Raw genomic sequence first — 72,089 nt, 5'->3', positions numbered from 1 at the left:
TTTTTTACTCAATAATTTAGCCTTCATCATGTTCAAAGAAGTACTTGGTATTTTTAGATCTCCCTCCACATCTAAGTAGTTGGATCCAACCTTAGGCATAGCATCAATTGTTGATAGTAGATGAATATAGTTATCACAAAAGCTAGGTTCTGGCACATTTTTCTTTAGAAGGTTTACATGAAATACATTATGAACTTTGAGATGATGAGTAGAAAAGAACTTTGTATCTTGCTCTTGTAAGTTGTTATTTACCTAATCTTTGAGATCCATCAAAAGAATTGGATTCCTCTGGAGCAAGGACCCAAATAGGTGAAGGATTAGGAGGAAGACTAAGGAGGTACCATATAACCGATCTACAATATTAAAGAGATACCATGTTTGCAATTGTCTTGCATGCATGATATTTCTCTCTCTAGAGTTTGATGATGCCTCATGCTAGTTTTGGTGTGCGGTCTCTCTCTCTCTCTCTCTCTCTCTCTCTCTCTCTCTCTCAGATTTGATGATGCCTTTGCTTATGAAAAAGCTTAGAGGGGTGGGAGAGATATCGATCTCCCTCACTTTGCATTTGGCTCCATTGTTTACTATTGATCTTTTTTCTTTCATAATACAAGATATATTACCAAAAAGTACTTTACAAATGGCCAAAGGCCGCCACGTGATGTACTATCTTTCGCTACTCCGAACCACAAGTGTAGCTCGGAGTACCCTCATCCAATATATAGCTGTGTCATTCTCCACACCAAATGAGCTGACCGCAAAAGGAAGAGATTTGCCCCACAATAGTAGCCCTTTTATACGACCTATGTGAGCTATAATACCAACTTTTGCATCAAATATGAAGGCATTCCTAGTTAATCAGATATGCCACAAACTTTCCCACCTAAAAAAATGAAAGAAAACTGAATGTTTTGGGTTATCCAGCCCATTCAGAATCTTGCCAAAGATCCAGTCTCTTTAACCTTTATGGGGGCCTATCTGTCACAACGGAATCCATATGCGAGAAAGGAAATCCCACACCTTCTTTGCCACTAGACATGAAATGAAAAGGTGTGGGCATGTTTCCAAGCATGTAGTACAAAACACACAATTACCAGAAGCAATCAACCGCTTTTTCATATGGTCCCCCAATGGTAGGCCTCAAACTAGCATGCACCATAGGAACACTTTCCCTATCTTAGACCACTAGCCTTGTAAGATTACTTCCTTCCACCAAGCCCTACTTTTCCTGATGTTCCATACCCCATTAGCCTTTTCAATGAATCTTCCACCATCATATGGTAAAATTAATTTGTCGTAATCTAGACAATGTCCTGAGGCTTTTGAAATGCCCAATATAACCAAGGTTGCTAATCCTCCAATTAAGGAATATCACCAAACAGTGTAAGTCTTGCCCACACCTTCTCCCATAACTATACATATCCACGTGAAAACTAAAAATATTGATAGATTTTTCGAAAAGACAATAAGAGGCCTCTACGTGGCAACAAAGTATCCATAATTATCACTGCCATTCTATTGAATTTTGGCCGCTCAACAAGTTTTTTAGGCCACTCTACATGTCGTGAAGCAGCCCAACACCTCACCTGCCATAGAATTCAACTACAACCCGCTGATCTGAAGCCTTCCATTTAGTGTGTGCCAACACCTCCTTCCATGAGATCATCAAAGCAAAAAGGAGAGGTGGAGCCACCACTCGAACTTTTTGGGAACCATTCACTACATCCCACCATGTACCATCAATCCTGGTATAACCATGCACAAGTGAGACTGCCTCTAAGAGGGCCTTAACCATTACCACCTATGGCTCTTCAGATACACATATATCTTGCAATAAAGGCCATCTCCTAATGACCATATGTAATCTGACATCTAATAGGGCTTCCCCTCTCTGCGCAACGGATTCAGGGGTGCTAGCAACGGAAGTAGCACTTCTTGTGTAGGGCAGAGTCTCCCACTCGGGGCCTAGCCCCCATGAGTATATGGACAAGAGACTAATCTCGCTCTCATAGTATCTGAAAATATAATCACATAAAAAAATCTAGATGGACTCTCTGTTGAAGATCAGTAAGATCAATCAACAAGATCCATGTAAAAGAGCCATGGACTCATCCGCCCCACAAGCAAGGCCAATAAACCAGATCCATGCCCGTGTTCAAAAAATAACTCCAACTCATTGTTCCATTTTCTTCCTCGATGCACGCGTGGGTATCCTGCGCGACCCAGAGCCCGAGCATCGTATGGTCAATACCCTCTAGGTTCTTTCGCAGGTGACCTAGCGCTTCACTCATAGGCCGCTTCCTTGGTCCCTCATCCACTGTACCGGAAGCTCACCATTTTAATCGAATCGAGGCTGGTCAAGACCTCGGCCAACCTTGCCACGTGAGATGTTCTTCATTGACTCTTCGTCAGCTGTTGCAACCTTTTCACTTAGTTAAAATGCTTCCCCAGCATTCTTGACATAAAATAGTATAAAAACAGGTTTCATATACAAACACAGTTTCCAACAACTCGCATCTTTCCACATCATTCCACATCATTTCTCATTATTCCACATTAATTCACATCACACATTCCACATTCATTCATATCCATTCCCATCGTCCTACATCCATTCTCATCCATTTACATCCATTCACATCATATCACATCCATTCAGATCCATTCACATCATATCACATCCATTCAGATCCATTTACATCCATTCACATCATATCACATCCATTCAGATCCATTCACATCACATCATATCTATTCACATCCATTCACATCTCATCACATCTATTTTTATCCATTCATATCCATTCAAATCACATCACATCCATCCACATCACATCACATCCATTCACATCCATCCACATCATATCACATCCATCCACATCATATCACATCCACATCATATCACATCCATTCAGATCCATTCATATCTACTCACATCCATTCACATCCATTCACATTCATCTAGATCCACATCACATCCATTTACATCCATCCAGATCCACATCATATCACATGCATTTACATCCATTCAGTCAAGTTGAAAGTACGGTTACTCTTCTTTTGATACCGACAAAACTTTCTAAGTCTCCGCCAATTACTTGGCTTAGTTAAAGGTAACTTTTTCTCAATTCCATTAAATCTAAGTATCAGAGTGTTGTTGAAGGTTTAAAAAGGAAAAATAAAATTTATAGTAAAAACTTAGGAAGAGCATTTAAGTATTGTCTTTTTTTCATTCCTTAAGCTTCATTAAGGAAGACTAATTCTAAATTTCCATTCACTTATTGGATCTTTGATCCTCTTAGGGACTCCATATTCCTTTTCCAAGGAATCTAAGAATAAATCAGTCATACGTTCATTTAGCTAAGCGTATTTCTGGTCTTTTTCAGGGAAGTCCTTTTCCCGTTCAGAAAGTACTTCAAGATTCTATTTTCCAAGAATCTAGACTGTACGTATCACATTTCCAAAAGTTAAATGTATTCAAAATTCCTTTTTTTGATTAAGAATTATCCAAGTTTTCTTGATGAATATTTTCACATTCTTTCTCAAATTTCTCAAATAAGATATATTCAATATTCTTCGTTTTGAAAAAAAAAGATTCATGGGATTTACCAAATCAATTATACCCATATTTTTAAGAAAATGATAATACTCAGAATTCCACTTTTGATAAGTAAATAAAAATACTCATTTTCTGAAATATACCAAAAATTTCTCTTTTAACATTTAAATGTTTCAATCTAGATTATCATGGGAATTCCTCTTTTGACATCTAAATTCTATGCATGAAAAATAAATTTATAAAAAATTTATCTTTTCTCTTAATTAAATAAATATGCATAAATACTAAAAGGTATTTTTCATAAATATGATGAAAATCATTCTTAGTATAAAAATATCTAAACCTAGAATATGATAGGAATTCCTCTTTTGCATTATTTACAATTATGCATAGAAATAAGATATATATATATATATATATATATATATATATATATATATATAGTTTTTGAAAAATTTACCATAGCTTCACTGCATTGAATGAGAATATTCACTTTTCTATTCAAAATGAAAACTTGTAATGAAAATATGATAGAAACTTTTCTTTCAAGTTAAAATTAAATTTATGCATACATAGCATAATTATAAGCATAATTATGAATAATTTTGTAGATTAGATTAAAATAATCATTCCTTATTTCTGAAAATGTTAGCATAACCCCCTTTCAATTTAGGATGAATTAATATGATTTTTCCATATCATAATTAAGTTCAAAAGAATTAATCACCTTTTTTCCTAGATTAAAAATCATGAAATTAACTAATCTCTTTCTCGAGCTTGTCAAGCTTAGAGTTTGGGTTAAGATAAAGAGATTATTATTAAGAATCATCCTCCTACCAAGGATCTAGCCATAAGAATGACTAATCTTTCCAAAAGAGAGACTTTCTTAAAGAAATCATTATAATTAAGCATAAAACTTTCTTAAAGAAATCATTATAATTAAGCATAAAACTTAAAGAAATCATTATAATTAAGCATAAAACTTAAAATTAATATAAATAGACATTATGAATCTATGGAGAGCTTGATTTGAAGAAAAAGCCATTGATTGGAAATATTCTCAAGCTTTAGAGGGGTTGAGAAGAAGAAAATCAATGAGAAAATTGAAAGAAAACCATTAAAACAGGTTTACCTTTGATTTGGGCTTGTTTCTTTGGCTAGAAGTGAAGCCCCCAAGCAAGTCCTTGGCCACCAAGAGAGGGAGAGTAATCTCCAAGAGAGGATGGAGGAGAGAGAAGCTCCAAAGCTCTCAAGAGAAGAGGCAAATTAGAGGGATAATAGAAATATGCTAATTTAGAGATAATATTGGCATGGTATTGCTCCCATATGAAAATACAAATGAATGAGGGTCTATTTATAGGTGAGGGAGGCCACTAACCAAGTCCAACTAGGTTCTAGAGCCTTCCAGCTTCAGTTTGATCCAATTCAGACAAGATTTGGATCAGTTTGGCTCCCTTTTTTGATCCAGTTCGCACTAGGAGAGAGGAGAGATGAAATATCTCAATTTTTTTGAATTAAAAAAGCCAAACAATGATGATGATGAAGGCACCTAGCTCAAGTGGATTTTCCACCTTAATGAGGTGTCAAAATGCATCATTTCACCTAAATATCTCATTTTTTTATTATAATAATATACCTTAGTTTTTAACTAATAAACCCTTTACTCAGTCAACTCTTCATCTTATGTGAGCATTTACTCATTTTTAGGGTATTTTCTTTTATTCTTTGTATTTATCTCATCCTAACACTTGGATTAATTCTATTGGTCCATAGGAACCTTATTTGGACCTTAATCTAAAAATTTCTGAAAATGTGGACCCTTAGGCTAAGGTCCCTTATACACATATTCAATTAATTCCTAATGCACTTTGGAAAGTTCATTTTGAACTTTTGTTTCAAGGGAATTTATCTTAAACACTAGGAGAATTTTTGTATCCAAAAATATCTCAATTTTGAATTACCTCTCTCTAGGCCAAAAGAGGGCAAAACAAGATCTTTTTCCATTTATGAGGGGGGAATGATTACAAGAGACAAAAGGGGAGGTGCTTACACCTTTATATCTCAAAAGCTAGAGGGAGGAATCTTACATCTTACTCCACTTAAAAAACGCGAGATGTCCTCATCTCGCAAACTGAAGGATAATCTCTTTCATCACCTTCTTCTCCAATCACTTCTAGCATTACTGCCTTGGAAGTGGACGACTGGTTTGGGAACTTCTCTCTTTGATTCCCCCAATTCTTAAACTGAGGTCTTGCATTACTTTGCATTGAAGCTGAGGGTTGGTTAGAGGGTCTACCTCTGGGGTTTCCCTGATTTTGACAGAAAGGAACCTGATTACTCTGAAGGAACCTGATTACTCTGAAGAAACCTGATTACTCTGAAGGAAGGAAGGAGCTGGAGTCTGGAATCTTGGTCCCTGACTTCCCTGCCCCGAAAACCTTGATCCAAAAGGAGTTGGACGATCCATACTGCGATGTCCGTATCCTTGATAGTTATAGCGTTTGACGATCCATACTGCGATGTCCGTATCCTTGGCAGTTATAGCGTTTAACTTCTTTGTTCAAGGGTGGAACTTCTGAAGTTGAATTCCAGGGGATTGTGTTTCGGGAAAAAAACCTTTCTTCCATTCTGGAACTTCTCACATCCTGAGTTTGACCTTGTTGTCTCTTAGGAGGTGAAAAGTTGGAATCACCTCCTGGAGCTAGAAATCTTTTGAAAGATGATGGTACTGCTTCGGCGGAATCTTGACAACAAAGTCCTTGCTGAAATCCTTCGCCATCCGCACTACTTCAGCCATGGAAATTGGCTTGGCATTCTTTACCAGGGTATCCAAAGGTTTGTTTATTCCTCGCATTAACCTGGCCATCAGCAGTTCTTCATCCATGCAGTGGCGAATATTTGAGGAGGAGAGCGAATGCATGGTGATATTCTTCAATAGTTCTGCACCCCTGGGTTAACTCTAAGAATTCATTCATCTTGGTTTCCAAAAAGCCGGGAGGACAGAATCTCTTCCTTAGGTAAATCTTGAGATCATTCCATGTCTGGGTGTTTGATCCAAATGGTTTGTCTCGCAGTGGTTTCTTCATGCCACTCTGGCTTTTTCAATTATCTTCAGCCTTGCAAGAGCCATTTTACTCTTCTTGTTGTATCCGGTGACATTGAAGTATTCTTCCATTGCTTCGATCCACTTCTCCACAGCCTCACCCAAGTTTTCCCCTTCACTCTTGAAAGGTCTAGGCTGATTTCTATGAAGAGCTTTACAAACATCTGGGTCGAGCTCTTCCTCATCGAGTTGGGGGTTAACATTCCTACCACGACGACCTTGATCCATGATCCTATCAATACGAAAATTCTTGTTAAGTCTCTTTTTCCAATTTAACCAAGACACTTAGGTGAAAAGACCACTTTATTTATAATTTGAATCCAACTTTAGATCCAACTGATTCTAGGGTTCCTTAAGGTCTGGTCAACTCTCATAGAATCTTGGGATAAAGATCCCTTCTACGAGAAGACCATGCAAAACTCATTATGAGAATATAGTTCATTCATATCCTTAACACAATAATGGTCCATTAGACCAGAAATTCCATTTGAACATTCCCTACGAGAATTTTAGTTATACAGGTTCTCAATTTGTCATTCCTTAATTAGGTCCACTGGGTCAAAAGTCAAACAGCAAACAATCTATCAGTACGATCCACTAATCTCATAGTGATCTGCTGAAAGTCTTAATGGTCATCCAAGTTACTAACATCATCATTGGGATTCTCTCCATTCATCGTCACCATAACTTTTTTCAACTGATCTACTTTCAACCAAAATTTAGAAATTATCATCTTTCAATCAGAATCCAAATAAATTTATTAATTCTCAACCAGAATTCTAAAATCATATTAACCAGCATCCGAAATCATCATCTAGGATAGCATTTTTGCTTATAACTTCAAGGTCTTAGATTTACTCATATATATTGTTAGTAAAGAGCTACAGTTATACTCACGGTATATACGGGTAATCATGGTCCTTGGAACTATAAGGTAAATACCATCATATATAGGCCGTCTCAAGCAAGTCAGGGATTCCACATAGTTGCAGTACTTCCATTTGAAGACCCAATTTCCAATTTATGAATCTTCATTCGGAATATCAATTTGTATGAATTTCATCACATAATTACAATCTTTTACTGTGGTAACTCATAAAATTTTGACATTTCTTGCTTCTTGGTTGATCAACTTTAGCTTCTTGGTTGATTTCTTGCTTCTTGGTTGATCAACTTTAGCCAGTTCGCTCTAATACCACCTGAAAGATCCCTGCCCCCTCTGTGCAATGGATTCAGGGGTGCTAGCAGCAGAAGTAGCACTTCTTGCACAGGAGGGTAGAGTCTCCCACTCTCGCCCCACGAATATCTGGACAAGAGACTAATCTCGGTTCTTTCAAAACTGATAACCTGAAAAAACTTCCCTCGCCCAGAAGGCATAGGTGATTCTTTCAGGAAAAATTATTCTAACGTAGTCAAGAGCCTTAAATTACCCTTTTTCATTCCGGCCAAACCCATAGGTCACATGGCCGGGGTCAAGGGAGGAACTTGCACTTGGATCATAGAGACCAAAACTTAGATCATAGAGACCAAAACTTGGATCACAGAGACCAACACTTTTTTCCCCGTTACAAGGCACAACCGTTGATTCTTTTCCATAGAACAAGGATTATCCGTGATTTACTTCAACTATCATAATTTAACAGAATTGAATTTTATTTTAGAAATCCATTAGTCCAGCCTAACCCCATCCAATCCCATGGGTTAGCCAATCGCCCAACCACTGTATTGATAGGAACCATTTAGAAATTTAGTTATATTTTATCCTGGGTACCAGGGAAAAGAGTTCCCAGGCCCCCTAGCCGGATTCATGCAAAATACATTTCAGACATACCACTTACACACCCAATATGAAATTGCCTTTCACAGATTCAGCTATCTTTAAAGCAAACTTTTAATGAAACCATAGTATCACTGATTATAATCCTCCAAAATATCTAGCTTGAAGTCCAACTTTCAATCATTCCTTCATCGGTGTACCTATGGCATCATTGGCAACCAGAATGCTCACACCACTTGCTCACTCAGGGGCCTTTTCAATAGTTCCTAGCTCATAGTACTCAGAAATATAATCACATTAAAAAAATCCAGATGGACTCTCCGTTTGAAGATTAGCAAGATCAATCAACAAGATCCATGTAAAAGAGCCATGGACTCATGTGCTGAAGACCAGCAAGTTAATCAACTAGATCCATGCTCGTGTTCAGAAAACAACTCCAACTCATTATTCCATTTTCTTCCTCGATGCACGCATGGGTATCCTGGGTGACCTAGAGCCCGAGCACCATATGGTCAGCACCCTCTAGGTTTCTTCGTAGGTGTACTAGTATTTCACTCATAGGCCTTTTCCTTGGTCCCTCATCCACCATACCGGAAGCTCACCATTTTAATCGAACCAAGGCTGGTCAAGACCTCGGCCGACCTTGCCATGCGAGACGTCCTTCATTGACTCTCCGTCAGCTGGAAACCTTTTCACTTAGGTCCTCACACGACCTTAATCAATAAGATAATGCTTCCCCAACATTCTTGACATAAAACAGTATAAAAACAGGTTTCATATACAAACATAGTTTCCAACAACTCCCATCTTTCCACATCATTCCTCATTATTCCACATTAATTCACATCACACATTTCACATTCATTCATATCCATTCCCATCGTCCTACATCCATTCTCATCCATTGACATCATATCACATCCATTCACATCATATCACATCCATTTACATCCATTCACATCATATCACATGCATTCAAATCCATTCATATCATATCACATCCATTCAAATCCATTCATATCACATCACATCTATTCACATCTATTCACATCCATTCACATCTATTCACATCCATTCACATCTATTCAGATCCATTCACATCTTATCACATCTATTTTCTTTCATTTAGATACATTCACATCACATCACGTCCATCCACATCACATCACATCCATTCAAATCCATGCACATCATATCACATCCATTCAGATCCATTCATATCCACTCACATCCACTCACATCCATTCACATCCATCCAGATCCACATCACATCACATCCATTCACATCCATCCAGATCCACATCACATCACATCACATCACATCCATTTACATCCATCCAGATCCACATCATATCACATCGATTTACATCCATCCAGATCCACATCATATCACATGCATTTACATCCATTCAGTCAGGTTGAAAGTATGGTTACTCTTCTTTTGATACCGACAAAACTTTCTAAGTCTCCGCCAATTACTTGGCTTAGTTAAAGGCAACTTTTTCTTGATTCCATTAAATCTAAGTATCAGAGTGTTGTTGAAGGTTTAAAAAGGAAAAATGAAATTTATCAGAAATTTATAGTAAAAACTTAGGAAGAGCATTTAAGTATTGTTTTTTTTAATTCCTTAAGCTTAATTAAGGAAGACTAATTCTAAATTTCCATTCACTTATTGGATCTTTGATCCTCTCAGGGATTCCATATTCCTTTTCCAGGGAGTCTAGGAATAAATCAATCATACGTTCATTCAGCTAAGCGTATTTTTGGTCTTTTTCATGGAAGTCCTTTTCCCGTTCAGAAAGTACTTCAAGATTTTATTTTCTAAGAATCTAGACATGTATCTTAAACACTAGGAGAATTTTTGTATCCAAAAATATCTCAATTTTGAATTACCTCTCTCTAGGCCAAAAGAGGACAAAACAAGATCTTTTTCCATTTATGAGGGGGGAATGATTACAAGAGACAGAAGGGGAGGTGCTTACACCTTTACATCTCAAAAGCTAGAGGGAGGAATCTTCCATCCTACTCTACTTAAAAAACGCGAGATGTCCTCATCTCGCAAACTGAAGGATAATCTCTTTCATCACCTTCTTCTCCAATCACTTCTAGCATTACTGCCTTGGAAGTGGACGACTGGTTTGGGAACTTCTCTCTTTGATTCCCCCAATTCTTAGACTGAGGTCTTTCATTACTTTGCATTGAAGCTGAGGGTTGGTTAAAGGGTCTACCTCTGGGGTTTCCCTAATTTTGACGGAAAGGAACCTGATTACTCTGAAGGAAGGAAGGAGCTGGAGTCTGGAATCTTGGTCCCTGACTTCCCTGCCCCGAAAACCTTGATCCAAAAGGAGTTGGGCGATCCATACTGCGATGTCCGTATCCTTGACAGTTATAGCGTTTAACGATCCATACTGCGATGTCTGTATCCTTGACAGGTATAGCGTTTAACTTCTTTGTTCAAGGGTGGAACTTCTGAAGTTGAATTCCAGGGGATTGTGTTTCGGAAAAAAGACCTTTCTTCCATTCTGGAACTTCTCACATCTTGAGTTTGACCTTGTTGTCTCTTAGGAGGTGGAAAGTTGGAATCACCTCTCGGAGCTAGAAATATTTTGAAAGATGATGGTACTGCTTCGGTGGAATCTTGACAACAAAGGCCTTGGCGAAATCCTTCGCCATCCGCACTGCTTCAGCCATGGAAACTGGCTTGGCGTTCTTTACTAGGGTATCCAAAGGTTCGTTCATTCCTCGCATTAACCTGGCCATCAGCTGTTCTTCATCCAAGCAGTGGCGAGTATTTGAGGAGGAGAGCGAACACATGGTGATATTCTTCAATAGTTCTGCACCCCTGGGTTAACTCTAAGAATTCATTCATCTTGGTTTCCAAAAAGCCAGGAGGACAGAATCTCTTCCTTAGGTAAATCTTGAGATCATTCCATGTCTGGGTGTTTGATCCAAATGGTTTGTCTCGTAGTGGTTTCTTCATGCCACTCTGGCTTTTTCAACTATCTTCAGCCTTACAAGAGCCATTTTACTCTTCTCGTTGTATCCAGTGACATTGAAGTATTCTTCCATTGCTTCGATCCACTTCTCCACAGCCTCTCCAAGTTTTCCCCTTCACCCTTGAAAGGTCTAGGCTGATTTCTATGAAGAGCTTTACAAACATCTGGGTCGAGCTCTTCCTCATCGAGTTGGGGGCTAACATTCCTACCACGACGACCTTGATCCATGATCCTATCAATACAAAAATTCTTGTTAAGTCCCTTTTTCCAATGTAACCAAGACAGGTGAAAAGACCACTTTATTTATAATTCGAATCCAAATTTAGATCCAACTGATTCTAGGGTTCCTTAAGGTCTGGTCAACCCTCACAGAATCTTGGGATAAAGATCCCTTCTACAAGAAGAACATACAAAACTCATTATCAGAAAATAGTTCATTCATATCCTTAACACAATAATGGTCCATTAGACCAGAAATTCCATTTGAACATAACCTTAAAATTTAAAAAAAAACAAAACAAAAAAATCACCTAAAAAAATTAATTTAAATTAGAACAACATTACGTAGAGGTGGTAAGAATGACAAGAGATTGGTGATGATGGAAGATTTGAGCAAGTGTGGATGAAAAGCAATGAAGACACAAGGATATAGCTATTTAACTATTGATCAGGTGTATTGGAACCAAACTTGTTTATGTTTGTGTGATTGTGTTCTAAAGAAAAACTATGAGTTTAAGTGAAAGAGTGAGTGAGTGAAAGCAAAATGAGTGTAAAAGTGGGTGCCAGATGGAATAAGAATTGGAATGGTGTGTGTAATGAAGCTATAACTAGTTCATATTTCATACTAGCTTGTTATTTAGATAGGTTCTAAAGCTTGATCTTCTTAGGAGCTAGTGTTAGCTCTTTTTATACTTAGCTTCTATTCAAGGTATGGCGAGGGAGTATGCTAAGATACTTTGGCTACATTTTGATTGGAACTATTTTTGAGCTTTATATTCTAACTTTATAGTTGAGTTGTGAAGTGAGTGGAATACCCTAGGTTTTTTTTTTAAAAGAAAAGAGCGGTGAAGTTACGAGTTAGAGAGTATAAATAAAAACAAAAAAAACAAAATACAAAATAAAGACCAAGAAGATACTCACCTTTTTAGATTCTTGGTAGGTTTTTGGGGCTATCCTTGGCAGTAATGTTGAGGCTTGGAGCCGATGCCTTGGTCTAATTTGGGGTGGGACCTTGTGTGCGTAAATAAAATATGCTAATAACATGAGGTGTTTATCATTGTCATATTTTAGAAGATACTTGGCAGTTTTTAGATTCTCTACATAGGTCTTTGAGCCATTGCTTTGGTCTCTGCGGGGTGATACTTTGAATCGTTTAATAAATGTGTTGGCAGCAACAAAGGGAAGTTTCACAAATTTGAATAAGAGTGGGAGAAATAAATATTTTCTAGGGAAGTCTAATTGCTTAAAATTCTTGGTTATGGGGTTAGAATATTTGGTTTTGGGATTAGTTTTATGAAAATATATTGTGCTAGAAACTTAGGTCAAAACTTTAGACAGTAATACTTCAATTTAAGAGTGGGCTAGTATTACTTTCTGAGTATGATTAATTTTAGTGCTATTCTTTTTAACATGCTAGTATGGATATATGGCTTAGTTATGATTATCATGAGTGAAGTGTTAATGAATGAGGGGATGAAAAAATATTTTTGTGTGTGTTAAAAATCATGTTAAATGTTGTAAGTTAGTTAGTTATTAGTGGATTTTATGTTGATAGAATTGATGAAGAAATGAAGATGGAGTGAACAAGGAGACGATAAAGTGAATAAGTTGCTGTTGAAGCGATGCAGAGAAGCAGGAAGTTGCAGAGTAGTAGTTTCGAGATGAAATGCTCGTGAGGACGCTTTGCAAATAAGTGGGGGATGAATGATAAACCTAACTTTGGGCCTAGTTTTAGCACTTTTAAGAGTAAAAAATGTAATTTTTAGCTATTTTTAGGGTTAGAAATTAGAAAAATTAGCTATTTTTAGCCAAAAATAGGATTTTTAGGTTCATTTGGTTTTTTAATGATTTTGGGTATTAAACCTTATTTTTCAAGATTTTTCAATAATTTTTTAACCTGTCTTTGAAGGAACTTTATTAAAGAATGATGAATGATGTGATCTTAATACAAAAAGAGGAAGTGTTTGATGAGGAAAGACTATACTAAATTATTAAATTTTTTTCGGGGTTAATTTACCAACTAATTAAAGATTAGTTATTAAAATTACCCTATTTTTCTTTAACTAGCATAATTAATTAGAAAATAATGAAATTATGTCTTGTGAATTTTTTGAAGGTTGTGTGATAGTATGTATTTAAATATTAAATTCTTGAGACGGTTTCAATGACAAATGCTATTTAAAGAAAATGAATTACTTAGTTTTTAGGACATGGTTTAAGATAGAAATAATTAGAATTGATTAAAAAATGAATGATAAAAATTTAGAAAATTAGGGTTATGTTTTTTCGGTGTGTGTGGGTCTAGTTTGTGTTGAAAGTTTGCAGAAAAATGAAATTAGGAAAATGAAAGGAAATTTTTATCGATTTGAACAGAAAACTTGAAAATTTAATACCTCACCATGGTCAATGATTTTGGGGTTGATTCTAAAAATAAGTGGGATTAATTTTCTATGAAGTTTGTATATGTAAAAGTATTTTGACAAAAAATGAGTCTAGCCTAGGGTTGTAGTGCAAAGCGAGCCATTTCATAGTTTTATTGGAGGGTTAATAACTAATGAAGAGCAGAGCTTTTGGGGATGAAGTGTAAAGAAGAGTTGCTTGTTTTGATGAATTCTGAATTTCTACAAAGTTTTATCTTGTTTGGAATTGGTTTGGTTAGGGTTGGTTTGTGAATCTTCATTGTTTTGGGTGTAGTGAAATAGCTAATGAGTGTCCCCTTGAGTGCTTAAGTGTAATTTAATGAAGGAACTTGTTGGATTTTCTTCCAAGAGGGCATGTGTAGAGTTTAGAGGCTGAGAACATTTAAATAGTGGTATTAGGTCCCTTTAGAATATAGCATGAGTTAGACCAGGAGTGGTTTATTTAGAAGACTACAAGGACTAGTTGGACTACAAGACATTGTGAAACAATGAGGTGTAGGAAGGTGAGAAAGAGAAGTGAAATTGTGAGTGAACACAAAGAGCAATTAGCACTTTGTTACCCTTATGTAGCATACTAGCCTAATACTTAGCTAGTTAGAAACCCGATTTAGAGGTATGTTGAGGATAGGGCAATCATAGGGTCATTACAACACACAAGCGCTCACACCGCATGTGCAAACGTCTTTCTGATGATTTCTCCAAAACTCTAAGCAAATTGCTATTGTTTGAGGCCTCTTGCAGCGTTGATTCGACCCCCAAAATGATGGAAACAGAGGTGCCCACCATGAGCCCCTATGTGGCTGAGCGCTATGCTGCCTACTTCTAGCCTCCGAAAAGCCTACTATACCCACCCTGTGAGGGCAAAAGGATGAAAGGACCAGATGCACAAGAGATCAAAGCAAAACAACATAGCATGAAATAGTTGAGTGAGTCTATGTATAATGGTGAATGAACATATATACAAGAGCCCCTCTGATGTGAGGTGACTTTGAGTAGAAAGACCAGTGTAGAAGTAGAGATGATGTCGGAGCTGAAGCACGATCAATGACGAAGGCTCGCGTCAAGGTGAGGCAAAGCACTCCGAGAGGTGGTCGGTGTGTCAAGGGCTCGCGTTGATGGATGTAGAGGCACTCCAAGTTGGTAATGGCAGCGGAAGATGAGGTGATGCAGGCTCTGGTGACAAGGGTGCTGTGGTACTTGAGGTGGTAGATGAAGAGTAGAGAGGGCTACCGTCCTAAGTGGTGTAGTGGTGCAAGCTCTAGTGACTGAAAAGATGAAGGAGGGAAGAGAGCTTGAGCTCTTGCAAGCACACACACACACTCACAAAACCCTAATAGAGAACACACAAGGTGAGAGGCTGAAAATCTTCTTCTTCTTCACTCAACACTCAACACACCATATACAAGAATAAGAGTACACACAATATGAAAGGTACTCAACCAAATACATACACGGGTTCTCTATAGTGTGAACCCAACTAAATCAGCTGGCGCTATAACTATGCCAGTCTCTAGAATGGCTGTCACACACAATATGAAAGGTACTCAACCAAATACATACACGGGTTCTCTATAGTGTGAACCCAAAACTATGCCAGTCTCTAGAATGGCTGTCACACAGCCTGTCATCCCACTGGCCGCATATCACGCAAGATCTCACCAACCATGCCAGTGGTGTAAGTGTGGGGCCTATCCCCCAGGCGGGTCATCAGTGTCCACCGCCTCACTAGACGAGCTCGATATCTCAACACTCCACCTCGAGCTCAACTCCATCTCATGTACACCAAGCGAAGCCCTGAATCTGCGGAGCTTCTCTGTACCCAATGCTTTGGTGAAGATGTCAGCTACCTGATCCTCTGTGCTGACATAAACAAGGTCAAGATCTCCTGCCAAGACCTTCTCTCTGACGAAGTGGTAGTGGACCTCTATGTGCTTCATACGAGCATGAAAGACTGGGTTTCTGGCCAACTGTATACTGCTAATGTTGTCACAGAAAATGACAACTTGTCTATCCACCACTGATAGACCCAAATCTGCAAGTAGCTTTCTCAACCAAGCTACCTCACATGCTGCCATAGTAGCTCCTCTGTACTCGGCCTCTGTATTGGATAGAGCAACCGTAGGCTGCTTCTTGCTGCTCCAAGTCACAGCAGCACTCCCCAAAGAAAACATGAATCCACTGGTAGATCTTCTATCTGAGATACTACCAGCCCAATCAGCATCTGTGTACCCATGTACACATATCTCTGTCCCAGTCTCATAGAATAGTCCACAATGCAAAGTAGACTTCACATACCTCAGTATGCGTCTCACTGCATCCAAATGCGGTTTTCGTGGAACCTGCATAAACTGACTCACCAACCCAACAGCATAGCTCAAATATGGTCTGGTGATCGTCATGTAGATCAAACTTCCTACTATGCGCCTGTACATAGTAGGATCCTCCAAGATCTCTCCTGAATCTGCACTCAACTTGCCATTCTGAGATCCAATGGCACAGAAATAGGCTTACAGCCTGTCATACCATACTTGGACAACATGTCCAAGCCATACTGTCTCTGCAGTAATCCAATACCATGTGGTGACCTAATCACCTCAATGCCCAAGAAATATCTGAGCTCCCCCAGATCCTTCATCTCGAACTTCTGTCTAAGCAAGATCTTTACATCAAAGATCTCTGCATCATGGTCCCCCGTAATGATCAAGTCATCTACATAGATGACAACAAGCACAACTCCTCTATCACCACATCTCACATACAACGAGAAATCTGCATTGGCTGCATGAAAGCCAATAGTGACAAGATATTCATGAAAAGATGCAGGGGGGAAGAGAGCTTGAGCTCTTGCAAGCACACACACACACTCATAAAACCCTGATAGAGAACACACAAGGTGAGAGGCTGAAAATCTTCTTCTTCTTCACTCAACACTCAACACACCATATACAAGAATAAGAGTACACCCAATATGAAAGGTACTCAACCAAATACATACACGGGTTCTCTATAGTGTGAACCCGACTAAATGAGCTGGCGCTATAACTATGCCAGTCTCTAGAATGGCTGTCACACAGCCTATCATCCCACTGGCCGCATATCACCCAAGATCTCACCAACCATGCCAGTGGTGTAAGTGTGGGGCCTATCCCCCAGGCGGGTCATCAGTGTCCACCGCAGTGTCCACCGCCTCACTAGACGAGCTCGATATCTCAACACTCCCCCTCGAGCTCAACTCCATCTCATGTACACCAAGCAAAGCCCTGAATCTGCGGAGCTTCTCTGTACCCAATGCTTTGGTGAAGATGTCAGCTACCTGATCCTCTGTGCTGACATAAACAAGGTAAGGGTCTCCTACCAAGACCTTCTCTCTGACGAAGTGGTAGTGGACCTCTATATGCTTCGTACGAGCATGAAAGACTGGGTTCCTGGCCAACTGTATACTGCTAATGTTGTCACAGAAAATGACAACTTGTCTATCTACTGATAGACCCAAATCTGCAAGTAGCTTTCTCAACCAAGCTACCTCACATGCTGCCATAGCAGCTCCTCTGTACTCGGCCTCTGTACTGGATAGAGCAACCGTAGGCTGCTTCTTGCTACTCCAAGTCACAGCAGCACTCCCCAAAGAAAACATGAATCCACTGGTAGATCTTCTATCTGCGATACTACCAGCCCAATCAGCATCTGTGTACCCATGTACACATATCTCTGTCCCAGTCTCATAGAATAGTCCACAATGCAAAGTAGACCTCACATACCTCAGTATGCGTCTCACTGCATCCAAATGCGGTTTCCGTGGAACCTGCATAAACTGACTCACCAACCCAACAGCATAGCTCAAATCTGGTCTGGTGATCGTCATGTAGATCAAACTTCCTACTATGCGCCTGTACATAGTAGGATCCTCCAAGATCTCTCCTGAATGTGCACTCAACTTGCCATTCTGATCCAATGGCACAGAAATAGGCTTACAGCCTGTCATACCATACTTGGACAACATGTCCAAGCCATACTGTCTCTGCAGTAATCCAATACCATGTGGTGACCTAATCACCTCAATGCCCAAGAAATATCTGAGCTTCCCCAGATCCTTCGTCTCGAACTTCTGTCTAAGCAAGATCTTTACATCAAAGATCTCTGCATCATGGTCTCCCGTAATGATCAAGTCATCTACATAGATGAAAACAAGCACAACTCCTCTATCACCATGTCTCACATACAACGATAAATATGCATTGGCTACATGCAAGCCAATAGTGACAAGATATTCAGAAATCTTGTCAGACCATGCTCTTGGTGCTTGCTTTAAGCCATACAAGGCTTTCTTCAACCTGCAAACATGCTCGGGGTGACCCACATCCTCATAACCAGGTGGCTACAACATATACACCTCTTCTTGCAAATCCCCATGCAAGAATGCATTCTTTACATCCATCTGATGTAAAGACCATTGCTTTGACGCAGCCGCTGCTATCACAACTCTCACCGTTGCCATCTTGGCAACTGGGCTGAAAGTTTCCTCATAATCAATCCCATATGTCTGCGCATATCCTTTGGCTACCAATCTAGCCTTGTACCTGTTTATGCTTCCATCACTGTTATGTTTAACTTTTTACACCCACTTGCATCCAATGGCTTTCTTGCCTTCAGACGATTGCACTAAATCCCAAGTTTCATATGGAAAGCCAATACATAACCTTCCTGGCTCCTTGGTTCCAGTCTTTAAACTCTTTCACATCTGCAGCAGTCGGATTTATATCCGGTATCTCCGGTGCCTCTTCATGCTCACCTTCTATGTAGTCCCAATAGCCCTTTCCCATCAGGAAATTCGTCAACATGAACCTCCAAGCATGGAAGTTATTCTTATCTAGCTTCTCAGCCACAATCTGGGTTATCCCATCATTTGACATCTTGCCAAACACACAATTTTACCAGAAACAGCACTCTGGTTTGTCCTGCACAAACTGCTGTATTTTTTGCAACGGTACTGTAGTACTCTCAAATGTCACAACCAGTGACCTCACTGTGCATACATACACCCCAATGGCAATTGTAGACCTCTTTGCAGCACCCACTGTGTCTGCACAGTCAATCTGTCTTCCTGCAGTTCTTAAAACAGAGTTCTGCAGAGAATCGATGACTTACCCGCAGTGCTCGAAATTGCCTGCTTTCTGAAAAACGGAGGTCCAGACGCGCCCGAAACACGTTTTCGGCCCAGAAATTTGTCTGATAGGACAGTATAGTTGCCCTATAGCTTTACTCCCGCGAAGAAAGCTCCTCAATCAGAGATCGTTGCCGGTGCCTCCCGTAGAGCTCCCGACAAGGGTGTAGTCACCAACACAAATAGGGAAGAGTAGTTGCAGCTCTTACCCTCGTACCGCTTCCTGTGGTTCTCCTGCTTGTAGCTCAGCCCTTAGCACGAACCAGGCTCTGATACCATGAAAAGATGCAGGGGGGAAGAGAGCTTGAGCTCTTGCAAGCGCACACACACACTCACAAAACCCTAATAGAGAACACACAAGGTGAGAGGCTGAAAATCTTCTTCTTCTTCACTCAACACTCAACACACCATATACAAGAATAAGAGTACACACAATATGAAAGGTACTCAACCAAATACATACACGGGTTCTCTATAGTGTGAACCCAACTAAATGAGCTGACGCTATAACTATGCCAGTCTCTAGAATGGCTGTCACATAGCCTGTCATCCCACTGGCCGCATATCACCCAAGATCTCACCAACCATGCCAGTGGTGTAAGTGTGGGGCCTATCCCCAGTGTCCACCGCCTCACTAGACGAGCTCGATATCTCAACAGTGACAAGGGTGCTGCAAGACCTGAAGGGTGCAGGCTCTAGTGTGACAAGGGTGCTGCGTACCTGAAGGGTGTCGATGGTGAAGATAAGCAGAGAGTGGGCTATCGTCCTCCCGATGGTGTGATGTAGTAGAGAGTGGTAGCAGAGAGTGGGCTGTTGTCCCAATGGTGAGAGCTAAGGCAAAATGCTAAAGTGCTCTATGTAGCAGAGAGGGCTGATGTCCCATAAGCTGTGGTAAAACGTTGATGATATGCTGATGTAATGCTGATGATGTGCTGATGTACTGAATGTAGCAGAGAGGGCTGATGTCCCATGGTGTGGCCTGTATAGCGGAGATTGGGTTGCTGTCCCGAGATATGGTCAGATGATAAAACGCTGAGGTATTTTCCTGTCAATTGATGATGATGAAGCAATGCAGTGGAGAGCCTGCAGAAGCACTGGCACAGCAGATGGTATCGGATATGTGCAATGATGTGGTACACCTGATGAATGGTGAGGCAAAGCTATATATACTGTGTGGGACTGCTGGTTGGCCAGGCTGTCGGCCAACAGAAAAGACACAAAAATACTAAATAAATCCAATAAATGTCCAAAATTTTTCCTTTTTAGGGTTGAACAAAAAGTTGTTTTTACACACCCCCTCTCAGGCCAAAAAGGGAACCATGAGAGAAGATGATGGATGCCAGGGTCTCACACTGACACATTGGCAAAAGGAATGTATCCCCCTTTAGAAACAAAATATGATAAAGTCAGAGAGGGTGATCGTGATGGCAAAGGTGGTGAAGGTGAGGTGATGTAGATGGGTTGATCGTCTCCCAAAGTAAGATCTTGAATGGGACTCTCCACTGAGTAAGACGTCCCATTCCCTGTGTGGTCCATATTAGAGTTTAGAGAATCAACTTTTGGTGAGAAGAGTTGGTCCTTCGGGAGTGCGGATAGACGATCCATGCTATGTGCTCTCGAGGTCTTCAATCCCTTTTCTCACGATAGCTTTGATACCATGTGAGGGAAAAAGGAAGAAAGGACCATATGCACGAGAGATCAGAGCAAACCAACACAGCATGAAATAGGTGAGTGAGTCTATATATAATGGTGAATGAACATATGTAAAAGATCCCTCTGATGTGAGGTGACTCTGAGTAGAAAGACCAATGCAGAAGTAGAGATGATGTCGAAGCTGAAGCATGGTCGATGACGAAGGCTCGCGCTGATATGAGGCAAAGGACTCCGAGAGGTGGTCAGTGTCGAAGGCTCACGTCGGTGGATGCAGAGGCACTTCGAGGTGGTAGTGGCAGCGGAAGATGAGGTGATGCAGGCTCTGGTGACAAGGGTGCTGTAGTACCTGAGGTGGTAGATGAAGAGCAGAGAGGGCTGCCATCCTGAGTGGTGTAGTGGTGCAAGCTCTGGTGACCAGGGTGCTGCAAGACTTGAAGGGTGCAGGCTCTGGTGACAAGGGTGATGCGTACCTGAGGGGTGCAGGTTTTGGTGACAAGGGTGCTGTGTACCTGGAGGCTGGTGAAGGAGCAGAGAGGGTTGCCATCCCGAGTGGTGTAAGCTTTGGTGACAAGGGTTCTGTGTACGAGAAAGGTGTCGATGGTGATGATAAGTATAGAGTGGGCTACCGTCCCGATGGTGTGATGTTGCAGAGAGTGGGCTGCTATCCCGATGGTGAGAGCTAAGGAAAAACACTGAAGTGCTCTATGTAGCAGAGAAGGCTGTTGTCCCATAAGTTGTGGTAAAACATTGATGATATGCTGATGTAAGCGCTAATGTTAGCACTAATGTACTGAATGTAGCAGAGAGGGTTGCTGTCCCACAGTGTGGCCTGTAGCAAAGAGCGGGGTGCTGTCTTGAGATGTGGCCATATGATAAAATGTTGAGGTGTTGTCCTGTCAGGCAATGATGCCACACTTAAACCTGTGATGGGGAGGTTACTTTGAATGACATACTGCATAAATAATTCGGCTAACATCAATACTATTGCCAGGACACATCCAAGAGAACTTTAACTATAAGCATGCTCTCTTGGGGGACATTAGAAAGCTTAAACCGATGCTTGTGGATGCGTGACAATGTGGATCAGAGCTAGTGCTATTGGCTCCAGATGGGAAGCCGAGAATAATATTGCAGAATAGTATTGTTGCCTTTGCTAAAGAGTTCAGCAGAGTATTTTAGGAAAAAAAATTTAAGAGCCTTGGAAGCAATATTTTCCCAAAAAAACAAATTGAGAACGTCTTCTTCTCGCCTGCTTGCTGCTCTTGAAGGCTGTCGACATGACCACTTCGGCGTGACGGTATGTAGATGGGCACGCCCCGGACATTGGTTGGAAATGGATTGGCCGGGCGCTCGCCAAGGGAGATTCTGAATCAACTCGACCGAGATGGCAGTGCCCAGGCTGACACCTCAACCTACGCTTCGCTCGTGCAGTGGTGTGGGAGTGCCAAGGCCCTGCTCGATGGCACACGCTTGCACCACCACATTTTCCAGAGCGGGCTTGGCCATAACACGCTCTTGCTCAACCTCCTTGTTCGAATGTACGGCAACTGTGGAGCTCTCGGCCCTGCTCGTACACTGTTTGCCCAGCTGCATGAACCCAACCAGCACTCTTGGAACTTCATCATCTCAGCACATGCCCGGCATGGTGACCGCAAGTGGGCCTTCGGGCTTTTCGCCCAAATGGAAAGAGATGGCCTGTTGCCAAATAAATTCGTCTATGCTAGCGTCCTCATTGCTTGTGCCCATAAAACAGCCCTAGCTGATGGTAAACGCATCCACGTCCGTGCCCTCAGCAATGGGTTTGAGTCTGATGTTGCTGTTGGCTCTGGCCTCATCAACATGTATTCAAAATGTGGTAGCTTGAAGAATGCTCATGGCACATTCACTAACATGCCCGAACATAACACGCATTCTTGGACAGCAATGGTCACAGCCTATGCAAACCATGGTTATGGCAAGGATGCTGTTCACCTGTTTAACCAAATGCAACAGGAAGGATCAATGCCAAGCAAGATTACCTTAGTTAGTACTCTACCTGCTTGTAGCAGTGAGGCATTCTTAGCTGAAGGCAAACACGTACATGCCTGCATTATAAGCAATGGGTATGAATCAGATTCCATTGTAGCAACTGCACTTGTTAACATGTATGCAAAGTGTGGGAGCCTGGAGGAGGCAAGGATCTTGTTTGATGACATGTGCAAATGCGATGAGCAATCATGGAATGCCATAATTTCAGGATATGCTCAACATGGCCATTGTCAAGATGCTCTCCATCTTTACAATCAGATGCTTTCGGAAGGTATGGCGCCCAACAAATTCATCTTTGCAAGCATCATCTCTGCATGTGCTAGCCCAACTGCCCTTGCTGAAGGGAAGCGGATTCATGCTTTCATCATTAGCAGTGACTTTGAGTGTGATTCTGTGGTTGGGAATGCCCTCGTCAACATGTATGGCAAGTGTGGCAGCCTGGAACACGCTCAGTGGTTGTTTGACAAAATCCAGGACCGAGACAGATTCTTGTGGACCTCCATGATTGTTGCACTTTGTGAGCATGGAAAGGGCAAGGATGCCCTTCAACTTTTTCTGAGAATGCAGCAAGAAGAGGTGAAACCAGATAAGGTTACATTTGCCAGCGTTTTGTCTGCATGTGCTAGCGAATCGACACTAAATGAAGGCAAGCTGATACATGCTTACATTGTCGAAATTGGATTCAAGGTAGACTTAGCTGTGGGGAATGCTCTTGTGAATATGTATAGCAAGTGCGGTAGCCTCACAGATGCAGAGACTGTGTTTGACAAAATGGCTGTGCGGGACACGGTGTCATGGAATGTCATGATTGCAGCATATGCCCAGCATGGACATAGTAAGACTGTCCTCACACTTTTTGATCACATGAAAGGCGAAGGGGTATCACCAAATGATGTTACCTTTGTTAGTGTTCTCTCTGCTTGTAGCCATACAGGTATGGTTGATGAGGGCTGCCATTACTTTGGGTGCATGACTAGAGATCATGGGATAAAGCCTTTTGAGGATCACTATAATTGCATGCTTGACCTCTTTGGGAGGGCCGGACGGTTGGATGAGGCAGAAAACTTCATTTTGAAGATGCCTATAGAGCCTAGCCCTATTTCGTGGATGACTTTGCTGTGTGCTTGTAAGACAAAAGCTGATTTGAATAGAGGATTCCGCTATGCGCAGAAATTGTTTCAACTGGAGCCATTCAGCTCTGCACCATACTTCATGCTAGCAAATATGTATTTTGGAGTTGGTATGGAGGACGAGGCAGTAAAGGTGTTACGCACATTAAATAAGAAGGGATTGAAGCAATCAACATTCGAATCTTCACATATGGTGGAGTGGTCTACAGATCTTCGAAGAGAGTGTGCAGGACATGCTTCTTTGTTTTCACCAGATCTAGCTCTTCAGGCGCAGATCAAAGTGAGGGCATGAAACAACCATAGGCTTTGAGGGCATTTCATTTGACAGCAATGGGCTCGAAGCGCATTCAAAGAAACATCCTATCATGCATTGTGACGTGGCGTTTTCAAGCATTTCTCAACACGATATGCCTCTGGGAAAGCATGGTGAGTTATTGGAGTCACCTTTCTCAAGCAACAGTTTTGGTGACCTTTTCACCTCATTCTTATCTGATAAGGAGCTAGCTAGCATATTGGTGTTATTGACTATTTTCTTGCTTGTAAAGGCTGACTGTCATGTTTGTTCCTCCTAAAGTAGGTATTCGAGTTATTGTTAATGTGTCAAGTCATTGTTGATGTTCATTCTTACCCATATGGGTTGTGTCGCTTGTGCTCATCTTTGATTTCAGGTTAAAAAAAGGCAATTTGAGTGAATTGGATACTTCGTGACTTCTGAGTACCATGGCTAGATTGACTGCTTCTATCAAAGGCTGCTTTTACTGGCTGCACTTCATGTGGATATTAAAGAAGATAGGCCCGTTGAGTGTAACTATTGCCGTGGTATGTGTCTTAGGCACTTGTTCTCTTTATGTAGAACACTCATGCCTATGTGCTAGGTGTAACATGTGGAAGCTTACAGATAGGATTATCCTTTGATAATGAATATTCAGCACTTTGGTTCTTGACGATTGCACAATGTAATGATGAGAGAGAGAGAGAGAGAGAGAGAGAGAGAGAGAGTTCTATTAACGTCCACTAGACGCCTCAAAGTTGTATGGGAGAGAGAGAAGAGATAAGTACACGTGATAGGTGTCACGTGCACCCATGCACTGTGGTACACGGTGACAAACTGGTTCATCTCAAGAGTGCAAGAATCATGTACTGAACTAATACCTTTCTAGGATATTTTGTCGTATGCCGTGACCCCTTCATGAGCCCCAATCTGGGACATGTTAGGCACAAGCTATGTAGGTCAGTCTCCCAGCCATAGAGGTCAGTGTCAGGTCAGTCCTCTTCACTCACTGTGGAGAATTCAGCAAGTGTTCATCATATAGGTGCATGTAGAGGTCAGCCATAGTAATGGGCAAGCCTTGTAAGGGGCACTCAACACCCCTAGCCTCCATATAAGACCTGTCTCAGTAGCCCTTGTGTGCCTGGGCAGCAGTCGGCCAGGTTCTGCAGCAACCCGACCAGCAAACCGACCTGACCAGGCCAAAACAACTCAACCAGCCCAAGACAGCCATACTAACTTAAATGCTATTTAATGCAAGTCGTGGGCTTTTTCTGCAGGCTGACAACATTCTAAGGCAGCTGACCAGCACCTTGTAGCCATATAAAAAGGCAAGACCTGTTCAGCCCCAAAAATCAGAGATTATCAATCAAAGTCAGTCAAGCATGTGTGCATAGGCTCCAGCCTTTGCATACCTATAGCCACTCTTGTGCTTTCAGCCCAAGGCAAAGAAGCTTAGTCTCTTCAGGAGTATTTAGGACACCAACCCTTAGTCTCAGGCCGGTGTATTCTCTCAAAGATAGCTTCACAGTCGCCTACAGCTTATGCATAGTTCTACCCAGCGTTTGGTCTCTTTGTCCTTGTGTTTGGTGGTCAGTCAGTCAGCTTGTTTGCTCAGTCTTGTGGACACACTTTAGCTTGTATACAGTTCTCCAGAAGAAGAAATAAAGCAAATACTCCTGCTTGTAGGGAGAGGCCTCTCAGTGGGTAATTTGGGACCCCATCTGGTGTCGTCTCTACTACATCTCTTTCAAATTCATGTATGTTGTTTTTAAAGGATTGCTAAAGACTCACTAAACTTGGGTTTAAAGAAGGCTTTGTTATTTCACACGGTCCTAGCTCGGTGCATGCTACATTGGTATCAGAGCTTGGGCCGTGATTCAACTAGGCAACCTAGGCTGAGGACATCTTGTGGATGGTAAAGTTAATATGCTTGTTGCCATGAATTTATTAAAAACAATTGGCTTAATTTGAGTATGGGAAGGTCCATTAAGTGCTGAGGAGCTTTCTCAGTACAAGGAGGAGGGTAGATGTTTCTTTTGTCATACAAAAGGACACACTTCTAGGGATTGTCCGAAGAAGCCTCCAAAGCCCGCCGCCGCCGCCTCCACAGCTTCCGTGGTGAGCTCAGCTCCCACACAGACCCCAATGGCTACCCCTAGTTCTTCAAACCCCGGTGCTTCAGTTAGAGCAATTATTAGCTGGGAGCTCGAAGATAAGCAGAAGGGCGCCCATGACCAGGAGTATGAGCACAACGAATTACTCAAGTCCTTTGGCTACATAGATGGCCAGAGAGTCGTTGTCTTGTTTGAGAGCGGCAGCACGGAGGATGTGGTCACGGAACAGGCCGCTAGGCGTGCCCGTTTCGAGATGACTTCGGTGGACAAACAGGTTGAGGGTTTAGCACAGGTATGACAATGAGCGTCAAGTATGAAGCTCTAGTTGCTAAGTTTGTGATTCAGGGCATAGAGTTTGTGCGTGACTTTATGGTTGCTCCTCTTGTAGGAGCAGACATAATTTTGGGTATTCAGTGGTTTCACAAGTTTCTTCCTGATGTCAAGTGGGATAAGCACACGTTCCAGATCAATCCAAATGTGTCAAACGCCCCGTCGACCATTAAGTGTGAGCCAGGAATTCCGAACTCTCCGCTCATAAGCCACTTGCAGAGGCTAAGCGAGCAGTCAGGAAAGGCGCACAGTATGCGATGATTTATATTGTCACGAATTTGCTTCCCAGTCCGAGTAAGCGTAATACGCAGTGCTTAACTATTGTTGATAGGTTTAGCAAATTTGTTATGCTTATTCCTTGCAGGGCCAATGTGACCGCCGAGGATGTTGCCCAGTTGTTCATTTGGCATTGGTACCCGATTGGCGGGATTCCTAGGACCATAGTGTTAGACCGAGATGCCAAGTTTACCTGTCATTTTTGGAGGGCATTGTTTGATAATTTTGGTACTAAGTTGAATTTTTCCAGTGCATTCCATCCACAGACAGACGGCCAGACAGAGATATACAACCAGTTGGCCTTTGATGTGCTGAAGTGTTATGTCCACGCGATCAGCAAGGTAAGTGTTTTCTTCAGCTATTGGCAGGACTCCATATGAGGCAGCGTTTGGAAGACCTTTCCAGTCGTTGTTAACGAGGACTTCGTCTTCAGTACCGGAGGCGAACAGAGTGACGGAGTCTTACAACAAGGAGATCTTAGAGTCAGTAAAAGACAGATTGGCTAAAGCGCAAGAGGCCTACACTCGATAGGCCAATAAAGACCGAAGGGATATGAAGTTTTCGGAAGGGGATTGGGTTTATCTTCGGATTATGAAGCAAAGATTGAAGCAGGTGGGCAAGCGATGCCCAAAGTTGTCTTTCAGGAGCTTCGGACCTTTTCTCATTAGGAAAAAGATTAATGAGGTGTCTATGTAGTTAAAGCTACCTCCGAGTTGGACTATGCACGATGTATTTCATGTCAGTTGGTTAAAGCCATATGCAGGTCCAACCCCTTCAAAGGTCAAAGACGAAGTGGAACCAGACATTTTGGATGAAGCAGAAGTTATGGTTCCAGAACAGATCCTTTTGCACCGTTTCAAGCATGGCTCAGGCCGAAGACTACGACAGTTGCTCACGAAGTTTCAAGACCGAGGAACTCATGAAGCGGTATGGCTCGACAAAGAGTTTTTCGAAGACTATCCGGCGTTATTGACGGATTATTTGGAGGCTATGCAGCTTCCGTTAAGTTAAGCAGAAGGGGATGTCACGTGTATCCCGCACTTGGATGCCACGTAGACATTTCTGTACAGAAGGTGCATGACCTGGGATGGTGAACTGGTCCCATGAAAGCCCAGTCCGGGATGAGTCAGTCAGGGATCCATCTCATTTGTCCGAGGTCAGGTGTGCATTGTCCTGCACAGGAGTCTAAGGTCAGGTGTGCACTGTCCTGCACATGAAACAGTGCCAGTCTGCGCTGTGAGTCCCTCTAGAATGATGTCAGTGATTCTGTGTATTTGGTATGGTACCGGATGCCAGATCACTGAGTAGTTAGTGTTTAGGACAAGGGGCCAGCCCATAGGGCTACCCCGGATCTTAGTGTGGGCATGGGAATGGTGTGGAACCACGCCCATGAGTGCCATAAAGGCCCAGGCTGAAACCACAAGCCATGGAGGGGCCCTAGGACAGCCCTAGGGCAAGAATAAGGCAGATTCGTTTTTTTGATCGTAAAAATGACAAACTAAGTTATATTTTTCAACTCTGAAGCAAGTACATTGTTATTTACAATGGGTATGTTACATCTTTTTCAACTCTGAAGCAAGTACATTGTTATTTACAATGGGTATGTTACATCCTTCCCTACTAAAAGAACTCGAGATGTCCTCATCTCGGCACGAATTCTGGGTAATTCTTTTGGAGGGTTGACTCTTCCTCCCAAGTGGCATCCTCCTCAGGGTAATCTTTCCATTCCACTAAATGTTCCCTAAGGATTCTATTGCGAAGCACTCTTTCTCTAGAGTCGATGATTCTATTAGGTCTCATTTCAAGGACTCCCTGAGTTGGCATTACAATTTGTTCATCATCAAGAACATGATCAGGATGAGGCACATATGGCTTTAGTAAGCTTACATGGAATACATCATGGATTTTGAGGTGGGTTGGAAGGCGAAGTTTGTAGGCATGTTTTCCCAAACATTTGATGACTTCATAAGGCCCACAATACCTTGGACTCAGCTTCCTAAATTTTCCAAGAGATAAATAACTTCTCTTTGGCCGCACTCGAAGAAAAACTTTGTCTCCTTGCTGAAAAATTCTTTCAGATCTTTTGGTATCAGCATAATGCTTCTTTCGATCCTGGGCGGCTTTAATATCCTTACGAATAGCTTTGGTTTGTTCTTCCATTTCTTCAAGCATTATCCTGGAGGCTTCAACCTTTAGTGTGGGGTCAGAGAAACTTAAGGGAGACAAACATTCCTGACCATAAAGAGCTTTGAATGGTGACATCCCTATGCTTTGGTGATAGGATGTATTGTAAGAGAATTCCACTAGAGGGAGATACTGAATCCACTTCTTTGGTTCACGCCCACAATAGGCTCTCAGGATGTCTTCTATAACCTGATTAACTCTCTCAGTTTGACCATCTGTTTCTGGGTGGTAAGTTGTACTGAAACAAAGTTGTGTTCCAATAGCCTGGAATAATGATGTCCAGAACTTTGAAGTGAAGTCAGAGTCCCGGTCACTGACTATTCTTTTTGGCAATCCATGAAGCCTAAAGATTTCCTTGATGAAAAGGCGGGCAATATCAGAAGATTTAAATGTCTTCTTTATTGGGATAATATGGGTCACTTTGGTAAGCATATCCACAACTACTAAAATAGAATCATACCCTCCTTGTGTTGTGGGAAGACTTGTGACAAAATCCATACTGATACATTCCCACTTCATCTGAGGAATGTCCAGAGGTTGGAGTTTCCCGGGCATTTTGATTCTTTCAGCTTTAATCCTTTGACATGAAAGGCATTGTCTGATGTATTGAAGGATATCTCTCTTCATTCCAGGCCAAAAGTAACTTCTCCTTAAGGCATTCAAGGTTTTTGCATAACCTGGGTGTCCTGCTACGGGGCTATCATGAGCTTCATACAAGATCATCTTCTTCAGTGTAAGATCTTTGGGAATACGTAACCTATGCATGAAGTAGAGGCATTCATCATCGAGGGTGTATCCCTTGATCAATACATTTTTCTTTTCTGTGGGTGCCTCCTTGTGAACTAGGCTTACTAGCTTTTGGTAATCAGGGTCATGAAGTGAAACCTGCTTTACCTTCTCTAGGATGGGGTTATTGGGCATAGAGATTGCACTTAGGAAGGATTTGCGACTGAGGGCATCTGCTACAACATTATCCTTTCCAGGACGAAATTTGATATCAAAATCAAACTCTTGCAGAATCTCAATCCACCTCCTTTGCCTCATGTTGAGATTGGGCTGGGTGAAGATCCACTTTAAACTCTGGTGGTCAGTTACAAGCAGAAACTTACGGCCTAGGAGATAGTGTCTCCATAACTTGAAACAATGAACAACTGCAAGGAGTTCCAAATCATGGGTGGCATAATTGACTTCATAGGATTTAAGCTTACGAGAAGTGTAAGCCACAGGCCTTCCTTCTTGAATTAAGACACCACCAAGTGCAAGGCCACTAGCATCAGTGACAACCTCAAACTCTTTGGTGAAGTCAGGGAGCTTCAGAACTGGTGTTGAGGTGAGGATAGTCTTAAGTTGGCTAAAACTGATTTGGTGGATTGGTAACCATACTATCTTACATTCCTTCTTGAGGAGATCAGTTAAGGGTGCGGCTATCTTGGCATAATCCTTAATGAAGATCCTATACCATCCTGTGATGCCTAGAAACCCACGGATTTCTTTGACTGTCCTAGGGGGTGGCCATTCCAATATATCCTTGACTTTGGCAGGGTCTACTGAGATGCCCTTTGAGGAGACAATGAACCCTAGATATTCAATTTGGGAAGTGAAGAAGGTACATTTGCTTTTCTTGGCATAGAGCTTATGTTCGCGCAGTATTTGCAATACTTTGCGTATATGCTCCTCATGTTCCTCTTTTGACTGAGAATAGACCAAGATGTCATCAAAGAAGACCAGGACAAATTCATCCAAATAGGGTTGGAAGATATCCTGCATCAGGCGGTTAAAGGTGGCGGGAGCATTGGTTAATCCGAATGGCATGACTGTAAATTCATAGTGGCCATAGCGGGTATTGAAAGCGGTTTTGGAGATATCTGATTCCTTGATCCTAATTTGATAGTAGCCAGACCTTAAATCCATCTTGGAGAAAACTTTGGATCCATAAAGTCTGTCAAGAAGTTCGTCGATGCGAGGAATGGGATATTTGTTTTTGACAGTGACCTTGTTTAGGCCTCGGTAGTCAATACAAAGACGAAGCGTGCCATCCTTCTTTCTCTGGAAAAGAACAGGCGCTCCCCATGGGGAATTACTAGGGCGAATGAATCCTTGCTCAATGAGCTGCCTAAGTTGTTCCTTGAGCTCTATGGCTTCAGGAAGAGACATTTTGTAAGGTCTCCTTGAAACTGATTCAGCCCCAGGGATTAACTCAATCCCATGATCTACTTCTCGAGATGGGGGTAGTTTTGTAAGTTCCTCCGGAAAGATATCTGAAAACTCCTGGAGCCAAGAGGGTTCTAAATCTGGGTTGCTTTCTTCTACCTTGTTGAGTTTGACAAGGAAGATCTGTTGGCCCTTGCGCAGTCCCTTAAGAAGGCGATTAGCTTTGACCAAATAAAATTTGGGTTTACCTGTTTTTCCCTGGGTTGATACTACCTGTCCTTGACTATTCTTAAAGGTGATGCTTCCTTCAGCACAGTGAATGTCAGCATTGTTTGCAATTAACCAGTCCATACCAAGGATTCCATCATAAATCCCTAATGGTAAGCTTCTGAAATACCCATGGGTTGATTCACCACCCAATTCAAATTCAAGATCTCCCACACAATGTCGGGATACTTCTTCTTTTCCACTAGCTAACTCAACAATCATTGCTTAGGCTCGTTTTTGATCTAACTGTAACTTACGCAAGCATTTTGGAGAAAGAAATGAATGCGTACTACCACAATCAATCAAGAGCTGGAAAGATCTACCTTGATAAGTAGCCGGAGCTTGAATAACAGAAAACTGCTGATTAGGTCCTTGATGTTCTATAGCTGCATGAATGGTGGCTTGCTCTTCTTCTTCCATCTCTAAAGTCGGTTCACCAATCATAGAGCAGACACGGGCAGTCACTCCACGACCTCTACCACGTCCACCACTACCTCGTCCAGCCTGGCGGTTATTAGGAATCCCACGACCTTGAATTGCCCGGCCGCCTTGTGGAGCAGCAATGACACTAGGATTGAGAGAGGGTCTTGCAAGTTTGGGGCATTCATTCCGGAAGTGGCCAACTTCATTGCAATAAAAGCACCTTTGGTCCCCATAGGATTCTGAAGTGGAATTAACATAACTGCGGGGGATAAAATTATTGGGGTACTGACCAATAGTGTTGTGGCGGAAATTCTATTGGTAATTCCTCTGAAGGCGCCCCCTTGGGTTAGACTCAGGATAGACTCTCTTCTTTGCTTGACCACTCTTTACTTCTTTAGCCAGAGGTTTGGCTCGGGTAAGAGCATCTTGCAAGGTAGTTGGCCTCATTGCTTCAAGGCGAGAATCCAAAGGTTCATTCAGCCCTTGGCAAAATCGGGCCACTTGTTGAGTGATCGACATAGGTGGAGCATATTTGCCAAGTGTGACAAATTTTGAGTAGTATTCCTCCAAGGTTAAGCTAAGCTGCTTGAGGCTGAAGAACTCGTTCATCTTAATAGATTCATGAGATGGGGGAAGATAACGGCCCTTCACAGCTTGCTTAATGTCACTCCAGGTTTGGGTATCTTCAGTGACGCCCTTATCTCGGCACCATTGCTTCCACCAAAGTTTGGCGTCCCCGGTAAGACGGAATTTGGCAAGCATGGATTGATTCCCAATTCCTGTACCAGCAGCCGAAAAGTAATCGTCCATGGCTTCTATCCAAACTTCTGCATCCCTTTCAATCTTTGAACCTGCCCCATTAAATGAGGGAGGTTGCATTTGTTTGAGGAGAAGCTTCTTCTCCTGTGTATCTGTATATAATGCATTGGGAGCAAGAAGTTGACGATCCTGGTTATCAATATGAAGCTAAATTTAGAATCATGTCACTTAGGCGGTTTAATACACATAAGACAATGAGTGTGAAAATCAAAACCTTTTATTCCAAGCTTTAATATTTACAAGTGAACCAAGCCATTTACAAGGATTGGACTAAATCCAATCTTATTTATTTACATGGTAGTCCTCTAGGGAGTCTAATAAAGATCTGCGGTGGTAGCATTGAAAAAGTAGGGGGGTTCTCCCATGGTTTCAAGAACTCGATAAGTCTCTGGTAGGGGAGGTAAACCACGTCTAGAAAGACGGGTAACGGCTACTCTATCAGGGGATACAACTCGAGTCACACTATCATAAACCCATCGATTCTGCAACATGCGATTCCCATCGATAGTGACATAGGTGTTACGAGGAGTGCCAATAAACCAGAACAGGCGAACCATCTGCAACATCTCGGCATATCGGATCCGCCTCAAGTCGTTGGTGAGATTGCCGACGTGCTCAGCTCGAATGATGAAATAGGTAGATCGACGATGCCAATACTCAGCTCTGTTTCATCCCCTTTCGATGCGAGTGTAATGAGGAAGGGTTAGCTTGTCTACAATGTGCATCATAGTGTCACGGAACTCAAATTCGGAAGAGCGACAAGCAGTCATGAACATGCATTGGAATACCAGGAAGCGAGAATAGGGATCCATCTCGTCCTCCTGCGTCCAGCCGTAACTAGATTAGTTTAACAAGAATTCCTAGAGTAACAAGAGAATACAATATAAAATCTCCCAAGTCTAAACCTGCTCTGATACCACGTGTAAGGACCCCAACCCGTAGGGCGGGGGAATCCTTTTGATAGGTAGTTAAGTCTCGTGTTATTTTCCGATTGACGACACCTCGATCTCGTAGAAATACGAGGTTACGAGCAAACGGAGGGACCTAACTCTATCTCGCAGGGGAAGCATAGTCATCCTAAAGGAAATTCTAATCCCCAGCACGGAATGTGCGTGGAGATGGAACAAGACCCACACTTGGTTCAAGGAAGCCAGCGCCTTTTTCCCCCTGTATTTCATGAGGCACGGCCGCTGGCTCGGTCCCCTAAAACAAGTCTTGTTTGGGACTCTACTATTCCCTAAGTATCGTAAGTTACGACTAGTAGAAAGCTACCCGACTGATCGGGTCCACCCATCCTTAGAATGGTACCGTCAGGGCATCCATTCTCCCACTTTCCACACACTCACCCGTTCAATTGTTTTCTAATTAAGTCCTACCACACTGTGAAACACTTAAAAACAAATTCCTTTGTTAATTAATTACACTTGATTCCTTAAAAGAAATCTTCCTTAGCACAACACTGAAATCAACAAACATACTTACAGTGAAAAATATTTACAAAGACCCTGGAACCGGGCCGATATTCCAATCCAACTTCATGTCCAAACCATAACCATAACCATAACCACAATCCAATCACAACCACAACCACAACCACACCGACGATCTAGAATTCGATCTTCCAGCCTCAACCAGCTGGGTAAACCTCACGGACCGTCTCCCCTCGTCGTCAGCCAGCCGATGAGGGCCAAGCCGTCCTGTCACCCCCTCAGGTACTGCGGCTTGTACCAAACCCTCTCGCCCTTCGGAGGGGACGTCTCCTCATGAGGTGGGGGTTAAGTCACCGCACTAGCCTGGACCCACAGAGCTAGGCAGCATATATACATCACCCTGGTGGTGAAATCCAATTCCCAGTGGCATAGGAGGGGATTGCCTGGGGCCGACTCCCGGCCTCGCTATATCCTCCGCTCGGCTACACAGGCAAGCACGGAGTTAGCTAAGGGGGGGAGAAGCTGTACCTGCATGTTAGCAATAAACCAGTAGTGTATCCAATAAAAAGAGACATAGCCTTTATTCAATGAATTCACACATTAACAAAAACCATCGTTTCGGAAAGACAATGATTCAAAAGCAAGATTATTTTCTTATAACTTTACTTAAGAGTAACCATAAGGTACTTTAGGCCATCTATACTAGGGGTTTAACCTTAGTCCCTTTCCTATTATTTCAAATCTTTGCATTAAGCTTCATAAGAGAGAATTTTACTTAAACTTGTTAAATGACCAACCTGGTTATCGTTTTCGTGCCTATTCGCTTCAAGAGGGGCGAAGTCGATTGCAGGGACGCGATTCGCTTCATTCCCTCCTTGGGCAGCGCGTGGTTCTTCATTTCGGCGGCGTTTCGGCGCCATAGGAGCACTAGAGTTTTAAGAGGATAGAGAGAAAACGGGGTGAATATAAGAGGTTGGGAGCGTGGAGAGAAAAGAGAGAATTCTACTGGTTCAAACGGATTGGAAAACGGAGTCCGTTTGGGGTAGGAAAAGCTTGTTGGGCTTATGGGTAGGAACGACCTCTTAGCCTAAGTTTAAGTCGCCGCATATGGGGGGGATGGGGGGGGGGATTGAGAGGGTGTTCTTAACTTGGAGAGCTCTTGAGAAGAGTGTACGTCTAGGGAGGCCTAGGGAAGAGTAAGGCAAGGGTTGGAGGAGAAGCACACTTTAAGTCTATTCACACGGGGGGGGGGGGGGGGGGGGGGGGGGGGGGGGGGGGGGGGGGGGGGGGGGACATGTCCTACAGCTTGAGGGAGGGCTTGCGCGTAGGGCCTTGCTGGGGGCTTGTCTGGAGAAGGGGGCTGGGAGGGTCCTTTTATAGGTGCTGGAGGGTGGACGTCCGGGTGCGGGAAGGTGACACCTGGGTGGTGTAGGTGTCCGGGAGAGAGTGTGGGCGTGAGACACCTGGGGGTGGAGGTGTCTCGAGGAGAGAGAAAGTGTGACATGGGGGTGGAGGTGTCCCCAAGAGAGAGAGAGAGAGCGCGACACCTGTGGATAGAGGGTTCTGGGAGGAGGGGGTACGTGTAGGGGTGTGCTGGAGGGTGCGTCTAGGTCGTGTACACGCTTGGGTGTCCCGGGTGGATTGTCGGTTTTTTTCACGGGCGGCGCCCGTGGTGGGGCCCACGCCGGCCGCCCGCCCGCCGTCGTCCCGAGGGGTCAAAATTTTTTTTTGACGGAAATGTCCGGCCTTGTCCCGTGACCATGGGGGCGTGTTCCGTTCGTTGATTAGACGCCTGGATAGTTACTATTTTAGGTTGGAAGTTCGCAGATTAAAGGCTTAAAAGCTTAATTAAACCCATTCCGGGTACCCGTTTTTAGTTCAGAAAAAACTATTTTAAGCGTAAAATTACGCGTAGATTCCAAATTTGGATTCAAAAGTACAAATTTCTAAGCAAAAATGGCTCATTTTCCAAAAATAGAAGTTTTTTTGATCGTAAAAATGACAAACTAAGTTATATTTTTCAACTCTGAAGCAAGTACATTGTTATTTACAATGGGTATGTTACATCTTTTTCAACTCTGAAGCAAGTACATTGTTATTTACAATGGGTATGTTACAAGTCCTACTGCCACAACTGTACCACCCCCTCCACCCCCGTCCTCAACCACCAATGCTATTCAGCTTTTACCCGCTTTGAATGCGGTACCTGCAGTGGTAATAGGTATTCGATGATAAGCAGGAGGGCGAAGGTGAGGAGCATCAGAAAGGTCTTATCAGAGATTATGGCACAGCGAAGGGGAAACAATTTGTTGTTCTCTTCGACATGGGCAGATCAAAAGATGCCATCTCTCCGTAGTTGGCGACCAAGATGAAATGTGCTGTGATATGCGGGGGAGTGATCGTAGTAAGACAACCTTAGGCTTAAATAAACTGCACTTAGAAATAGGCAAACAACTAGCCTCTACAGTCCTACTGCCACCACAATTGTACCACCCCCTCCACCCCCGTCCTCAACCACCAATGCTGTTCAGCTTTTACCCGCTTTGAATGCGGTACCTGCAGTGGTAATAGGTATTCGATGATAAGCAGGAGGGCGAAGGCGAGGAGCATCAGAAAGGTCTTATCAGAGATTATGGCCCAGCGAAGGGGAAACAATTTGTTGTTCTCTTCGACATGGGCAGATCAGAAGATGCCATCTCTCCGCAGTTGGCGACCAAGATGAAATGTGCTGTGATATGCGGGGGAGTGATCGTAGTAAGACAACCTTAGGCTTAACTAAACTGCACTTAGAAATACTTAAGAGATAGAGAATGGTTTCAATGCAAATGCAATGCAATGGTTATGAATAGATCTATGTCTGTCCTAAATGAGTATCCTTCTCGGGGCTGAAGTGGCCAGTTTGGACTTGGAGAAGGACCAGGGTGCTGTTGGCTGATTATCGGAGCTGTCGGCTGTACCAGAGAGCAAGGCAGCTGAAGGCGCATCATGACAAGGCAAGAAAAACCAGACGGCGCAGCTTTTTAGGGATTATATGTCCAGTCGGCTGGCCGACTGTTGGTCGGCCAGCACTCCAAGAAGTCCAAGAGCCTATAAAAGGCATAGGTGCTCATTGTGTTACATCATTCAACTTCTTTGAGTTGGGTCTTAGACTAGGATTTGTTTTGGGTGTATACCACCTTTTCATGAAGGCAGCCTAGGGTTGTAGATGTAGGTACCTTTTTGTACCATCAGAAATATACTGAATTTCCAGCATCTCTCTCTCTCTCTCTACTCTCCCTTTTGTTTGCGTTTTTTGCATCAGCATGTTCTCAATGGTGTTTAGGACTGAAAGAAGACTCCGAGAGCTTCCGCGTGTTACATTGGTATCAGAACATTAGGCTCAGCAAAGCTAAACACTGATTTAGTCCCATATGATGGTGTACAGGTCCAAGGTACAGAAAAGTACACAGATACGAAGCCCAAGGCAAGGAACACAGGAACGAGAAGAGCTCCTAGGAGGTTTGTTGGTGGTGTTCCACAAAACCAGAGGGGATGGCAGTCTTGTGAGCCAGATAGGTTCCCGAGCAACGGTCCCAAGGGAGGATTATCCTCCAAGGGGTGATGTGAGAGTGCCAGACTCATTTCTTAGGAATGAAGACCAAGCCAATGTTCAGAGTCAGGGCAAGAATGGATTGGGGACTAGATGGAACAGATGCATAGATATTATTGAGAGTCAGAGTGGTTTTGGAGACCGGGCCGGGTTTTCAGTGAAAAGGGTTGCCAGAGTTGGATGGATGACAGAGGGACTCTGGGAATAGAGTGGGATGATGACAGTCATCCAAGAACAAGTTGGAATCCCGTCATCAAGTTTAGTAGAGGGGGATGTCATGTGCATGAAATGCCATGGACATTCTCTGGAGCTAGTCCAGAAGGGGCAGCCAGAAAAAGAGTAGTAGAACCAGAAGATGGAGCATAAGGTGCTGAAGTGACCAGTTTGGACTTGGAGAAGGACCAGGGTGCTGTCGGCTGATTACAGGGACTGTTGGTTGTACCAGAGAGGAAGGCGGCTGAAGGCGCATCATGACAAGGCAAGAAAAACGAGACGGCACAGCTTTTTAGGGATTATATGTCCAGTCGGCTGGCCGAGCGTGGGTCGGCCAGCACTCCAAGAAGTCCAAGAGCCTATAAAAGGCATAGGTGCTTATTGTGTTAGATCATTCAACTCCTTTGAGTTGGGTCATAGACTAGGATTTGTTTTGGGTGTATACCACCTTTTCATGAAGGCAGCCTAGGGCTGTAGATGTAGGTACCTTTTTGTACCATCAGAAATATACTGAATTTCCAGCATATCTCTCTCTCTCTAGAGAGGAGATTCTTGTTGATACTTGGTACATACAATACATGAGAAAGATGATCGTCCCACCATTTGAAGCAGTGAGCACAATCTTTCCAACTCCTTTGATAGCATAACTGGAGTTGTTTGCACATGTAACTGTGCCCCCCTTGGGAGCATCCTCCAAGAAAGAGAAGAGATGACGTGATGTGATGTGCTTGCTAGCACCACTATCAAAGTACACCACACATCAACATTTATAGTTGCCATGCATACATCACAAAAAGAGGGATCATAGTTGCATTGTACCTGGAATGCCCATTCATCTTGAGCACAACTAGCTGAATCCTTTTTGTTAGCACTTGGTGCTGATGCATCGGCCACAGACATGCCAATCTTTCTTTTCCTTCTCTTTTGCAAGCCTCTTCTTGCATTCATTTATGTAGTGCCGTGGCTTCTGATAGTAATTACCCTTCTTCTTGGGCTTCTCACTGTGTCACGTGCATGCCCGTGCCATGGCTAAGCTAGAGGAAGCATTCCCCAAGGGTAGGTACGCATACCCAATATCTCATTAAGCTCTCAGATCATTTCCAAAGGCCTAGCAACAGGCATGATCAATTCCGGTAGGTGACCCAACGTTGTGTCAAGGTTAAGGGAAAGCAGGCTTGGGGACAACAGTGAACAGATGCTCAGTTGTTCATCAAAGACTTGGAAGTGGAGATCAGGATTGAAGGTGTTCAGACCAAAAGTATCAGTTAGTCAGTAGAAGTCAAAGTCAGTAAGCAGTAGCAGTTCAAGGTCAGTAGAAGTCCAGGGAGGAAGGATGACATAGTCTCCACCCCGTCATCAAGTTTAGTAGAAGGGAATGTCACGTGCACGCCTGTGCCATGGCTAATCTTCAGCATGAACTGGCTTAGTCCCGGATTAGTACAGCAGTTAAGATAGGCATTTAGGTCACCATCAGTAGCAGAAGCATTAACATCAACATCAGAAGCATCTTCATTGGCATCAGAGTCATCATTGTCAGGACCATCATCATCAGGAGCATCAGGTCATAGTCAGCAGCATGTGGACATCTCCTAGCATCAGTCAGCCAGCAGCAGATAGCAACCAAAACCAGTCGGCCAGCATATTATGGAGATCCAACATTTTATGCCACCATGCCTAGCATTATATGTTAGTATAAGCATTTATGGGACTGTACAGCAGGCAGACAGCTTTACAGCTGGCCGACTGCTGTCCCATCCGTATATATAAGCATAAACCATAATTCAGCAGATCATCATTCAGAAAATCATCTATCTTTCATGTAGTTCAAGTAAGCAGCATGTAGAAGGGGCCTAGGTCACCCCTATGGGGCTGACCGTAGCCCTACATCATGTACAAGCATAAAGTTACCTTTTTGTACCATAGTAATACAAGAAAACCTAACACCTAATCTCTCTCCTCTTCTCTCTCCTGTCTTAATCTTGTGTTAATATGCATCAATGTTTTTAATCATGCTTAGGGCTGTGGATCAGTACACCAAGGCTTCCGCGCATGCAACACACTGTCACCCTTGTCTACATCCTTGCGAGGGCAATTGTCCCACCTTTAGCCTTGTAGCTATTGGCACTGGATGCCTTGCCTTTACCTTTGCCGTGAGTGGCAAAAGCTTTATCACCAACCCTCGTTCTGAACAGTTCGTCCGGAATTGCTCGTCTTGCAGAAGCAAAGACACTAGCTCATTAAAAAAAGGTATTCGCATTGCCTTTCATGAGCAATAGAAGTGTAGTAGCAAAGTCCTGATGTAGCATGCAATAGGTTGATCGTCGTAATGCACAACAAAGCCTTCTTTAAACCTATGCCCACAAGTAGCCCAGCTACAAGCTAGCAATATGGTGCCCAACTCCCTTCACCAAGATTGCCTAGCAATCTCGAATAGAATGGAAGCCCAACTTTTTGCAAATGTAGCTTAGCTTCAATGAGATCAACTACTTAGTGGCTGGAAATCAGCCTTAGGACAATGTCCTAGCACTTCCCAAGGGTTCTCCCGCATAGTAGTAGCAGCAACCAAAACCAAAATGATTCTTCCACAGCTTCAATCTTTGGGAAAAGTCTTCTTCTTAGTGTTTTTGGAGAGAGAACACTATAATATGGCTGGAAAAATATTCTACAATAGGTGCACTAGATAGAGCAACACACGTGCCATAATAGTGTGTTGAAATGGCGCTGAGAATCTGAATTTATAGAGCTGAAATCAGCCTAGAAGGAGGCGCCTAGAGAAAGAGAAGGAATGGAGGATATTGCTCATGAAAAATTGTGGTAGAGAGATTTTTGCATGACTTTTGGATCAACAAGAATGGCTACAAAAGAAAGAGCAACTCGTGTAGATAAAAGTTGAGAAAAGGGCTTACTTTACTTACTTTTCTTTTGAGTTAACTTGCATGACTTCTTTTGGAGAAAAGTGAGCTTGCATGATTTACTTTTAAGAAAAGTGAACTTGCATGCCACATTTTTAGGAGCATGAAAGGATAAAGCATTGCGTGATGCATGCATGTAGCGGGAAAAGCTTGCATGTCGCATGCATGGGGGTGTCTAACTATTGCATGTCATTTGCATGGGAGTTTCTAGCCATACATGTCGCATGCATGGGGGTTTCTCATCATGGAGAAGAAGATCATCAACCATAATTAACTAAACTGTCATGCCTTCAAAAATATCAACTATTCTTGTAGAAATCCATCAATACAAGTTAACTAAATACAGATTATGTAGCAAACTGGCTCGTGGGTGCAATCCAAGCGTCCCCAGATCCATGATCTTCTCATGCAATAAAATCCAGGCATTGTCCAGGCAAACAAAACAATAGACACAAATAGAAATAGGCCATGCACACAAATGTATGCATTTAAACACATATTTTGGAAGAAACCCCATCTATTTACATGTACTTGAAATTTATAGAGGCTATGACATTTGACTCTACAAGATCCATCAAATATCCATGGCATTATGTATTGCATTTGGTTCTCCAAGATTCATCAAATGCCTAACATGCTTCTATATAGCCAAGATCATAGATACAGCTGGCATAGACATTCATGGAAAGCTTAACCATAAACATACCATGGCTACATGTAGTGTCCAACACCCATGTCCATGAATCCCGAGAAATTGGGGAGTAGTTACATTTCCCCAGCTTCTAAACAATTGTCCTCAACTAAAAAGCTTCCAAATAGTTGTTGAGGGCAGGAGTATTAGTAAGACCAAAAGACAATACGAAATACTCATACAATCCAAATATAGTCCTGAAAGCTGTCGTGTGTACATCTTGAGGAGCTACTTTTATTTGATGATAGCCACTTTTCAAATCAATGCGGCTGAAAACAGATGCCCCTTGGAGTTTATCCAAGATATCATCAATTCTCGGTATTGGAAATGGTTATCTTGTTCAAGGCCCTGTAGTCAATGCACATTCTATATTAACCATTGTACTAACAAACCAGGTGAGAAATAAGGTGATGAGCTTGGTTATACTAAGTCCTTCTCAAGAAGATCATTGACTTGTGTCATGATTTCTTCTTGTTGACTTGCACTCAACCTATAAGCTGGCTGTATTGGAGGTGAGCTCCCAGGAATCATGTTATGTGCATATTATATGTGTATATACTAGGAAACTAACTCACCCTAGGCATGTGAGCATGGGACCATGGAAACATGCTCTAGTGTGGGGCAAGAATTAGGTCTAACCTTGGGTTGAGGTTAGGGTCAAGTAACCAAGGGTCATACATGGAAATGGAGAGTCAAGAGTCACTTGAGGGTCCTCCTATATAATAGGGGCATGGGGCACTCTCAAGGGATGTTCTCTTATGTAGAGCATTGTATCTACTCTCTTGGCATTTCATGCTAGAGCTATTTACTGCTGGATGGAAGTCATATCTCTTAGTGGTATGGGACACCAAGGTTAGGTATGTGGTACTTCATTGTATTTATGTGTGCACCCTTGGGCTTAGGGGTGGTTGAGTGGATAAGTATATGCTTGGTTTATGCATAGTGATTAGCTAGAGAGATCTTTAGGGTTTTAATAATGGTATCAAAGCGGTCTCTAGTTAATTTTTAATGTTTTTTCTTCTCTTAATTTTCTCTCATTATTTTAAAATTTTAGCATTTTTAAAGTAAATTTTAACATTTACTAAGCAAAAAATTGTTATTTTTTGGTTTGTTTTGGTGGCCTATGCGTTGGGAATGTCAATATGGTGGTCAGAACGCGGTGCTTCTTGACTTGGATGAACGTATCGACGTTGCAGGGAAATTCCGTGAGTGGAAATGCCATTTTTCTCTATTTTTATGGTTAAAATAAGTATTTTACGAATTTTTCTACCAAAATACTGTACATGCTTATTTTTATGGTTAAAATATACAATGATGTTGGAGAGGTGTCCGATGAGGGTTAACAATAAAGCTAGGGCGGATCGTCGCTTGTCCATGAAAGGCGTGCCACGCGATTAATATTGGAGACTGTATTCTTAGATTAGGGTTTTGCAGAAGCTTAGGCGGCCGTGGTTAGCTATGGACCTATTTTTTAAGTATGGCCGTCCAAGGTGTGAAAGCGATGGACCAAGATAAGAGGGTTATTATATATAGTGACCATTCATTCTTTTATGCTATTCAAGAGAGTGCTCTTCTTCTCGAGACTCTTATGCTATTGCTTTTTTGTTTGCCTATTGTATGTTTGAGCTATTTTGTGCTTGCTTGCATGTGTGTGAGAGAGTGAGTGTGTGATTGAGTGAGAGAGGAGGGTCGAGCTTCCATTGGAGTGCGACGAGCGGCGTTGGAGCGGATCTTGGAGGATGGTTGTGCGGTAATAAGCTCTCCTACGAGAATCCGAGCACGAGTAATCAACCAGGTGAGTGACACATCCCGTTTATGCAATGATAGGCTAGGTTATGGTAGATTAACCTCTCGATTTGAGCTGTTTATGCTCCGGAGTGCGGTAAGGAAAGACCCCACGACATTGGCTAATTTTTGCATTCTTTCTACGGTGCAAGTGCTACCCATAAATGGCGCCGCTGTTGGGGAACAACCCTACCGCATAGCCATAATGCATTTGGAATGTGTGTATATCTTTGAATTGTGTTTTAATTTTTTTTTCTGTTTTTGCATAAAGGTAGAAATGAATATATATATATACCTAGATGAATCCACGAACATGCCCAAATTCACCTTTTAGGAACGTGCATGTTATATACTCATGGTAGTCAACCCACAAGACTATACAACTATCAACTCCATTATACATAGTATGGACTAGATACTACGACATCTCCACTAACGTCATCAGTGCCCAATAGAGGGTGTAGAACTCTGTATCAAGATATGCTCACACACGCACTCCACACACACACACTTTTTTTTTTTTGGTAAAGCTTCATGTCATTAATTACAGGTGGGAAACCTCAAAATGAGGAAAACCCACCAAAAAGACCATATACAAGGGAGACTACTAGAGTGTTCACTATGTTCAGTGTGAAACATCTAAAAACAATCTGTAAAAAGAGCATACAGAGATGAGTCAATCTCATGAAGAGAGAGACAGTCATATAAAGATTGCTGAAGAGAGGAACGGAAGAATGAGTAAGCATCCAAATGAGGCCCAGCAAAAACTATCCTGTTGCGAGACTCCTAGGTAGTCCATAAAGCCCAATAGCGAACCCAATCAAAGAAGACTTTATAGGATCTAAGGGGTGAAGGGAGAAGACCGAAGATCCAAAAGTATTTCCCAAAGGGTGCCTGTCGGAAGCGGGCTCTCAAACGTGCAGCAATCCGATCCAATAAAGTCCTGGTGAGAGGACAACTCCACAAAAGATGAAAGACTGTCTCTTGAGAAGCACCACAACTATGACAAGTTGAAGGTGCCAAAAGTCGCCTAGCCAAGAAAAGGCCGACTGGCAAGACTCCAATCAAGCATCTCCATAAAAAAGTCTACTTTTCAAAGGAAGACTGCATTTCCAAAGAGAATGAAGCCGCTGTTTCCACCAAGCCTGACTTTTATGAAGATGCCAAATCTGATTCGCATGTTCTTGAACCCAAGAGGCAGGCAATAAGAAATGATATATCGAATGAACCGAAAGTTTAGCCATTGATAAAGGGCCTCGTGCAGGTTGTTCTCTTTTAAGGCTCCAATCAACCAAATGATCAGAACGATCCAAATCTGCAATTGGTTCAAAAGGAGCAAGAAGCTCTCGAATAAGCTGCCAGATTGATCTATAATGCATCCCTAGACCAAATTTCCTGGCGGCAACCACAAAAGAAAGCACATGGCCACCAGCATCCAAAACATCATCAATAAGATAAACTCCTTTCTTTGAAAGGAAATATGCCTTTCTAGGCTCACGTAGAGCCAAGGGTACATCAAAAGCCTTCGACTAATGAATACTCTCAAGGCGAAGCGAAGAATCTCTCAAGATCTTGTTGCGTATTCTTGGGCATAAAAAAAGAATCATCAGCATAAGCCTGAGCCAGGAAAGTATTCCCGCAGGAAGCTGTAAGCCATGCAATTCATCAGTAGCTTGCAAAAAATCCAAGTAGCAAAGAAAAGGATGTGTGGCAATAGCAAACAACAAGGAACTAAGCGGACAACCCTGGCGAACTGAACGTCCCAATTTCCAAGAATCTGATAGAGAAGAGCTCAAAGTCAAAGAAGCATCACTGTCATTATAGAGCCAATACACAATATTTTGCCACTTTGCACCGAAACCAAGATAACTCATAGTCATAGCTATATAGTCCCAATGCACAGAATCAAAAGCTTTCTCAATATCAATTTGCAAAATGAGTACATCCTGCTTGGTGTATTTGGCATATTCAATGGCAATATAAGCATTAGCCAAATTATCATTGATTTGCCTGCGAGGCACAAAACCATATTGCGCAGGATGTAAACCATCATGTAAAAATCCTTTAATACAATTTGCCAACATCTTAGTCAGAAGCTTATAGATGACAGGCATAAGAGTAATGGGCCTCCAATCAGAAAAAGCTTCACAAAGATCCCGTTTAGGGAAAAGCTTAACCAATCCTTCTTTCCAAGAAGATGGTTGTACATCATTTGCCCAAGCTTCATTGATCATTTGCCCAAGCTTCATTGATCATATACAGCAATGATTGTTCCAGCTGAGGCCAACACGCATGGAAAAATTCCACTGTCAATCCATCCCATCCGGGAGATTTCCATCGACCCATTGAACTCCACACACACACACACACATACATAAGAGCACATATTCACACAAAGCTCTTCATACTGAGTTTCTGTCAAACCTCTAGAGATGCAGGGCAGATTCACCTATAATGAAGCGTAGCACTAAGGAAAGTAGCAAATATAAAGAATTAGTTCAGCAAATAAGTAGTTGATATGGCAAATGCACCGCTAAAGATAGAAAGAATAAGCACAATATCAATTGGCCGCAACTCGGATGAAAACTTCACAATGTGAAATCTGTATGTCTGCTAATATGGCTGAATTATATACCTAGATGAATCCAAGAACATGTCCAAATTCACCTTTTAGGAACGTGCATGTTATATGTATGAGAGGTCGAAATAAATGATAGTGCATCTATTGAACTAGGTACGTACTAGCGTATATTAGGCTCAAGATCTTCAGTCGGAACCCAGTTTAGCGTTGTACAAGGGCCTCTACTAGGGACAAGTGAGATATCCTTAAATTTTGACTTGATGGAAAGATCCCCAACCCCAAGAAGTGAGAACTCTAACCAGGTCTCACTAGCCAAGCCAACACCACCAGTATTTTTGGCTGCGTAGCTAGCTACCTCAGAGGTCCAGCCTCAACCGCTACCTTTGAGCCAAACCTTACGACCTACAGGCCATATGATGGAGGAGTTGAGATTAACTCCAGAGAGACTTGGTGTACTCTTATCGTTGCAAGTAGGAAGCGTTCGCGTTGATATCCCTATCAATGCAACTCCTGTTGCACTTGCTGTAACTGTGACCATCGAACCACCCCCCTGCACAAGTGCTTATGTCCAATGGTAGGACATTAGAAGAAGTGCAGGTGGTAGAGGAATTGATCCAAGCTGCTAGAGAAAAGGAGGAAGAGACCTTGTAATTGGCATAACAGCAATTAGCAGTCCAATCAGTCCAATACGAGTCCCTTGCCAGGACTGCGCAAGTAGTGCCCGGTAGTGTCGATACAAACAATAACATTGTGTCTACCTCAGGGAAAGAGCTAGGCATGCAAATCATGGATCAACGTCTTGTCACAAATGATTGGGAGTATGATGCATCCATAGAGACTCTTGTGGATTTCACTACAGGCCAAGCGTATGGCGTTAGTTGGGAAGGGAATCCATATCCGGAGCCACAAAGAGGAGGAATGATTGCAAGGTATCTGCGATTGTATATATATGGTCATTAAACATGAAAGAATCCAAAGACCCATGGCGCAAGTTGGGACGTCCAAAGCAAGAATGCCCATAATAAGCGAAATGGTAACACCTCCTGTTAGCCCAACGGATCCTACTTTTGTAGTATCACCTGGATAGACCATGGACCAACCCACAATAAGCAAGGAATCCATATCCGGAGCCACAAAGGGGAGGAATGATTGCAAGGTATCTACGATTGTATATATATGGTCATTGAACATGAAAGAATCCAAAGACCCATGGTGCAAGTTGGGACGTCCAAAGCAAGGATGCCCACAATAAGCGAACACCTCCTGTTAGCCCAACGGATCCTACTTTTGTAGTATCACCATGGATATACCATGGACCAACCCACATCCTCTAACCCACAAGGCCATGCTATAGGGACTCAAGGGCTGACTAGCATAAGCTTCACTTTCTTAGATCCCAGAGCTGCCCACATCGAAGATAATACTAATTCACTACCTCCTCCACTGGATGGCATTGCATCAACTATGGCACCTAGGATTGATGCAAAATTGCCTCTGACCCACATGCTTACGGTTACTACGGTAGCCAAAACCACTTTACACATGGAGTCCCTTGTGCCTGGCATATCTAGTTTGACCATTTCTAAAGTGGTCACATCTTATTCTAGTGCACCCATGACACATCCCCTCCCTAGATTAAGTGGGCTACCAACTCCTGCTGCGAGACCAGCTGCACCTAACGCCCACATGGCTAGAGAATCTATTGGGGCACTAGTAGGGCACATGCCTTATGTCCTACATCTACCACTAGGGTTTAGACCAATGCACTCTCATGCAGTGCCACGTGTTGTACAACCACCTACTCTATAATGGGAGCGATCTATAATGGCTTAGTCATTAGAGGGATCACTACATGGGATGAAATCACAACAAATGCCATTCAACTAGAGGATAATCTCATGGTCAAAGGAGCTAAAGCATCAGATTCTAAATCTATTACCTCCGGAGTCACAGCAAAGCACTTCTACAATTAAACCCCTTGCTAAAGGCGACACTTTAGCGAAGATGAATTTCATGGATTTCATGAAAGCACTCTAAGAGGAAATGAAGGCCAATAGAGCCTCGAAAACGTACATATGTACCAAGGCGAGAGCTTCAATGGTGCTCAATTTGTCGACGAGGACATTCAACCAGTGAGTGTCCAGTTTGAAGGGCACGCTATAATGGTAATTGTGCCTTTTGTGGACGTTATGGTCATGAGGCTTCATAGTGTCGCATGCGTTTGCAAACCCTTGCTAATGCTTCTAGGCCTCAACAATTGGCTTTACTAGCCCCATCGCAACCACGAGCCATAATGCCTCCAGCAACATCTCAACCCAATGCAGATCAAACAACACAACCACCCATTGCAAGGGAGATTTACAATGCCTAAAATGTGTCGTTACCTCCCCTAGTCTTGGGACCTCAACTACCTCCCCCGAGGATCACACCTCATAATCAAGTAAGCTTCGAGGAGCCTATTGATTACCAAGAATATGAGGTAGATGTCGAACCCACTCCCCACCTCTTTGAGGATCCCACAGAGCTTCATCCTGACTATTATGTAGTGGATGACAAAGGGGAAGTCAAGCCAATTTACCAACTTGCTGCAATGGGCAGGGGTCGGGACATTAATGCCATAGCTAGAAGAATGTCTCGTCAATGCTACCACTGTCAAGGTCCCCATCGAGTTTCAGAGTGTCCTCTTAAGTTTCCTCATCTCAACCAAGCAGTCTCCTCGAACATGCCACTGGTTACCTATAACCGTTTTGGCATAAATCATTGGATTAAGGATTGCTCCAACAAGATTGTGGTGACAAGTCCACAAACAAGACCCATTATCATACCCCTAAACATGATTGGGGAAAGTAATCAAACTTAAAGGCTGATCCTTAAAAATCTAGATCATGAATGCTATCACCCGGCTATAGGCCCAAATGGTTCTCGATTAACAATTTGTAGCCTCGATAGCAGAATCTAAAAAGAAGAAGAAAATCAGGAGAAAAAAGTCCGTGAAGGATAGGAAATTAAAAGAACACAAAAAGAAATCTTGGGACGCCTTAAGAGCCATTCTTCAATAGGGACCTAGATGAGGACTCAGACTCCTTGGACACAAGGGCTAATTCTGAACAGGGTGGGGAAATATCCGCCAAGACCAAGAGCGCGGGGAAGGACACCCCATGGGAATATGCAATTTTTGAGACTAAATCGCACATGACAAAACTTGGCTCTTATCCTGACGCTCACAGGGAAATTGAGCAACTCGAAGACTTTGGAGCTTTAGTTACAAAAACCCAAGAGGAGCTTGAACCAAAATCCAAGCAAGAGAGAGTCTCAAATACTACATACACCCTAGCACCCTAATGCCTATTGCTAAGATTTGCAAACCTCTAGATGTGCCGAGTGTCATCATGGAAGAGACTGAGGCCTCCACCTCTCATAGTTTGATCCCTAATTGGTTCAAGGGACAACTACCATACGGAAACGTTGAGCCCATCTCGAAAATGGATTTTTGAGTCTCACTAGTACCTACTAAAGGAAAGGAGGTCATGAACGCACCTCTAAATATCTCCAAATTGTTAGACTTTATGTCCTCACAAACTAGTACAACTAGAATAGCTCAATTGAGTGGAGATCTTGAATTATTTGAAGCAATGAGAGCTCTACTTAATGGAGAACTCAATGTTAGATTACAACCATTTACTGACATGCATAATGTATGTCCCCGATATACATTGGAGAAACCTCAAGTTGTACCTGAATCGATAGCCCCGAAGGAAGAAGAGAATACCAAATCCATGGTTAAAATTTCACTTAATAAGTTGGGGCAATGTTTCAAAGGTGATGAATCCAAAGCACTACTAGCAATTACGGTCAAGGGCATCACAATAATGGAAGTTCTAGATGGTGGTACGAGAGTGAGCATAATCACCAAGAAATGCTGGGAGAAGACGGCCAAGCCAAGTCTAGAAGTCTCGGACATCATTGTCAAGATGGCTGACGAGACTGTCGCCAAACCTATTGGGGTGCTACGAGATTTGAAGATCAAGGTTCTTAAACATCGGGTAAAACATACCTTTATTGTTATGGACTTTTCCAAACAACAAGAATCATATGAAATGATCTTAGGCCGCCCATTCATCAGAGAAGCAAAGATGGTACATGACTGATCTAAAAACCATGTCTACCTCCAATTTGATGATTCCATCATTAGGGTTGATCTTGTGACTGGCCACGTACATCCCATGGGTAGTGGAGGACTTTTTGAAAACCGTTCACAGACACCACTACTCATTCAACCCCATTGTAATATTGCTATACTTGTAGAGAGGAGATTGAGGTAGAAAAGGATCTAACCCACAAAGATGCTGACAAACATGCTATTGAGCTTGACGATGATCTTAACTAGATACATATGATGGCTACGATTGATAGTTGGGGAGCTAGAGGATCTACATGGGTTACACCTGATGGTGAGGAGCGCTCCAAGGTCGTTTCCCTCTACGAATGATTCGTACTCTATCTTTCGATACCGAGGGGATAGGGTACAATGAACTTGAGTCCACATGGGATGACTCAAGCTTAAGCACAAATAGTGATGAGGGGTCTGAAACAGAGACTAAAAGTGACACCAACTCCTCAGACACCACAAGAAAAATAGAGCCCACAACATGCAAAGAAGCCATATGGAGTAGCTCTGAATCTAATACGGATTCCCAATCTGAAGAAAGGGATGAAGTTTGTCAAGATGCTAAGGCGCATCTCCGAAGATGGTGAAGACGAAAGCGCTATGCAGTGAATCATCATAAAAGACCGCAAGAAAGAACCACTATTGTCCAATGGCTCCAGTACATAGGTGCAATTGACTTACATCGAAAGTTTATAGATAATTGGGGAGAAGAATTACAATAGGTCCAGTATTGTAGACCACCCCCAATTGATATAGCTAAGGTGGAAGTCTCTGATGAACCAAAACCAAGTTGCTTCACTAGAAGGAAACAAAATCGTGAACTCGTACAGAAGGAACGAGAGACTAAAGCTGCAGCTAAAGCATCTGATGAAGGAAAGGAAAATGAGCCTAATTTATGCTCAACACCTGAGCATTATAAGTCATACACCATAGGGGAATGCAAGTTAGTGTTTGATAATGCCAAACGTAACCCCACAAGTGAAAGTGGAGGAGTCTATGATGGACCTGCACAGAGGTTAAGGAAGTAGACTTGGCTGAACCAAGGGAAGATCCTAAGCCTGTCTACATAGCAAAGGACTTAAATAAGACCGAGGAGGCTGAACTTGTAGCTCTCCTCAAGGAATATAGAGATTGCTTTGCGTGGACATACCATGATATGAAGGGAGTTCTCGTAGAGGTGGTACAACACACCATCCCCATGGTACCCGAAGTTAAACCAGTCCAACATCGACCCTATCCAATGAATCCCAAATATGCAAGCATCGTCAAGGAAGAGAGATCAATAAACTCATTGAGTGTGGATTCATCTATGTGATTGAAACTCGAAATGGATCTCACCCATTTTGGTTGTGTCTAAGAAGAATGAAAAACTTAGAGTGTATTGATCTCAAGAAAGTGAATGATTCCACGCGCAGGGATCACTACCTCTTGCCATATTCAAAACATGTGCTCGAATGAGTTGCAAGCAAGGAGGCCTATAGCTTTTTGGATGGATACTCACTATAATCAAATTTCGATCATCCCTGAGGACTAAGCCAAAAACAACTTTTTTCACTGAGCATGGTGTATATGCCTACAAAGTTATGCCATTTGGTCTAACCAATGCACTAGCCACGTTCCAAAGACTTATGAATACTGCTTTTAAGGACTTCTTAAGAAAGTTTCTTGAAGCTTTCTTGGATGATTTATGTATCCATATTTATCTTGGAAAGAGCACATAGAGTGCCTAAAAAAGGTATTTGAAGGGTGTGGATTTTATGGCATATTCTTAAATTTAGTTTTGCAAGTCAACAACTAGATGAGGCTTAAATCAACTACACCACCACTGAGTGTGAAGGGTTAGCAATGGTTTATGCTGTAAAGAAAATTCGGCATTACTTTCTTGCTAACAAATTCGTTTTCTATGTTAACCATCAAGTCTTGTTGTACCTGGTAAATAAACCATGCTCCATAGGTAGAATCACAAGGTGGTTGTTGATTCTTTCTCGAGTTTGATTTCACAGTACTAGTGAGGCCTAGCAAGAAACATGTCATGGTGGATCATCTATCTCGCATACCTAACGACGAAGCACCAATTGGAGTTGATGACAAGTTATCGGATGCTATGGTATTCAAGGTTGAGACTATTCCAGAACGGAGTGAGAAAATTGTTAACTTTTTGGCTAATGGTTTTTCAGAAGGAAAGGAACTAAGGAAAGATTTAGCAAGAAAGTTGCCAAAAGAGAGTGCACCTTAGTAACTTATTGCCGGAATTCTTTATAGAAGAGGTAAGGATGACATACTAAGACACTGCCCCAAGGAGAATGAATAATTATAAATCATCGAACAAGCACACCAAGGGGTAGCTGGTGGACACTTTGAAGGTGATGTTACAACAAGAAAAATACTTCAATCGGGGTATCGGTGGCCCACGCTCTTCAAAGATTGTGCACTATTTGTCAATGGATGACGAGTGCCAATGATATGCAAAGCCACAAAAGGATATGATGCCACTGCATCCTGTCAGAGTTAACCAACCTTTAAAAAATTGGGGCTTAGATTTCATTGGTCGTATTAGTCCTGCCACACATGGCACACAAGCACGCTTCATCATTGTCTTCATCATTGTTGCCACAGATTATGTAACCAAATGGACTGAAGCAAGAGCTTCATACGAAAAGTGGATGCCATGGCGACTGGTAAGTTTCTCTATGAGAATATCATTACACTCTTTAGATGTCCATTTGACCTAGTTAGTGATCAAGGTAAGCATTTTATCAATGATGTAATAAAAAATCTCACTAGCACATTCATGATCGCTCATTGTAAGTCAACACCATATTACCCAAAGGAAAAAGGCCAAGCAGAGAGCACCAACAAGGTTCTTATTTCAGTAATGACAAAGATTGTTGAATCGCGACGCACTGACTGGGAGTCTAAACTCACAACAGCTTTATGGGTCTATCGCACATCATACAAAGTTGTAATTAATTGCAAGCCTTTTAAGATGATGTATGGGCTTGAGGCAGTACTGCCTTGGGAGTTCATGATTCCAAGCTTAAGGGTAGCTATAAGTGAAAAGCTTGATGGTAATGAATTGGCTGACCGGCTATTTATTTGAGAACAACTCATTGAGGAGCGACAAATTGCAGTGCAAAACATGCTGACAAAAAAGGATCGAAGAAAGAAGTGGTTTGACAAAAATCTCAAGGACAAGGAGATCGAGGTAGGGGATCTTGTACTTAAGAATGACATCTGCAGTGAAAAGAAAAAGCTCAAATATACCGGAAACGGACCATTCAGAGTCTATGAAGTTACTCCACAAGGTACTATATGTGTTGAGACTCTTGATGGAGTTGAAACTGTTGGAAGTAAGTTGAAAAAATACTATGGACCTCTTACCGAAGAATCCTTACGTGCTTCACATGACAAGAAAGTCGCCAAGGAAAGGGTCGCTCAAAAGAAGACACAAGTCCAAGAGCAGAAGGGAGAAAGACAAGCCAAACGGTAAAGTTCTTTATTATGCATTACTTGATACGAGGGCTAGTCATAATCTAATTTCTTTTAAACATGTCACATGCATGGAGGTTTCTAGCCATGCATGTCACATGCATGGGGGTTTCTCATCATGGAGAAGAAGATCATCAACCATAATTAACTAAACTATCATGCATGGAGATAGAAAATCCGCATAAGAGTGGGTTGCCTTAAAAAATATCAATTATTCGTGCATGGAGATAGAAAATCCGCATAAGAGTGGGTTGCCTTAAAAAATATCAATTATTCGTGTACACATCCATCAATACAAGTTAACTAAAGATAGATTATGCAGCATACTAGCCCATGGGTGCAATCCAGGCATCCGCAAATGCATGAACTTCTCATGGAATGAAATCCAGACATTGTCTAAGCAAAGAAAACAATAGACACAAATAAAAATAGGCCATGCACACAAATGTATGCATTTAAACACATATTTTGGAAGAAACCCCCATCTATTTACATGTACTTGAAATGTACAAAGGCTATGGCATTTGGCTCTCCAAGATCCATCCAATATCCATGGTATTATGTATGGCATTTGGCTCTCCAAGATCCATCCAATATCCATGGTATTATGTATTGCATTTAGTTCTCCAAGATCCATCAAATGCCTAACATGCTTCTATGCAACTAGGGTCTTGTAGATAGAGCTGGCATACACATTCATGGGAAGCTTAACCATAAATATACCATGGCTACATGTAGTGTCCAACACGTCCATGAATCTTGAGAAATTAGGGAGTAGTTACACTGTTCCCTCATATAAATAGCAAGCGTTTTCAATTATCTCAGGCATCTAAGCTGCTACAGACAATCATCTCTCTCATCTCTTAAAGTGTGAAGTGATAAAGTGGATTGCTAGAGACTCTCACGAAACTCAGGATACAAAAGGCAGTTGAGACTTTGTGTGACAGGATTCTACATCTACGCATAATTCCGCTGCATGTTACATTTGTATCAGATTAAGCTTGTCCACACACACCGCATCCTAGTGTGAGAGCATCTCATACTTCCCTCTAGCACGACCACTAACTTTAGAAAAATGTCTACAAAGGATACTACACATCGGCAAGAAGACGTCTCCGTCAAAGGAGACCATGCCTTGCCACCAGCAAATACCATAGCTTTAGTGCGAGCACAAAACCATCTCATGGAGCGTTTTTAACTCTTGGAGGCTACCGCAGCAAAACCCACTTCACCAGCTACCCTCGACTTCATCTTTCTTTTCTTTTAGATTTAACAACAAAGATGAGAGGATGAGGCCAAATGGTGGGCAGAAAAAGCTGAAGGAGAAGCAAGAAAGCAAAAAGAAAAAGAAGACAAACGAGATGTAAGCTTGAAGAAAAAGAAGCAAGAAAGCAAAAAGAAAAAGAAGACAAACGAGATGTAAGCTTGAAGAAGACCGGCGTCAGGCCTCGCAACTCAGGAGCACCAACAAAATCTCAATCGAGAGTGAATGATACTCGATCACAAGCGGGAAAGGGAGGCCATCAATCTGAAATTTCAACACACCCTCTCTTAAGTTTCTCCGACCATAGGTGCCACCAGCTAGACTTCCGTGACATCAACACGATTATCCGGACTCAGCCAAACTTTAGTAAGTATGACGGTAAGTGTAATCATTTAGCTGTCAATAAATTTATTTATCAGTTTAATGTATATTTTCCTTTGGCAAAGCTAACAGATCCTCAAGATAAAGTCCACGTAGCGACTCCCCACCTTACGGATGAGGCAGTCACTTGGTGGCAGCATTGGTCTAGTTTACATATAGACTAGACCACAGGTGCCACAACTTTACACTGAGACACTTTTGTCCATGACCTAAAGACCATATTTCTCCCTCCCCAGTATATGACAAACCTGGTAAATGAGTTCTATAGACTCAAATAGAATGGGTCACCCGTCCTTCAGTTTTTTGGTAAGATTATCATTTTAGCACAACAGTTAGGGTTAACTGAGCAGGCCAAGATGGATCAATTCAATAAGAGCAGATAATCATCCAATCAACCCTAGGCTATCAAGGAAGATCCTCTTTAACACACATTTGATATATTCTGGCATGCTGATTTGGTCGCATTTACTTCCTAATTTGACTCGTAGTCGGGGCATGATACCCACACACTTGGAGAGACGAAAGCCAATGTCGATTCCATGGATGAAGTCGATTTCTTGAAGTACTTGGTGATCTGGTTGGTGAAGATCCGAATGCGGAAGCGCATGGTGATGATTTTTGATATAGACCAATTATGCTTGAAAAACAACTTTGAACACACCCTTAAGACAGGATAAGGATTTTTAGACCATACAAAAAAGATTTATTTATTTTTCTTACTGCTCCCCAATTGAGATTGGTGATGGCGATCGAAGCTATTCTGCTTGCATTGGTCTTTGCTTCTTCTTGCACTGCTCTTTTGCAATGGGACGACTGCTTGCTTTCCTTTCTAGCTAATGTGCAAAGGATGGTGTCTCTCTTCTGATACCTCTACACTGCAATGCAACGAGGGTGTGTGTTATGCGTTGTCGATGCTACTACTTGTTGCTAGCAATACCCTTTTGCGTTGGGTATCTCCTCGATTATGTTGTTGCCAACTGAAGCTATCGACTTTTGTCTTCTCTCTCTTTACTATGAGGAGATGACATTGATGTCAAAGAGACTCTATTGCTTGTTGGGGTGAATTGTGTGCATATGGAGGTCGTTGACTATTATTGCGAGTTGTTGCAAGGTGATATGGTGTGAGCTACCGCTTTCTCTTCTTTGATGTTTTTCTGCTCGACGGTCTCTACATGCATTCTTGCCACCTGTGGAGTTGAACGGAAGAAGCTTCTTTGTGGCCAATGATGTGCTTGCTTCCTTGATTGTGGATAGCTTGCTAACTGGGTTGCACAATTGCGAGCTGCAATGCTATTGTAGATATGATGTAGATACTCCTAAGGAATTGCAGAGGTTTCTACTCTCTTGCCAAGAGAAATTTGATGATATTCACTTCACTCTACTGTCTTTCTCTCTATGGTGGTTGTAAACACAGAAACTCTCATCCCAAATGCTCACTTTGTATGTCTCTGTGAATTTAAGATAATGATTCTCTAGTTCATGCAAACAAAAAGGAGAGATGGAGTTTCAAGGCTAATAGACCCTAAAGTGATAAAAAAAGAACCTAAGCAACTTCTATTCAAATGTTGATGACCTACAACTAAAGCTAATGGGGAGCCTCACCATGGCTCGGATACCATGTTGAGAATCGTGAATCAAGCTCTCCTAATGACATGACATCTACTTGATGAGAAACTAATCTTACTCTAATGACAATACTAATTTACGATGAATAAAAATGAAGAAGCCTCATCACGAGTATGTGCTAATTAAGATGCACTCAAGTACAATTAGACACCAAGATGAATTAGCTTGGATACATAAAGAGACTCCAAATAAGTGCAAGTGATATGTTCATTGCTCGAAAATGGTTTCCTTTTATATGAGGAGGTACACCTTTTGGCTTGCACATCAATGTGGAATAATTCTCTTTGCTCGTGTGGCTTCATGCTAGACTTTGCTCTTTCTTGGCTACTCATACTCACTGCCTACCTCTTCCTTGTGCTCAATGGTACCACATTTCTCAACAGCCATTTCATTGCAAGGGGTGGATAGAGCTTTCTAATAAAGAGGCTTGTATGTACCATGCATCCTTGGGCACACTAACTGTATAAGGTAGTGAATTTCCCATGGTTGTTGGATATACCAAAAGGGCATGTGGTTTTGAGAGAGAGGGATGAATATAATTCTTAGAAGGAGATTGAACCCATGAAAATGAAATGGATGAGTTATCACAACAACAGGTCCCAGAGAAGAAAGGTAAACACCTTAGATGTATTCATATGCGCTGTTGTTGGCATTAGTTTTCATGTTTTATTTTAGTATCATTGGCATGTGCCTTTATGTGTTTCATGTGTCTCTGTGTTTAATGGTGTGATTGCAAAGGGTATTGTGCTCAACTTTCATGATTTATATGTTATGGGGCATCCTTCCTGCATTAGGATTTCACCAATGGAAAATCCATGAAAGGCTTTCCAAATTCAAGTAGCCTCAAAACAAGATTTGTCACCAATGCAGCTTTTATTTATCGAAGGCACTCTGGCACATAGAAGTTCATTGAAACGGAGTTTCCTTATTGAGAAGCATGGTCAAGGGAGAATAAATCGTGTTATATCGCAGGATGAAAATTTAAAGCAATCTTGTTATATTTCAAGATGAAAATTTAAAGCAATCTTGTCACATTACAGGATGAAAATTCATGTACCATATCTATGATTGAATCAAAGTCATGAATTCTTTACAATTCAGATTGAGTTTTTTCTTACTATAGTTTGCCACATGCTTTTTCTTTGAAAATTGAAGGTGGAGTATCTAGTTGAGGTCAATGCAAAGATTGCCCAAATTGCTAATTTGCGGTATGTAAATGATAGACAAGGTAAAGAGAAGAAGGTAATCAAACAGATCAAAAGAAACTACGAGATAGAATGACAAATGTGGGCACCCTACTACCATAACATAATGGTTGATTTTTTAATGTTAAATAGAGATTTTTTTTTAATACAAATTTTGAATATCATAAACCCTACTCTAGGTGATAAGTGGAGAACAAAACTTTTCTCTCTTCCCTTTGAGGGGGAAGAATCATGGGTTCAGTTGGAGAACCTTAACTTGATTAGTATTAGTGGGTTGCCTATTGTTAGAGGGCTCTGAATTTATAGAACTGAAATCAGCCTAGAAGGAGGCACCTAGAGGTAGAGAAGGAATGGAGGATATTGCTCATGAAAAATTGTGATAGAGAGAGATTTGTGCATGACTTTTGGATCAACAAGAATGGCTACAAAAGAAAGTCTTAGAGCAACTCGTGTAGATAAAAGTTGAGAAAAGGGCTTAATTTACTTACTTTTTGTTGAGTTAACTAAGTTGCATGACTCCTTTTGCAGAAAAGTGAGCTTCCATGATTTACTTTTAAGAAACGTGAACTTGCATGCTACATTTTTAGGTGCATGAAAGTATAAAACATTGCATGATGCATGCATGTAGTTGGAAAAGATTTCATGTCGCATGCATGGGGGTTTTCGGCCATGCATATCATATGCATGGGGGTTTCTAACTATGCATGTCACATGCATGGAGGTTTCTAGCCATGCATGTCACATGCATGGGGGTTTCTCATCATGGAGAAGAAGATCATCAACTATAATTAACTAAACTATCACTCACATGCATGCATGCATGGAGATAGAAAATCCGCATAAGAGTGGGTTGCCTTAAAAAATATCAATTATTCGTGTACAAATCCATCAATAGAAGTTAACTAAAGATAGATTATGCTGCATACTAGCCCATGGGTGCAATCTAGGCGTCCGCAAATGCATGAACTTCTCATGCAATGAAATCCAGGCATTGTCTAAGCAAAGAAAACAATAGACACAAATAAAAATAGGCCATGCACACAATTGTATGCATTTAAACACATATTTTGGAAGAAACCCCCATCTATTTACATGTACTTGAAATGTACAAAGGCTATGGCATTTGGCTCTCCAAGATCCATCCAATATCCATGGTATTATGTATGGCATTTGGTTCTCCAAGATCCATCAAATGCCTAACATGCTTCTATGCAACTAGGGTCTTGTAGATACAGCTGGCATACACATTCATGGGAAGCTTAACCATAAATATACCATGGCTACATGTAGTGTCCAACACGTCCATGAATCTTGAGAAATTAGGGAGTAGTTATACTATTCCCTCTTATAAATATTAAGCATTTTCAATTATCTCAGGCATCTCTCTCATCTCTTAAAGTGTGAAGTGATAAAGTGGATCTCACGAAACTCAGGATACAAAAGGCAGTTGAGACTTTGTGTGACAGGATTTTACATCAACGCATAATTCCGCTGCATGTTACATTTATATCAGATTTAGCTTGTCCACACACACCGCATCCTAGTGTGAGAGCATCTCATACTTCCCTCTAGCACGACCATTGACTTTAGAAAAATGTTTACAAAGGATACTACACATCGGCAAGAAGACGTCTCCGTCAAAGGAGACCATGCCTTTCCACCAGCAAATACCATAGCATTAGTGCGAGCACAAAACCATCTCATGGAGTGTTTTTAACTCTTGGAGGCTACCGCAGCAAAACCCACTTCACCAGCTATCCTCGACTTCATCTTTCTTTTCTTCTAGATTTAACAACAAAGATGAGAGGATGAGGCCAAATGGTGGGCAGAAAAAGCTGAAGGAGAAGCAAGAAAGCAAAAAGAAAAATAAGACAAACGAGATGTAAGCTTGAAGAAAAAAAAGCAAGAAAGCAAAAAGAAAAAGAAGACAAACGAGATGTAAGCTTGAAGAAAAAGAAGCAAGAAAGCAAAAAGAAATAGAAGACAAACGAGATGTAAGCTTGAAGAAGACTGGCGTCAGGCCGCCTCGCAACTCGGGAGCACCAACAAAATCTTAATCGAGAGTGAATGATACTCGATCACAAGCGGGAAAGGGAGGCCATGCATCTGAAATTTCAACACACCCTCTCTTAAGTTTCTCCGACCATAGCTGCCACTAGCTAGACTTTCGCGACATCAACACGATTATCCGGACTCAGCCAAACTTTAGTAAGTATGACAGTAAGTGTAATCATTTAGCTGTCAATAAATTTATTTATCAGTTTAATGTATATTTTCCTTTGGCAAAGCTAACAGATCCTCAAGAAAAAGTGCACGTAGCGACTCCCCACCTTACGGATGAGGCAGTCACTTGGTGGTAGCATTGGTTTAGTTTACATAATAAAGACCAGACCACAGGTGCCACAACTTTACATTGAGACACCTTTGTCCATGACCTAAAGACCATATTTCTCCCTCCCCAGTATATGACAAACTTGGTAAATGAGTTCTATAGACTCAAATAGAATGGGTCACCCGTCCTTCAGTTTTTTGGTAAGATTATCACTTTAGCACAACAGTTAGGGTTAGCTGAGCAGACCAAGATGGATCAATTCATTTGTGGATTGGATCCTAACATTCGGTTCACAATTTGCAACTTTGAACCCAATACATATGACCGGGCTTTGACTCCCGCTTAAAATGAAGAAATTAGGCAAGCTAAAACAACCGCAATGTAGTACCAAAACCCAACAAGGGAAGGGTACTCCGTCTTCTGAAGCGCTAAGATAGACAATAGTTCTAGATCTAGTTCCAGAGGGGGCAAGGAATCCAAGCCTAAGAAAACCCTCGAGGAAAAGGCTAACATAGGCATCACTGGAGGCTATCTTCCTTAAGAGGAGAAAAGGAAGTACCAGTTTATAAAACTGATGTTTCTAATGTCATACCATTGGGCATGGTAAGAAGGATTGTCAAAAATGGCAGGCAAAGAGCAAGCCTCCAAAGAGCCTTCTGCCATTGTTGCCATAGCATCTCCCTCTCTTCTAGCACGGCCTGCTACCACCAATGTGGTTCATCTCTTACCTTCTATGCATCCCATGCCATCTATAGTGTTTGATGCTAAGCAGGAGGGTGAGGTTGTAGCCACACATAAAATCCTAATATGAGCTTATGGCTTTGCCAAGGGCCACCAGTTTGTAGTCCTGTTTGACATGGGAAATTATCAGGATGCCATCTCACCTCAGTTGGCTACCAAAATGAGCTGTACATTAGTGCCCTATCATTTCCAATCGGGGGCAGGACGTGAGCCTATCATGATTTGTGGGGATAGGAGTATTCTTGGAATTCATATGATTTCTCACCTCTAGGCTCGACGAGCTATCCACAAGGGAGTGGAAGGAGCATTGGTTTATGTTCGTGCTCAGATGGCTTCGATCTCATCGATAATAGCTGTCTCATCTTCTTCTTCAGTACCTCAATTGGTAGATCCCCTTTCTCGACATTAAGACATTCTGCTTAGGGACAATCTCTTGCCTAGTCTCCCACCCTCTCGTCTTGAGGATTATCATATCAATTTGGTCTTTGGGACAGAACCTCCTAGCAAGTTTTCCTATTGTCTTTCCAAGACTTTCATGGGCATGCTAGAAAAGCAGTCAGTGATCACAACACTCAAACATTGGAAGCATGTTCTTTATGGACAAATTTTGTTGGAATTAGGGTTGCAGGAAAGCACACAAAGCTTGGAGAAGAAGAAGCAAGAATGCACACAACACACAATGTATTAGATTGTGTCAATGTACAAAAGATAAGTTAGCCCTAGAAGGATAGGCGTATATACAAGCCAGGGAAAAAAACCTCCTAAAGAGGAAAAAAGTGTCCCGGTGGTCCTAAGTGTGTTTACACACATCACTGCCTATATATATATATATATATAGCAACAAATCCCCCCTGGGAGTGATGGTGTGAACGAGAGCTGGCACTCATGTATAGGGGAGTGCCATGCCCGAAGTAGATCAGTCCACAAAGGGGAGCAAGTCCAAAGCTTTGCGGAAAGCTTCGAACTTCTCACGAGGAAGCACCTTTGTGAAAAGATCGGCGAGGTTGTCCTGTGTTGGCACATACGCCAAGCTGATCTCTCCTGCTGAGAGTCTCTCCCTGACATAGTGATAATGCACCTCAATGTGCTTTGTGCGAGTATGAAAAACTGGGTTTCTCGCAACTGCCAATGCGCTCTGACTGTCAGTGAAGATAGAGGTGGCAGACTCCTGTCCAACACCCAAGTCAGCCACCATAAGCCGTCTGAGCCACACACACTCAACCGTAGCTGTGAAAGCTACCCTGTACTCAGCTTCACAACTAGAAGTGGCCACAGTAGGTTGCTTCTTGCTCAACCAAGATATGCATGAGCTACCGAGCATGAAACAAAAACCACTTGTGGACACTCTTGTGTCATAGCAACCAGCCCAATCTGAGTCCGAAAAAGCATGTAAATCTGGCGGCAACGATCCCCCCCTTGGGATAAAACAACCCAAGATGTATGGTACCACTCAAGTAGCGAAAGATACGTTTAACTGCTTTCCAATGCTGAGACCCTGGGCTATGCATAAACCTGCTCACCTGTGAGACTGCAAACTGAATGTCCGGCCTCGTAATGCATACATAAATGAGGCAACCAACAGCTGTCTGATAAAGTGTGACATCAAAGTGATCTCCAGCATCATGAAGACTCAACTTCAAACCTGTCTCCATTGGAGTAGCAATAGGTTTGCAGTCTTCAAGGCCAAATCTCCGCAACAATGTCTCAATATACTTTGTCTGACACAAAGCAATACCTTTATCACACTGCTTCAATTGTATCCCCAAATAATGATGCAAATGCTCCAAATTTGACATCTCAAAAGAGGCATTCAAATCAGCCTTAAAATCAGCAATATGACTTTCATTTGGTCCTGTGAGCAGCATGTCATCGACATAGAGAGCAATGATTAGATGTACATCATCCACACATTTAACATATAAAGTGCTTTCTGTTGGACTATTCTGAAAACCATGTGCAGTCAAATATGCATGTATCTTTTCATACCAAGCTCGTGGAGCTTGCTTTAAACCATATAAAGCCTTTTTCAACCTGCACACTTTGTTTTCCTGCCCTTTTTGAACAAAACCACGAGGCTGCGATACATACACCTCCTCATGCACATCTCCATTCAAGAACGTAGTCTTTATGTCCAACTGATGTACATTTCAACCATTATGAGCTGCCAATGCACAAATGCTACGAATGGTAGTCATACGACAAGTGGGAGCAAAGGTCTCATCAAAATCAATGCCCTTTTCTTGAGCATAACTCTTTGCAACAAGTCTAGCCTTATAGCGATCAACACTGCCATCTGGCTTTCGTTTCAACTTAAAAACCCACTTACATCCAATGGCCTTTTTACCAATAGGCAAATCACACAAAGACCATGTACCATTCTTCATTATAGCATCATATTCGCTTTGCATTGCAGCCAACCAATTTTCTGATTTTTGTGCCTCATCAAATGAAAGAGGTTCTTCCTCTTCACACATACTAGACACAGCCAAAGCATAACAATTTGATGCATAAGAGGCATGCTGAAAACCTGAACGAGTACGACTAGATATAGGTGCATCAATTTTACTATCACGCAAGGTTTGCACCAGCCATTTAGGCATACCTCTAGCCTGCTCATTTTCAGCCCTATCCTCAGAAATTACATCTTGTAAATCTGCATCAGAAATAGGCTGATCTATGATGTCGTTTGAAATCTGCATAGGCTGAATATTTACCTCATTAGGATTTACATTTGAATTCCCACCTGTAAACACATGCAACAATGTATCAAATACATCCCGTGAGCTCACACCTGTCTCTTTGGTACATGATAACAAAGGCTGCATAGCATCTTCCACAAAAACATCTCGACTAATCAAGATACGCTTTGACTGCGGATGATACAATCTGTAACCCTTGCTCTCAGCACTGTAGCCAACAAAAATGCATTTGGCAGCCTTATCATCTAATTTTCTGCGTTGTTGCACAGGCACTAAAGCATAGGCCAAGCAACCAAAGACACGCAAGTGACCAATAGAAGGCTTCCTGCCATGCCAAGCTTCGTATGGAGTAATAGACTGCAAGGCCTTAGTGGGACACCTATTGAGTACATATGCAGCACACATGACAGCCTCAAGCCAAAACGCATGTGGCAAAGCTTGGCTCTTGACCATACATCGTGCCATCTCCATAAGTGACCTGTTTTTTCTCTCAGCAACACCATTTTGCTGAGGGGTATACGGCACTGTACATTAGTGTTTTATCCCACGACTAGCTAGAAATGCATCAAACTCTTTAGACAAGTACTCCCCCCCTCGATCAGAACGGAGGGTGTCCACAGTACAATTGGATACATTTTCAACCATAAGAAAAAACTGTTTGAAGCACAAAAACACTTCGGACTTTGCCTTCAGTGGATATACCCATGCATGCCTTGAGTAATCATCAATGAAAGTCACGAAGTGCAAGTGTTTACCAAATGACAGAGTTTGCATAGGCCCACATACATCACTATGTACAAGTTGCAATTTACGAGTGGCCCGCACAGAACCATTCTTTGGAAACGCATAACGCTGCATTTTGCCCAAAATACAGCCTTCACAAACATGTTTCAATGGTGCCTCAAGAGGGGGCAATGAAGCAACCATATCAAATTTCTGCAAATGCAGCAAACTAGCAAAGTTCAGATGACCAAAACGAGCATGCCATAGTTTTGCATCTGAAACTGCCTTTTCATCAAAAACTGCATTTGCTGAATCTTCCACACACTTGTCATAAGAATTGAGCCTATACAGCCCACGAAACAAGGTGCCAGATGCAATAATCGTATCACCAGAAGTCAAATCATGAACAGTACATCTGTCATCCATAAATTTGACTACAAATCCAAGTCTAGCAAGCGCAGAGACAGATAATAGATTCTTCTTTATCCCTTGCACATACAAAGCATCTGAAAGTGTGAAAGCGCTGTTTGCCTGGACTGCGCTTCTTGCAAGAGCTTGTTGACTAAAGTATCATACTTGACAGCATCAGGTTTGTCCTCAGTAAGAAGTCTCCACGTGGAAGCAAAAGTCTGATATGTCTCAGGTAAAGCATCAAGAACAGTTTGCATAAGAGAATGATCAGGAATAATCTCACCTACAGAAATCAACTGTTCTTTGAGATCTTTAATCTCAGCAAGAAAAACATTCATGTCATCATCTTCCTGCATAATCTTCAATTCTAGCTCTTTACGCAGGTAAGAGATTTTTGCCTCGTACGACCTGCATACAAACCAGCTAGAATATCCCAAGCTTGTCTTGCTGTTTTAGCTGAACGAATACGTGGGGTGATGTTACGTTTGACAGAAAGTGCAATCAAGGCATGAGCCTGCGCATCTTTACCATCCCAACGAGCTTGTTCAGCAGTGGGTAAAACAGCAGCAACAGTAGAGCTGCTAGAATCTGCAACATCCTCAATAGATCCTACATCCAAAGAACTTGGACGTACATCCATACCCTGCACAATGTTCCACACTCCTTTTGCAACCAAAACATGCTGCATCATGTATGACCAAAGTGGGTAGTTGCTGTCTCCATCTAGTTTGTCTTCAGCATACAACATCCGAAATACATCATTGTTGTTATCAGCCATGGCCACTGACTGAAACTGATGCAAAAGCTACCTGTAATGAAGCAAAGACTGAACAGAGAACAACTCGTGCTATGTAGCACGGTCCACAATAGAATACGTATGCCTGTTTTGCAGAAAACTGCACTGTCGAAATTTCTGCACAAAATGACGAAAACACCTGTGCAGAACTTGAAATGCAAAAACGGAGCCTGAAACGACCTCAGATGCGATTTGAAGAGTATAGGGAACTGTAAGCAATCGTGAAAGCTCACCTCAATCGGAGAACGTGAGTCGGAGAGTGCTGGCAACGTAGCCTTGGGAGCCGATGCCTGCTCTGATACCAATTGTTGGAATTAGGGTTGCAGGAAAACACACAAAGCTTGAAGAAAAAGAAGCAAGAATGTACACAACACACAATGTATTAGATTGTGTCAATGTACAAAAGATAAGTTAGCCCTAGAAGGATGGGCGTATATACAAGCCGAGGAAAAAACCTCCTAAAGAGGGAAAAAGTGCCCTGGCGGTCCTAAGTGTGTTCACACACATCATTGCCTATATATATATATGGCAACAAATTTTCATAGTCAAAATAGACCACCAAGCACTTAAGTGTTTCTCAACAATGCCAAGTGCCCAGTGGAGTGATCGGCAAGCCAAAAGATCTCATATCTTCCAACAATTTGGCGGAATGATCAAGTACACCCTTGGTGAGCGTAACCCAGTGGGTAGATGCTCTTAGTAGAAAGATCCGCATCCAAATCATGCAGGAGTCTGAAAAAGGCTTGGATAGCATAAAATATCGGTCTGTCAATTCCACAGAGTCTAGTACTCAATACAGTTTGGTCCTCAATTCTGAGACTGGCCATTATTCAGTGCACAGACAGGCACATAAGTCTCAATCAGATGTCCACTTCAAGGAAGGGGATAGGGTCTTTTTGAATATTATGAAATAGAGATTGAAACAAGTGGGTAAACATCATCCCAAACTTTCTTTCCATAGTTTTGAACCTTTTTCTATAGTTCAGAAGCTCAGTGATGTCTCCATGAAGTTAAAGTTGCCTAACAATTGGATGATGCATGATGTTTTCCATGTTTCTTGGCTAAAACCATATGTTGGACTAGAAGTTTTTGGTGTTTCAGATAAACAGTAGCAACTAGACGTGGTTGATGAAGCAAAACTCATTGGCCCTGGCAGATCCTTCTTCATCGTCGGAAGCATGGTTTCCGTTGAAGAATCTGGTAGTTCTACACGAAGTTTCGAGATCAAGGTACTCATGAATCCATTAGGCTTCCAAGTAATCCGCCAATAACTGGAGGTACCTCCAGTTATTGGCGGATTACTTGGAAGCCATGAACCTGCTACGAAGCTAAGTTGGAGGGAATGTCACATGCACTCTACACTATAGTGCATGGTGACAAGATGGCTCATCATTAGTGTATCATTGTACAACAGTAGGACCCTTTAGGATATGATATTGTCATTTTGCCTGTCCCCATTGTAAGCCCTAGTTTGGGATATGTCAAGAATGTGCTACGTAGGTCATTCCTCAGCCTTATAGTGTCAGTCAGCCAGTCAAGTCCCTTAAGCCACTTGAAGAGAATCATTCATGCATGTAGAAGTCAGTAGAAGCCTTAGGGTTTGCATTAGAAAGCATTCTGCATTTGCATAGCATTCATCTCATGTGCATGCGAACCCTTGCATAAGCCTTGAATAAGCATTATACCATTTGTCCATATTTATCATCTAGTTGGCAGTATTTAATGCCAAGTCGAATGAACCTGTAGCCAACCAACCAGCTCTATTCCCTCATATAAATAACAAGCGTTTCTAACGATCTCACGTATCTCAACATTCAGCACTCATAGCATCATCATTTGAAGCATACAAGCATTCAACGAGCAGAAAATGCATCATCTTCAACATAAGGAAGAAGCGCTTCAGCCCCCATCAACGTTTCTTAACTCTACAGCAGATTTCAACATTCATATCCTTCATCGTTTTCTCCATCCTCTCAAGTGAAGGTAAATGCAACATATTCAATAATTCCCCTTGCATATTCATAGCCTAGAATAGTCCCAATTCAGCCCCTTTCTTAGCCACAGTTTGCAGCCTTCCTATAGCCCCTTGGAAGAGCGCATTGGCATCGAGATTGGACATCCTTGGTGCTTCCACATGAGTGTATAGTCAGCCTAGAATAGTCCCAATTCAGCCCCTTTCTTAGCCACAGTTTGCAGCCTTCCTATAGCCCCTTGGAAGAGCGCATTGGCATCGAGATTGGACATCCTTGGTGCTTCCACATGAGTGTATAGTCAGCCTAGAATAGTCCCAATTCAGCCCCTTTCTTAGCCACAGTTTGCAGCCTTCCTATAGCCCCTTGGAGGAGCGCATTGGCATCGAGATTGGACATCCTTGGTGCTTCCACATGAGTGTACAGTCAACCCGACTCTTGGTCTTCCACATGAGTGTACAGTCAACCCGACTCTTGGTCTTCCAAAGGTTTTGCATTTGGCTTATCTACAGCCCAAAGTCATTCATTCTCTTCAAAGTAATAAAGCAAATACTCCCAGCAATAGCAGGGGGACCCCTTAGTGGGTAATTTGGGACCCAATAAGGTGTACAAATCTCTCTCTCTCTCTCTCTCTCTCACTCTCTCTCATCTCTTAAAGTGTGAAGTAATAAAGTGGATTGCTAAAGACTCACGAAGATCAGGATATAGAAGGTGGTGTGAGACTTTATGTGACGACATTCTACATCTATGCACAATTTCGTTGCATGTTACAGTGTTCATCAGTAAGCATTGCATTGCCTATGGGCAACCCATGGCCTCAAGAGCCTGTCCAAGGGATGTTCACATCCCTAGACAGCATTTAGGGCCAACCAACATCATTAGGGGACACCATGCTCCAGTTAGGCAGCCTTGATCAACAGTCGGCCAGCAGTAGGGCCTCTTAACAAGCTGTCGTCTAGCATGGCAATGGGAAAGCAATAGTCAGGTAGCATTGGCTAGTCGGTCAAATGCCAGGACACTACTAATTTCCATGTGCAGTATTAAAAGTAGCATTTATTGCTAAAACTGTCCATTTTGCTATTGGCCGACAACTTCTAGTGGCCGACCAACAACATATGGGCATATAAAAGCATGCGCATCAGTCCCATTCTATCATTCAGGTATTCAACAAAATCAAGCAGCAGATAATCATCCAATCAACCCCAGGCTATCAAGGAAGATCCTCTTTAACACACATTTGATATATTCTGGCATGCTCATTTGGTCGCATTTACATCCTATTTTGACTCGTAGTCGGGGCATGATACCCACACACTTGGAGAGACGAAAGCCAATGTCGATTCCATGGATGAAGTCGATTTCTTGAAGTACTTGGTGATCTCGTTGGTGAAGATCCGGATGCGGAAGCGCATGGTGATCACACCCTTAGACCATACAAAAAAGATTTATTTATTTTTCTTACTGCTCCCCAATTGAGATTGGTGATGGCGATCGAAGCTATTCTGCTTTGATTGGTCTTTGCTTCTTCTTGCACTGCTCTTTTGCAATGGGACGACTGCTTGCTTTCCTTTCTGGCTAATGTGCAAAGGATGGTGTCTCTCTTCTGATACCTCTGAATTTTGTGCATATGGAGGTCGTTGACTATTATTGCGAGTTGTTGCAAGGTGACATGGTGTGAGTTCTTTGATGTTTTTTTGCTCGACGGTCTCTACGGAAGAAGCTTCTTTGTGGCCAATGATGTGCTTGCTTCCTTGATGGTGGATAGGTTTTGCTAACTGGGTTGCACAATTATGAGCTGCAATGCTATTGTAGCTATGATGTAGATACTCCTAAGGAATTGCAGAGGTTTCTACTCTCTTGCCAAGAGAAGTTTGATGATATTCACTTCACTCTACTCTCTTTCTCTCTATGGTGGTTGTAAACACAGAAACTCTCTTATCCCAAATGCTCACTTTGTATGTCTCTCTGAATTTAAGATAATGATTCTCTAGTTCATGCAAACAAGAAGGAGAGATAGAGTTTCGAGGCTAATAGACCCTAAAGTGATAAAAAAAAGAACCTAAGCAACTTCTATTCAAATGTTGATGACCTACAACTAAAGCTAATGGGGAGCCTCACCATGGCTCGGATACCATGTTGAGAATCGTGAATCAAGCTCTCCTAATGACATGACATCTACCTGATGAGAAACTAATCTTACTCTAATGACAATACTAATTTACGATGAATAAAAATGAAGAAGCCTCATCATGAGTATGTGCTAATTAAGATGCACTCAAGTACAATTAGACACCAAGATGAATTAGCTTGGATACATAAAGAGACTCCAAATAAGTGCAAGTGATATGTTCATTGCTCGAAAATGGTTTCCTTTTATATAAGGAGGTACACCTTTTGGCTTGCACATCAATGTGGAATAATTCTCTTTGCTAGTGTGGCTTCATGCTAGACTTTGCTCTTTCTTGGCTACTCATACTCACTCCCTACCTCTTCCTTGTGCTCAATGGCACCACATTTCTCAACAGCCATTTCATTGCAAGGGGTGGATAGAGCTTTCTAATAAAGAGGCTTGTATGTACCATGCATCCTTGGGTACACTTACTGTATAAGGTAGTGAATTTCCCATGGTTGTTGGATATACCAAAAGGGCAAGTGCTTGTGAGAGAGAGGGATGAATATAATTCTTAGAAGGAGATTGAACCCATGAAAATGAAATGGATGATTTATCACAACAGCAGGTCCTAGAGAAGAAAGGTAAACACCTTAGATGTATTCATATGCACTCTTGTTGGCATTAGTTTACAGGATGAAAATTCATGTACCATATCTATGATTGAATCAAAGTCATGAATTCTTTACAATTCAGATTGAGTTTTTTCTTACTATAGTTTGCCACATGCTTTTTCTTTGAAAATTAAAGGTGGAGTATCTAGTTGAGGTCAATGCAAAGATTGCCCAAATTGCCAATTTGCGGTATGTAAATGATAGACAAGGTAAAGAGAAGAAGGTAATCAAACAGATCAAAAGAAACTATGAGATAGAATGACAAATGTGGGCACCCTACTACCATAACATAATGGTTGATTTTTTAATGTTAAATTGAGATTTTTTTAATACAAATTTTGAATATTATAAACCCTACTCTAGGAGATAAGTGGAGAACAAAACTTTTCTCTCTTCCCTTTGAGGGGGAAGAATCATGGGTTCAGTTGGAGAACCTTACCTTGATTAGTATTAGTGGGTTGCCTATTGTTAGAGGGCTCTGAATTTATAGAACTGAAATCAGCCTAGAAGGAGGCACCTAGAGGTAGAGAAGGAATGGAGGATATTGCTCATGAAAAATTGTGATAGAGAGAGATTTGTGCATGACTTTTGGATCAACAAGAATGGCTACAAAAGAAAGAGCAACTCGTGTAGATAAAAGTTGAGAAAAGGGCTTAATTTACTTACTTTTTGTTGAGTTAACTAAGCTACATGACTCCTTTTGCAAAAAAGTGAGCTTCCATGATTTACTTTTAAGAAACGTGAACTTGCATGCTACATTTTTAGGTGCATGAAAGTATAAAACATTGCATGATGCATGCATGTAGTTGGAAAAGATTTCATGTCACATGCATGGGGGTTTTCGGCCATGCATATCGTATGCATGGGGGTTTGTAACTATGCATGTCACATGCATGGGGGTTTCTAGCCATGCATGTCACATGCATGGGGGTTTCTCATCATGGAGAAGAAGATCATCAACCATAATTAACTGAACTATCATGCATGCATGCATGGAGATAGAAAATCTGCATAAGAGTGGGTTGCCTTAAAAAATATCAATTATTCGTGTACAAATCCATCAATAGAAGTTAACTAAAGATAGATTATGCAGCATACTAGCCCATGGGTGCAATCTAGGCGTCCGCAAATGCATGAACTTCTCATGGAATGAAATCCAGGCATTGTCTAAGCAAAGAAAACAATAGACACAAATAAAAATAGGCCATGCACATAATTGTATGCATTTAAACACATATTTTGGAAGAAACCCCCATCTATTTACATGTACTTGAAATGTACAAAGGCTATGGCATTTGGCTCTCCAAGATCCATCCAATATCCATGGTATTATGTATGGCATTTGGTTCTCCAAGATCCATCAAATGCCTAACATGCTTCTATGCAACTAGGGTCTTGTAGATACAGCTGGCATACACATT

The 72,089-nt window shown here is 42.0% G+C and overlaps 1 protein-coding gene across 3 annotated transcripts; it reads left to right on the top strand.

Moving 5' to 3' along the window:
• The first annotated feature begins 22,105 nt into the window (after window positions 1-22,105).
• On the top strand, window positions 22,106-58,039 carry LOC147636303 (pentatricopeptide repeat-containing protein At3g53360, mitochondrial-like). 3 transcript variants are annotated; one of them, XM_086801756.1, is made up of 4 exons: window positions 22,106-24,469; window positions 24,712-24,862; window positions 42,867-42,918; window positions 57,878-58,039. In XM_086801756.1, exon 1 carries the CDS (start codon window positions 22,191-22,193, stop codon window positions 24,333-24,335), a length of 2,145 nt encoding a protein of 714 aa, XP_086657882.1. In that variant the 5' UTR covers window positions 22,106-22,190; the 3' UTR covers window positions 24,336-24,469; window positions 24,712-24,862; window positions 42,867-42,918; window positions 57,878-58,039. The 3 variants fall into 3 exon arrangements, with proteins under 3 accessions (XP_086657882.1, XP_086657880.1, XP_086657881.1); XM_086801754.1 differs by lacking the exon at window positions 57,878-58,039 and having other exon boundaries at window positions 42,910-43,296; XM_086801755.1 differs by lacking the exon at window positions 57,878-58,039 and having other exon boundaries at window positions 42,867-43,296.
• Window positions 58,040-72,089: the final 14,050 nt, after the last annotated feature.

The sequence above is a fragment of the Cibotium barometz genome, chromosome 8 (genome assembly GCF_041138505.1).
Source record: "Cibotium barometz isolate CiBa-2024 chromosome 8, ASM4113850v1, whole genome shotgun sequence".
NCBI lineage: Eukaryota > Viridiplantae > Streptophyta > Polypodiopsida > Cyatheales > Cibotiaceae > Cibotium > Cibotium barometz.
Note: the sequence above shows the minus strand (reverse complement) of the source record. Positions and strands in the feature narration are given on the sequence as shown.

What these genes read in the sequence shown, in the direction of transcription:
- LOC147636303 (XM_086801756.1), top strand. Translation starts at nt 22,191, where the DNA reads ATGGGCACGCCCCGGACATTGGTTGGAAATGGATTGGCCGGGCGCTCG.